Here is a 72,089-nt window from a genome sequence, read left to right on the forward strand (position 1 = left end):
AAAGACTGCCTGCAGTCTGCATTTTGCACACAGTGGCCAGGACCAGCAGCTGCGTTGTCAATTGAAAGAGCCTAATTGTTGATTTTCAGTGTTGGCCTGATAGTTCTCAGTGCCCTCCACTGCTAGATCATAATGATTTTGGAACTAAGAGTATGAAATGTACAGTTCAATTCCTTGCTACAACCCATTCCAAAACTGTAGTACTTACAGTGCAAAGTTATACATGTCTTCTCAGAGGTTAGTCTTAATAAATTCAATGGGCATACTCCCAGGTGAGTGTGCGTGTGTGTGAAGTCTTAATCATATTCACTCTTCATTCATCCCTGTAATGGTACTTATTCTTTGGGCATGTCAGCCTGGTTGAAATCTGGATGGGTGACCTGAGTCCTGCGTTGAACAAGTGGTTGGACCCAATGGCCTGCTAGGCCCCTTCCAACCATATGATTCTATGACACACCCACCTTTCTAATTTTATTGTCATTGCCTAATATTTTAGGCTTTTGAATAAGAGTCTGCTTATTACTTACATTTTAAAATATCATGATCTGACCAGGTTTCTGCTGAAAGATCTGCTGCATTTCAAGTTCATTTCTTTTCCAGGGCAGGAACTGTATGAACAGCTGTGAAAGAAATTTACCTAAGAAGGCAGGCAAGCAGGTCAGATTTTGTAGTTTTCTTTCTAAAGTTCTGAACAGTAGCCAGTTACCTTACACTTAATCCCTAATAGGATGCAGCATTCTTTCACAATCCCCCTCCAAAACAATGCTGTTATGATAATGCTAAGGGATGGGCTACCATTACACATGGGCTACCATTTTGCCAACCATTGTTGGCAAAGCTTGCCCAGTTACTCATGGCACAATCTGAATGGGCAAATGTCTTTGAAAGTGCCTAATAACTGAGCTTCTGTCTTCATTATATTTCCTAACTCAGTCCAAAAGATAGACATTTTAGAAAAGAATTGGGCTAAATAAAATCCCTAATGTTGCACATGATAGAGTGCCTTGTATTCATATACACCTGCTTGGAATAAACCTGATGTTTCAAATCACTATTTTCTACCCCTTGCTTCTGAGACGTCTTAGCCAATTAGTGTAATATCAGAGCTACATGGTGTTATTGCATCTCCAGCTGTGACTTGCTAATAATAAACCTATCCACAGGATAAAGCTGCCATATGGCCAATGGTCAAAGAAGCCCAAAATGTGTATTCAGGGCAGGATGGGGGCGGGGGGACAGTACAACGTGGCTGCTGACAATGCATGGATTTATGTTATGCAAGATCAGGCCTGCAATACGACAACAGCTCTTTTGCTTTTTTTAGAACTCACATCTCATGGTTTTCACTACTGTGCAGAATATTTTATATGGAACTGTATAGGAGATAAAGTATCATAAATATGTGCAGAAGAATCCAAACACAGAAAGGTAAAGAAAGGGAGTTAATATTACACAGAGTGCATGGCATAGAAATCAGATAAGATTGAGACCTAATTCTCCTCATTCTGGGGGAAGAAAGCAAGTTTCGTGGCAAAATATACCCCATGGCCAGCACTTCTCTTTGCCATCATCTCAGATACTGTGCATATTTACCTCTTTCTTTCCCCCCCCTTTCTGCTTTACAGCAGAAAGAGCAGATTTGGTTGTGTCAAGAAAGTTCAGATGGCTGAGAGAAGGGCTGGAGGATCCCTTTCCACAAAGCAATGGTGCTGATACACCAGGAAACCAAAGGAGGAAGTGTGACCATTCCTTTCCAATTCTAAGATTAAATGGCACCATGGAAGAATGTAACTGATCCTCTTACCTTTTGTTTGCATAGCTATTTATGAGCTCTCCATTTTAATTTTTTATAGATATAAGCAGAGAAAGGTTCCCTTTTTGTGGGTGTGCAATACTTTAGGAATTAGTGAGATTTCTAGGAACCAGGTTGTTATGAGGGAGGGAGAGAAACCTGCCTCTGCTAGGGAGAGGAGGGATATTGGGACTTTTTTACATGATGTGTTTCTTGAGTGCTTGGGATTCCATGCTTATCATTGGTTACCAGCACTTCAGATGATATCATGATCTTCCAGTTTCTCTATTGAGTTCCCACCCTCCCCCTAACATTTTCCCTTTTTGTTTTCCTTTTTTCTTTTTTTTAGAATGGAGAAAATGAGGTATTAGATTACAATAGGGAAAATGGCCCCTTTTCTCCTAGTGTATTTATGCTATTCCATTATAGCACAGCTCCACCTAGAGGCTGGGTAGTAGCAATGCAGGAAAAGAAGAGCTTTTGTGTAGAGCTTGGATCACCATTGCAATGAAACAAGGTAGATACCTGATTAACAGCCTCATGTAGAAACTCTTGGTCTTGTGGATGCATTTTGGTCACCTTTCCTTCTCTTTTTGCTTTCTTTCCATGAGTTACTTAAAATGGAAAGTGCCAGGATTCAAGCCCACATGAAAACCACTCATGGGGGAATTATTTAGATTGGTTTGCATTTTGATGCAATCTTATCCAGTTTTGCACTTTTGAACAAATACATGAACTGAAACTCAGTTATTCGTCAGCATTTACACCCCCCTGAGTTTTCCAATGGAACTGGCATATATTAGTGAAAATAACCGATGCATTACATTTAGAAAATTGCTTGCAAAAATGTATATAAGTGCAAAATCCATACAACTTTTCATGCAAACTTTTTTTTAGCCTCAAAGTTTTAGAGGAGGTGAATTAATATTGGAAACATTCCTGAATTTGAGCCAAAGGTAAGTATGCGAAAATAAGAAACTGATAGAAACCAAACTTGACAGATTTGTCCATGTTTAAAATCCATACCTTTGACTCTGCAATGGGAAGGGTTGGGTATGTGACAATGAGAACTGACTATGGAAAACAAAGGAAATGTGCCGTAAAGAAGGAGTAAGGAATGGGCAGTGCAAAAGAAAAGAGAAAAGACAAGTAAGGGTGAAGGTAGATGTAACTACTAAGTTGGGTGGAATTGTTTTGAAACCTCTACTGCAGTCTAGGGCATTTGTCTTCCATCACACTTTCAAATGTCTGTTCTCACTCTCACTCACAACAAATTAGAGAGAATGAACTTTGAAAAACTTGGCTATGCAGGAGCTTGGAATTGCCACACTGAGTTCCCTTAGCAAAAGCAAGAGGAACTTTTCAAACACCCCATGTCTTCGTTGTCAGGGCACTGAATAACAACATTAGATGAAGTGTATGGAGGGAATGTAGATGCAGAAGTAAGAGAAGGAAAATGAATTATCGCCAAAGGAATGTAAGATGAGCTGGGAGCCAGGTCCTAGAAAAAGCAGAGCACATGGAAAAAGAAGACACCATCTTTCTGCCTTCTTTAGCAGTGCTGTTCTCTGAACTAGTTTTTAAAGCACCTGTGTTTATCGAGGACCTGGATTTTTGCAGCTTTATCTAAAACACATTCATAATTCACTGGCTGCTGTTGCATCAGACATATTTACATGCTAAGCCATCATGGGCAAGAAGTCACAGTGAGGTGGTATTGGTACAAACAACCCATAGGAAGCCTGACAAATGATTGACAAACAAAAGACATCAAGGGTCTCTTGCTATGCAAAGTTTTTGGGGGGGAAATTTACATACCCCTTGCAAAATGATCCTCATCTCTCTTCTCTCTCTACCTTTAATTTCCATTAGGGTGGACATTTGCACATTTCCTGAGCCTCTAGGTTCTTGGAAAAATGGAAATGTGCAGCTGACTCTCTCTCTAGAGAAAAAGGATTTTTGGGTCCCTTTAGAAAGGTGGTTTGGACTGGGATATACCAAGTATTTTACCAAACCCAGCTAGCTGTGTCAAAACTGTTAAAACTCTTATTTCCCTAGAAAAAGGGGAGTGTACATTTGCACTTTCCTGAGCACCCAGCAATTGGGACAAAGTGCAAAACATTCACCCTTATGGGAACTAGATGAGGATCTTTTTGAAAAGGTGGTATCAATAATCCCCAAAATAAATTTCTCAGAGGAAAATCCCTTGCACATCTAAGCACTGTCAAAAGGAACTGAAGAGGGGAGGGGTGCCTTTGGAGCCTCTTCTGGGCAATGTCCAGGGCTGATCTGTGCCCAGTGCCCCAGCTGAAGTGTCAAGTTATGCACCTTTCCTTTCCTTTCCTTTCCTTTCCTTTCCTTTCCTTTCCTTTCCTAAATGCCCTTGCAACCTTGGGCAGCCCCTTTAATGCAATACTATATAATCAGAATGAAATATACACAGATTACAGTAACTGGATTTGCATGACAAAATGACTCATCATAGGTTGTTCTAGAGGTTCTTGTACTTACAATGGGTACTTGTGCCATTCAAACCTGGGTGAATGACCATCATAATGGAGGGGAGGGGAGGGGAGGGGAGGGGAGGGGAGGGAGGATGGAAGAGACTTCTACAACACCCAGACTGCCACATTTAGCCATGGGTTAGAGTTGTGAGTCTTCCTCTCTCTCTTCCCATTCATAGAATTGCTTAGAATGATTGTGCTTAGAATAGATCCACTGAAATCAATGGGTCTTAAGTTAGTCAGGCCTTCAAATGATCTACAGTAAGCCTCAAACCAGGATTCAACCCAGAGAGCTGAGTGAACTGGCTTGATCAGAGCAATGTGGTGTGGGGACGAATGTGTTTAATAAGTATTAGCTAGCATTTTCTTCTGGGCATGGGCTGAGGGCCCTTGGACCTTTTCTGAGGTTGCTCCATGGCCATCCATGTTGTTTTTCAGGCAAATGGACAGGAGATCAGGAGCTTGAAACCAGCTGCATGAGGACTCTGGCGTTTGGGCACACCATCTAAAGCATAGCTACTTGCCAAAGCCAATGGGCTTGCTCTTCTTGAACTGTCTTGGTTGTCATCAATGGAGACATTTAGCCCTGTGCATTTTCTGTGGCTTTCCGGGCCACCCATCTGCTTGTGTTCTGTCACCTTGCTGTTTTACACGATGTCCACAGGAAATCTGGCTATCTTTACCTTATTCCCAAATCCTGACTTCTTAAAACATTAAATAAAATGTTTCTTTCATTGCTAATTATTTTGGACTGTGACAGAAACCAGCTCCCCTGGAATTTGTTGACATTTTTTTAAAAAGAGGGGGAGACGCAATGTGAAAATTAAGGGGAGGGGGAGCACATCTATCCCATGCTTCTGAGCTAATGCACCGCCCTTCAGATCTCTGACAGAAACTTGGCGTCCCTTGGCCCTGAGTCTGTTGAAAAGGCAGGGTGCCTGGCAGCTCTTAGCACTGCTTGCAAGATGTACTAATATTTACAAGCAAGCAAGAAGGTTTCTGGCTTTGTTGAAATAACACTGCTTGCTTCATCTGGCTGTTGCTCCAGAGCGGACCTTTGCAAACAGCTACCAGGGGAGGATGAAGGGGTGGGGGGCAATGAAGAGCCAAGCTTTCATGAAACACTAATGTTTACTTTAAGCCCAAACAGGTCACAGTTATATTAAACAGATCTGTGTGCGTGCGTGTGCGTGCACACACGTATAAATAAATTCCTATTATTGTTCTAAAATGGCCAGTGGAAAATGAGGATGCTCTGTGTGCATTTGCATGTCCGCACGTGTGCATTATAGTAAACAAGCAACAATTTTCTCAGCTTCATCTACATAAAGTTTTTGCATGTTTTGCACGCACACTGAGAGTCTGCTGTGATTGGAATGTGTCCTAAACTTACAAAGTGTTTGCAGAATTTATCAGAGTATTAAATGAGAAGGGGGAAAGCTATGGCTAAAGAGCTTAATTACCAGCATTCTCAGAGTCATTTATAAGGAGATTTGAGGGTGGGAGGAAGAGTATAAAGGAGCTTTGGCTTGTCAGGATGGTGTGTTAAGGGAGGAGGAGGCAGGGCTGTTTCCAAAGGGCAGAAACCTGCCTGAATCCTCCTCAATGAGGATTCCAGAAACAGCACCGTGTAAAAGGAGACATTGTCTTCTGAGAGTTCAAAACTTCAGGCAGCTAGGCTTTTTCTAAAGCTCCATCAGTCCCAGAGTTCTCCCTTTCAAGCAAGCTTTCAGTTTTTTAAATTCCTTCTCTGTTTTGAAAATGCTGAAATCAGAACGGATGTGGTCTGAAGTACTGAAGTGTTTAGCCACCTATGGAGTATGTGGCATTTGGGAATGAAGTAACGAATTTATCACATCTACTAAGTTATTAGGTATTGCACAGCCTGATTGGATATTACTGACCGAGTTATTGAAGTTGCGTTCTCCAGGTGGGGGAAATTTTATCATTCCTCTTCTCAATGTCATCTAATATGTGCCTATAACCTTTGGCATGTCTAGTTAATACCATTGGCAATCTGTTTATTTGTCTGTTATCTTTATCAGTTTTCAAACACTGTAAATCTAAATAAATGTCATCCCTGACTTAAATCATACCCTTCTTTCAGGAAACCTTGCTACCCCTTCAGTATATAGTGCGGCTGTAAGAAATTATTTCCAAACAATTCTAAATTCTCTAATATCAGCATTTTTAAAAAAAATCATCCAGATGCTCATCTCAAAACCCATGCTTTAATACAAACTTTCCAAGTCTGATTGTTAAGATGTGATATTCCTAAGGCCATCTCAAGCCACTGAGGTAGAAATCAAATAAATGCATTAATAAATAAAATGAAAGTCATACTTCAGGACTTGCTGTTCCATGTACAGATACACAGGACTGTTTCTGAAAGATAAGCCCCGCAGGAACAGCATTAGATGAAAGTTTTTCCAGTGCTCCAACCGTGATATTGGGGGGAAATACAGTAAGGAAGTGGATTGTTACTCAAATACTTAGGGCTGCAAACACTTTTTTTACTAACCTTTGCTTTTCTATGGAGCATTAAAAAAACAAAGCCTAAAAACTAGAAACAAAATACACAGTTCTGGATGGAGAGAAGAATGTGCAGTTCCAAAACATCATTTGTACAGTGCAAAAATTCAAACCATGCAACAGTTGCATTATGTTATCTGATGTAATGCATGACTAAGAACAATGTGAAGGTAAATGGAACAATTCAGGCTCCTCTAGAACGCCAGGCCCTGACCGCCCACCCCCATTTCTGGGGAGGTCCTCGACTGCAGGCTCCAGGGGTCCTCATCACAAAGTTTCAACAATGAAGGAAAGAAGTCTTTCTAGCACATTGGGAACCCCTTTGCTGACACTTGTGAGCGTAGCCATGAGGAACAGCAGAGGCTGTTTGCTTGATTAATTTGTAATTTATCTGTCACGCTGGAGGGATTTGGAGAGGTTTGGCCACTTCTGGGGAGGGGGATGGTTGATCATTCCTGCCTGAGCTGTAATGCCCCCTAGATCTCTCCCTTTGTGGGCCAAACAAGCTGACTAAATGACCTTCCATTGGCACCAATTGATGCTGAGGACTCTGGGAATAGATATGGAGTATCAGGAAATAGATTTCCCGCTGAACCTCAGAGGGTCCAGGCCTTGCAATGTCCTTCCATGAACAGAAGGCAAATCTGATAGGGGGAGGAGAAGAAATGGGAGCTGTGGGGCTGCACCACATTCTGTGGTGTCCCTCATTTCTGTAAGCTGAGCATGTGGGAGAAGACGGATTGTGCAAATTGTGCTCAGCTGCCTCCTCCACTAAGCCTGTGGCAACATGTGCATGCTGTGAAGTTGGAGGAGGCATTTCCAGAATTTTAGGGCAACAGCATGAACCGAGCGAAGTGTGAGGCAGGAAAATTGTAGGCATGTGACAGATTGCTCTTCCAGAAACCCCACCTCTTGGTTGGTGCCATTTTTGTTTACTCACAAGGATCCATGGAAACATGACAACACAAGACGATGCCATGGTATTATGATCAAGGCAGGAGAGCGGGAAGGCACGGCTTCCTGTCCTCACATGGGAGCCTGGTGGCTCACAAAAATAGCACCTGTCCCCGGCTAGGACATGGGAATGTGTGACTGGCTACTGGCAATGTGGTGAAGGGAGCAGCAACACTGACAAGGGAGCTGTCTTGGCAAAATGCTTTTCTCCCCTGGCCCCAAGCCCCAAATTCAAGGCAACACATTTTGAAAAGAACTTCTAGCTCAGTTTTGACTACTGCTGTTATTTGTAACACACACAGCATTAACTCATGCAGCACTATAAAAATGGTTGGACATTTTGCCCCTTCACAGCCATAGCCCATCACCTCAAGAACATTTTTAAAATATATTTTTAAATACATTTTAAAAATAAAATGGTATTTTGGGCATGGTGGACTCTGTGCCACCCACCTATGCAAAATTTCTCAGTTTCTTTACACCATGGAAAGATTCACTCTGCAAACACAGAGAACTGGCAGCTCACACCCCTTGCTTCTCCTTTGTTATGTTTGTACTGGTATTGAGCTAAAGCAGGATTTATTTATTATTTACTTATTTGACACATTTTTTATTATTGTTGTTACTCTGCTCCTTAGTCAAAAAAGGATCCCAGAGAGGCTTGGAAAGATCAGCTGGGGCTAATGCAGCACTGAAAGGAAAATCTTTCATGTGGCTCTGAAGAGATAATTATATATACATTCCTTGAAACCAGCAACTTGCCTTTGGACAGGGGACTGAGTGTGGATTTGCACTTTGGTTTCCGTCAATTAGAACTGACTGCTCTGCTTTGCCTTTGCCTTGAACACCATGAGGATCCCAAGGGGCAAAAAGGATAGACAAAGATTTGAGATTTACTACTAGAAACACTTTGCCTTGAACCCTAATATTTCAGCATTCAAATGCTTCCTGATTGCTGTTCGTGATTGGATGCCCAGATCTATGTGGATGGAAGCAATGGATTAAAATAATCAAGGGCAAAGGAAGAGAGAGAAAAGAACCCAATATGTTTGAGTAGTCTGGATATATGTTTCTGTATTCTAATGCAATTTTCAGTTGCTTGTAATTCAGATGATAAAACTGTCATCTCCTTGAGGCAACAGACGGTCGATGCCCCAGGTTGAGACTAATGCCCCAGCGAGCTGTAGCGCACCAACACGCAATGCTAGCAAGAACACTGTGACACTTTGGTGAGTAAAGCATGGCCTTTTTTGACCATGGGCAAATGCTTGTTATTAAAACTGAAACTTGCCAGAAAAGTTCTCCGTGAGTGTCTGATTAGTTTCAACAGCACTGAGTTAGGCGAGTGCTTTGCTCCCCCATTGAAACTGAAGGGGACTAAATTGGGCTGGATGGGGTTTTCAGATGAGATTCACTGCTTACTGAGAAAGTAATGTGTGCAATGGCATCTTGAGACTAATCTTTTAGGAGATTTTTCATGCTCTGATTTTTTAAGTGAGATGCTGAGGTGGAACTGAGGAAAGTAAAGCAGAAAAGTCCAGGAAAACAACCAAGATCCTCAAGGGAAAAGAATGATATAAGTTATGTAGAACCTGTACAATAAGCTTTCTCAGACTAAGGCCCAAACCAGCTCTGGGGAAGCCCATCAGCTGGTTGGGGCCATACCCAAAATGAGCGTGGCTATCTCCACTGCTGACATGCTGCTTCCAACACACTCCCTGGACTCCACTCATGCAAACCTAAACACAGAGCCAGGCTTGCTCAACCATTGCCTTTCCCAGTCAGCAAAGGCAAGGGGCAGGTAAAGCCACTGAGGTCGGGCCTGGCTCCCCTAGGCACCAGCTCAGCTGGGCATTTGTTTTGCCTGGACTTCACCTTTTCAACTGGGAAAGGCAAGGAGGGAAGGAGGGAGGCCAAGGCTGTGCCATGGAGGTTACTCCTTGAGACTCTGACTCAGTTGGGAGCCCCTTTCTCATTCCCTTTTCCCCTTCTCTGAAGGAAAGGGGGTCACTGACACTGCTCATGCTGGAATGAGAGATCTGACCTGAATTTGGCTGTAGGCAAAAGTTCCCTATCCCAGCTTTTTACATTGTACCAGGAAGCCACCATCTCTGTTCAAATTTCTGTTCAGTAATAGCCAAATTTCTGTATGAACCCTTGTTCAACAACCCATGGTCCATCCATCCACACAACTTGTCCTTTCTAAGAACAGTGGTTTGAAGGCTCACAATGCTGCCTTTAATCTCTCTGGATACCATGATACAGACCTCCAAATTACTGTCAAGTCATGTGGATGTATGGAAAGTGAGATTAAGAGTTCATGCAGAAATTGGACTGTATTATGGCAGCTGGCATTTGAAACTTGGTCCTGCTATGAACTTACCATGCAGCCTTAGACAAGCCACTGTCTCACTCAGCCTCAGTTGCAAGACAGGAGACTAAAGACTTATTTAGCTATGGCACTGTTTTAAAGATTACATCCTGCTAATACATATGAAGCACTCCAAGTAGATGAATGCACAGTACAAATGTTAATCATGATCTCCATAACCAGGAGCTCCTAAAACAAAGGATGGCAGGAACATGTCTGCATGAAAATATTCATTATACCTCTAGAACAACTTGTAGTTTAAAGGTTACAGCTACTTTGGGGAAACATGGTTGCTGCCCTTTGTGCCCTCTGTACAATGGTTAATGCCGTTACCACTGACTGTGTTGTCTGTTAAATTTTGCTTGTCAAAGTTACCTAAACAGGAAAAGGATATTTAAGGCCTTGTTTTGTCACTGTGACTCCTGTTGTATTTCCTTCTCCTCCACCTCCAGTCCCTGTAAATATTCTGGCAACCTAGGAAGGCAGAACAGGAGGAGATTTCCTCAATGGTCTGGGAAAGTTCAATGGTCACAGCAATGGCTAATGTCTGTTCTACCAGATACACAGAGGATGTTAATTTAACAGCACACTCCTGGAAGAAAATTAAGGAGCCCTGATGATCACCAGACTTTAAACACACACACACACATGCTCACACACACGCACGCACACAGAAGCACCATGTTTACTAATAGTCAGTTTAGCTCAAGAGCATGAAAGAACCTTGTTTAATTTTAAGTTAGAGAATGAAACTGGATCTATAATGATGAGATTAATTCAAGGAATGCTGTGATGTTAAGGGATGTTTGAATTTCCAGCTTTCACATCTGTGCCTGCACTTGCAAAAGAGCCTGAACGTATGAGACTGTGGATCTCCTTCCAGTGAAATAATGTCAAGAGATGGAGCCATCATCCTTCTGTCCTTGGAAGGATAGTTTTGGTGTGGAATTGAACTTCCTTGTCCTCTCCTCCCCTGATGAGGGCCCCCTCACATTCTGGCAGAGGTGAGCATAGCTTCTCAGCAGCAAATGCATGACATATAACCATAATGATGATGATAAAATCCAACACACATTATGGGGTGGCCAAAATGCCAGTTGCTGAGCCAACCTATGAGCAGCCTAATTCAGTGAAAAGAAAGCTAGGAGTGAAACCCAGACTAGCCTGGCCATGATCAAACCAAACTTTCAGCTAAGAAATGCAATGGGTTGGATCCAAATTTAGACCTACATATAGTAGACTAATAAAGTAAAGTATCAGATAAAGTAGACTGATGGGGGGGGGGGGGGGGGAAAGGAACTTAATTCAGTCATGACCAATTTAAGTCTTGCTGATTTTCATGGCTCAATTCCAGATAGGACAAAATCTGAATGAGACCCATGGAAAAGAAAACAGATTTTCTGCCACCTACCTTTGCCATGGGCTCTGTCAAGAATGCTCATAAAATCCTGCAGCAGAAATTGTGACAGATCCACATGATAATCTGCTTACCGTGGCCCAGCCGAATAAAACTAAGAAAAATATGGCAAAAGCTCAAGGAGAAGTGATACGGGTTGTGCTGTCACAAATGGAGATCTCAGGAAACTTAGCCTGTAAGGCGGCAAATGATCAACTATAAAGGCACAAAACATCAAAAGGCAGGTTTTACAACAGCCAGCTTCCTCTATCAGTGCAACACTCTGATATATTACTCCCTTTGTTCCTGCCGGAACTGTATTTTTAAGAGCCTAGTCTCCTATGTCATATTTACATGGATCTTACAACACTGCTGATCATTTTCATTTTGGCCCACGAGCCTGAGAAGATATTATCCCAAGCTGCTCTTCAAGTCATATGTCTTCTCAAATGTTCCAAAGTAGTGTCAGAATGGAAGACTGTGAAAAATGTGCCATAAGTGAAGACAATGAAAGAGGTAAAATGGTATTATTGATAATAACTTGTGTGGTGTGTGTGTGTGTGTGTGTGTGTGTGTGTGTGTGTGTGTGTACTGGGGACAGGGGTGATCTACATTAGGCTTGTCTGAATGTCATATGACATTAAGTCCTCCTTGCCTCTTCAGACCAGTTATTGCCTAAGCTTTTATATTCAAGGTACATATTCTAGAGGGTGCTAAACTTGTGGTGCTGTTCTAGGGGAAGCAGTAGTGCCTTGAGTGGGCTGGTGACTGGGGGTGGCAGATGACACTAGAAGCAGAAATGTCCTATTGGTTTCTGGGGAAATGGTGGCAACTTTGGGAAGGAATTAATCCTGCTCCATCTGCAGTTGTTTTCCTGCCTCTCCTTCCCCACTGGCCTCTCTTTCTCTTGCTGACACACCCAGTGGGCTTGAGAGTGAATGCAAGGTTGCTTCCCCCTTCTCCCTTCCAGTACTGTCCCATTCCCTAAAAGAAGCAACTATGTCTACTCAAAAGTAAAGCACATCATCTTTGATGGTGCTTATAGGCATGTCTACTCACATTGACTTCGATGGCACTCTTGGCAACGTCAAAACAGGAGGGGGAATGTGCATGCTTTCAGGAATTACTTTCGGGTGAAGGGAAATGTGTGTAGGGGGGTGACCCCACTGCCTTCACCCCACAGGAAGTGGGAGAACAGCAGCAAGCAGCACCACAGCTTCTCCCTCTTCTCTTCTCTTCTCTTCTCTCCCCATCCCCTTCTTCATGATTTTATGTCAATTTTCTTTTCCTTAAAAAAAAATCTCCTCTGCCTCACTTGTTTGCACTTACGTAGAGCTAACGGGTGGGAAGATATTTTTAAAAGGGGGGTTTCCTGCACACATCCCCTTTCCAACTCCTCTTCTGTCTCCCACAACTGCATCTGTACATGAAACCAGGTCATATTTTCAAGCCAGTGAAAACTGCACTATATTTGTTAGCATGTGGCTGAACAGTGGTAAATTGGGTTTGCATCAATTCCATGACAACACTCTGTGATAGAGGGAAGGAGCTCTAGCGTGGTTGTCCAGTAAAGCCCTAGCCACACAGGAATGCTTCTATAGCCCTTTTCTTGTCCAGTGGCCAAGCTGGGTGGGTATTACCTGTCCAGAGCTTGAAAATTTCTCTTTGTTAGGAAGCTGTTCCATCTTGGAATTCTGATCGATCACCACAAAGGGCAGTCTCACCAGAACCACAGTTTCTGGCCTGTGGATGCAAAAGTTCCTGACACTTTGCTCCTGCCTTCCCCAAGGGCTCTGTCCCCCCCCCCCACTCACTCACCTGCTCAACTGTATGTCTTACTAAAAAAACAGAGAAAAGGGAGAGCTGAAGGAGAAAAGGTGTGCTTCTGGGAGGCCCAGAAACATCTCAAATTCAGCTTTGATGTCACCACCAATTAGCAACTACTATGACCCTCTGGAGTTCTAGTGGGTGTGTTCTGATTGTTGTTCTATTGCTGTTTTTACTGATTGTGATATTTTTACTGTTTTATATGTTTTTACATGGTTTTTATTGTTATAACCCACCCAGAGAGCCAAGCAGCTAATGGGTGGTTTAGAAATCTAGTAAACAAAATAAATAAACACAGTTATCCTAGAATGAAACAGTTTTGGTTTTGTTTGTTCTGGGATGTTCTATTTGTTATTTAGGTTCATTATTCTTGGAGGTTTACTATTTGTGAAAATGATTGCAAAAGTAAGGAAAAGAAACTGCATGAAAGTAAGCTGATATATCCATGGTAGCACAGCAGATCACAGTTCCATCGTTCATTACTAAAGCAGCCTTTCCAACAAATCTACCACTTTCTGGATTGTTTTACATGAGGAAGTGTCTCATTTTTCACCCCTGGCAGGTTCTTTTTTATGCAAGGAGCAGAGAAGCATTGTCAACATCTGGATTTTTAAAACTGGTTTTGAAAAGAACCAATGTTTCAATTCCTTCACCTAAAACTCTCAACATATGGTGTCAGAAGTATAGTGAATTTTTGTCACAGGAAAAGTTTATTTGAAGAAGTTTCATTCATTATGCCTCTGTGTTGTATTCTTTCGGTAAACAGGCCTTGGCAGGAAACCCCTCTCATCTTCATTTGTGCTTTGATTTCAATGTTATTCATTGCTTTGTTTCTAAAATGATGCATATCCCACCTTCCCTAGCTCTCAAAAGGGCCTCCAAGGCATGGTTGGCCCAAGATGTTTTGCTGCTTGAGGCAGAGGACAAGATGGGGCCCTTCCCCAAGTGTCACATACACAAGCTAAGTGGATTGTCTGTGGAATCACCCTTTCAGACTGGCTGCTTCCTCAGCATCTAAAGACAGGGAAGTCCTTCAAGACATGCAAGGGAGACTTTTGGCAAATGAATTCCACACTCCAACACTTTGCCCCACTCTCTACCCGCCACCAGCAGACAAGGCATCTGTTCTTTACATAAAAATGCAGAACTGATTTGGGGTAGGTTGGGGGCTGGATGGCCATCCACTTCATGCCCCATGGGCCAGAAGACATCAAGGGCATCACCTCCTTTCAGCAGTTCTCCAGGGTTTCAGGCAGGCATTTTCCATCACTACCTGGAGATGCTGGAAACTGAATCTGGGCCCTTCTAAAGGAGGTGCCCTAACAGTGAGCTGCAATTTTTCCCCACTCCTAGTGCTCCAGAATTGTCAGGGGGTCCATTCCCCGCCCCATCTCCCTCTCTCTCTCTCTCTCTCTCTCTCTCTCTCTCTCTCACACACACACACACACACACACACACACACACACATACAGAGAGAGAGAGAGAGAGAGAGAGAGAGAGAGAGAGAGAGAGAGATATTCCATAACATCTCCCTGAACCTGCCCATCTTCCATTTCCTGTTACTGTCTTGGCAATGTAAGAGATGGGGGCACTGAACTTTCAATATGGTGTCAAGAAAGCACAAATGAGCAGGTTTTATTCTGCTGCTATCTGAACAAACTGCACATTTCTTTCTGGCTGACAATGTGATATGCATTTCACTGGGAAGATGAATGTCCAGTAGCTTATTAAAAATAAAACCACCAGTTTTATGAGAGCTGTTCTTGCTTATTGCTCTTCTTTCTCCACCATACGGTGCATAACCCAGGTGACCTTACTCGGCGATATATTTCCGTCTGCCATTGGGCGTTAGCTCACCTTGGATGCAATCAGCAAATAAACTTGGGTGAAAACAATTCCAAGCAGTTTGCTGCATATTTTCAGAGAACAGAGGAAGCCAAGCCAAGTGAGAACTGTCCCAAACCCAACTGAACAGGTGTGCATTTCCATAATGGCTTCAGGAGTCAGAGAGGCAGGGACGGTTTGCTTCGTACGCTTTGGAAATGAATTAGCAATCTTCCTGCACCCTGTCCTAGTGATTGAAATAAATTACTTTGTTAAATTGCTAAGCAGGTTGACCCATCTGTTGGCCCATGAATGTTCGGATTCTCCAAGGGTTTATTATTGCAAATAATAACTGCCATATGCAACCGTAAACAGTTCTTTTAGAGATGACTGAAACATTCTGTGTTACTTCTGAAGGCAATTTACAAAGCCATTCATACTCCCATAAAGGATCTGCCCTTCAACAAAACTTTCAGAAAGTGATCCTGACCAGTTTGTACTGCCGATAGGGTGTATCTCATTTCCTTCCAGCAAAGCAGCCAGTAAAACTACACCAGAAGACTGGAACAACTTAGCATCCATTCCAAGGGCAGAGCAAGGTGAAATCATGAGTCACTGCAACTTGATGTCCCTAAACACTGGCTTCCAGATCCTTGTATGTGCTTATTGTAAGGGGGCATTAACCACAATCAGAATGCTACATGTACAATCTGTGTTTTGACATGCACTGTAAAATAAATCTGAGATGACAGTGTCAGCATTTGTTGAGAAACACTGATCAGGCCAAGTGGAGTAAAACTTTCCAAAGTGAAAATGACTCTGTCCAAGGGGATAGATAGAATTTGCAATATACTTTGAAACTCACTAAACTTGAGTTCCTTGAAAGGAAAAAAAGAGAGGTATTTTTTTATTTAATTAATTAAAATTCTGGCTTTACCCAGGAAAAGTATAAAGCCTGACTTCTAGATCCAGGTAATTCCAGATCCAGATTCAGGACAGCTGTTGTGATGGCCACCAATTTCAATGGCTTTAAATGGGAATTAAATAAATTCATGAAGGCGAAAGCTAGTGTTGGCTACGAGTATATGTTGCCTCCAGTATCAGAAGTAGCATGTCTTTGTATAGCAGTTGGTGAGGAACATGAATGCGAAGGTGCTTTTTTACTCATGTCCTGGTTGTGGGTTCCCCACAGGCAGCTGGTAGGCCCCTGCATTTTGAAGCAGAATGCCCATTGCCCTTCACTGTTGGCCACACTGATTGAAGATGATGGGCGTCATAGTCCAACAACATCTACAGGGCCAAAGTTTCCCTTTGCACTGTGATTCATACCTCAGCAAAAGTGTGCCCCAAAACGCATACAATTAGAAGGTACTCATGAAACAGTATATCCTTTAAAGATGTGCACAAAAAGTGATAAGCTTCAGAAAAAAGTACACAAAGATATCTACATTTTTGTGGAAAACATGATTCAACGTGGCCATGAGTTAGGGATGAGCTTTAAGGTAGACATCTGAATGCGCTGATGAGACTGAGTTTTACATTTTTCCACATTCCTACCCACAAATACACGTTTTACTGTTTGGCCTTCTGTCTGTATGAATTTCTTGAAAGCTATTCCTGACCAACGAACATTTTCTCTATGTTTTAAAACCTCCTTTAATATGCACCATCCTGATGCTCAAACACGTCCCTGGTCCCTCTGCATTAAGATGCGTTCCATATTATAGCAGGAACAATAAACCATTGTGGAGGGGATCCGTGATGCAGTCATGATATGAGTCATGGTCCATCACTATAGTTATTGATTCATGCATCACATCCAGCACATGACCGGCTCCTGATGTATTCTACACAAGTATTCATCATGTATGAGTCTCTTCTCCCGCTGTGTGTGTGTGTGTCCGCGCGCGCGTGCACGCATGAATAACTGAATGCCTAATGCCACATGTTGTGCTTGATCAGCCCACCAACATGAATTTGAAATGAAAATGGACCTGAAGAACTGAAAGGACATACAGGCGCTATTGCCCAGGACGGACTTCTGACTAACCAAATGACTGACCTTTCCATGGGCTTATTTATGCTGGAGTGAAGTGCCTTTCACAGAGGATTCCAAGGAAGGGTTGCCATAGAAATAGAAACTTGAGCTCATGATGTGGAAACAGGATTGAAGTTCAGCCAAGCAACACCTGCAACACAAGGTACCACAACAGAAAGGCTGTTGCAGCTTAAGCTCCATTTTCCCGAGACAAGGGCAAAGATCCATGGGGCATGTCAGGATGGTTTTGCAAGGAACTGAGCATGTTTTACTTCCCCATAGGAAAATCATATTCAGCAAAATGGTGCCAGGATATCTCAGGATGGTCTTTGTTTTGCTTTCTGGGAGCAAGTAGTCTCATGGTAGATAGAGGGCTCTTGGTATGAGCAACCTTACCTGGAGATGAAAATAATCTAGGAGCCACTTAAGTACATGAACAGCAACAGTCTGATCTTATATGTCTCTACTTAGAAATGAATCCTGTTGAACTCAGTGGAACTTAGACCAAGGTATATGGGTGTGAGATTACAATCTAAACAGTGGCAATCTAAATCACTAAAAAGAGGGCAAATAAATATTCCAGTTTGTATAAAATTCACCTATTCAAATGTATATGTAGAGATGCAAATTTAGAAATTATGCTCCCAGATCCTAGAGTTGCTGGGCAGACTTGCTCCTTGATGATGCGTTTTCCTCAACAAAACTGAACAAGCCAATCAGTTATTTGAATTCAGTACATATATTAAGAATTCTGAGCTGAAATCTTTCAACAAATTAGTTGACCACTGCAAAGGTCACACGTCTTGGTTGGAGGGAAGCACAAGGATCATGTTTCTACTCCTTGCAATAGGTCATGAAACCTTTATGTTTGGTTTCAAGTTTCATAGGAAACTGTATTGTGCAGTTCTGCATCTTTTGTGATTACTATGAGGGCTCTAAACCTGCATCATTTTAGAAGTCGGAGCTTTTTCTGTGATCTTTGCCTTCCAATTAATAATCTATTGGCTGCTGCATTGCCTGCTATTTCAAATCCTGCAATGCACTGGATACAAATTTCACATCACTGCAAGCAGAGTTCAGTTTACACGTGGTTTATATTCTACTGGCCAGGGATTAGAATGCTCTTCTCTAGAGGATTTTTATTCAAGACTGAGTTACTACTCAAGAATAAACACTGATGCCTCTGGCAATCGTCCCCCAACATTACACCATCTTAATCCATTTGCTAGATCGAAAGCACAATATTTCTGAAATGGCTTTGGGCTGGACATTGCCAGAGACTTCTTAATGGCATGAGCTGTTTGGTTGACCTCAGGGCAGGGGATAGGCTCTCCTTCACTGTAGATATTTATGGTATTTAAACAAAAGCAGCCACCTGTCAGGGTTGCCTTAACGGCATACCTCATTGTAGATCCTGCATTGGACAGGGTGCAATAGGAGGTTGCATACCATGACCTTCCACATCCCTCCTGGTTCTGTGATTCAAGCATTTAAAGATGACCAAATTGATGCCTTGGATTATGTATGAACTGGATCAGGGCCAACATGTAATCCTCATATAGATGGCTTCACTGCAACTTCATTCTTCAGATCCTTCCTCAAGTTCCATCTTTTTGGTGAGACTTTAGGATTAGTCTCGTCATCCTTATTCCCAGTTCTAACCCACCTTAGTAGAGGCTAACAGCATTTACCCAATTTCTTCTTTCCCTATGCGTGACTCTCCCTCCCTCTGTTGTATTCCCTATTATCTACTTCATATTGCAAGTTTCTATTTACATTACCTGGATAACTACAACAAACATCATCTACACCAAGAGAGGCAACCTACTGCCCTCCAGACTATATGCAGCAACTCATAATCCCTAATCATTTGTCATGGTGGCTAGGGCAGATAGGACTAATGGTCTAAAATATCTGGAAGGTACTAGATTGTCTATATCTGATCAACACCAGTGGTATACCAAGCATTGTTGTCTATATTAGAGGAGGAGGAGGACAATGACAACAAAGGGTGTTTGAAATATATATATTTAAATATATCAACTACTCCAGATTTGTCCAGCTAATGGGAACATAGGAAGCTGCCATATATTGGCTGTCAGATCATTGGTTCATCTTGCTTTATACTGTCTTCATTGACAGACAGATGTTCTCCAGGTTCTAAGACAAAATTCTTTCGTAGTCCCTGGAGATACCCAAGACTGAACATGTGATTTTTGTGTGTAGAATATATGCTGCACCATGGTGCTATGATGCTACATATAAAGAATAATATTACTATATTTCAAAGTAGAAGCCAAATTGCTTCATGTCCATACTGTGTGTGTAGGATTTATACCCCACTATTTGACTAAAAACTGCACTCAGGGTGATGATTTTTAAAAAATCGAGAGATGTGAAAAACATGCTGTAATTAAAACATTAACCATCATCAAGTCAAAATTCATCAACATGAAGAACTAACAGTATCCACCAGATTAAAACCTTCTTCCACTTAACACCAAAAGCCTGCTGGCAGAAATACAACCATGATGGAGTTAGTGTGGTCTCTCTTGCCAGGAGATTCCAGAGGCAAGGGCAGCCATGGAGAAGGACATTTCTTGTGTTCCTGCCAAATAATCAACCATCAGTACTGCATTTATCATTACTGGGGAAGATGGGACACTGAAAGCTTGATATATACCATGGAAGTTTTTGTTTTAATAAGAGATCACTTGATTTATGGTGAGGGTGGGATTCTCTTGTTTTGTTAAATGGTGAAATAACAGAGAACCATTTTCCTGCTTCACACTCCAGCAGCAATAGGAAAGGCAAAGATAACAGTGGCTCCAAAAAAAAACCCCAAATCCTCACAATTCATTCCCCTCTATGCACGCACACACACATAACTGAGAGCACATCACTAATGTAGATTGTGTACAGTGTGGAATAGCCATTAAGGAGCAGCTCACACAGCTGGTTCTGATTTGATCATGACTGTCCCTTGAGAAGTCAAAGTCAGAAATGAAACAGTGGGTTGCAGGTCACTGAGTGCAGAGGCTAATGGAACCTTCTGGAAATGGCATTATGGGAGAAGAGGGATGGCCAGTGAGCTGCCTGAAGGAACACAGAGGACTTCCTGTTGGCAATACTATGGACAGGAAGTCAAAGCAAAGCTCTTGGGTTCACCTTGAACACTGAAATTTCTCCAGTCTTGAGATGACTGAAATTGTTTTTATTTTTTATTTTTATTTAAAGTTTTTGTATGCTGTCCCCTTGCTATATAGCCTCCGGATGGCTCACACAAATAAATAAATATAATACAAATATAGTTAAAGCCCGGAAACACCCCGGCTGTTAGCATGTAAATTTATAAGCATCATTGTATATGTTTTGTCTGTGTTTTTACTCATGTTGGCCCAATCTACACATTCATGGCAAGCAATTTTCTAAATATAATGCATTTTAAAGGTTGGTGTGCCTAGGATATGCATTTTTTTAAAATGAGAAAACCTTGTAACATTCAGCAAAGCTTGACAATCAAAGGCTAGCTGTTCATAGTGTGGTTCAAAAGTGGCATAAATGGTAAGTTTGCATAAAAATGTGAGATGAACACATTTCTACTCTTTTCTAAATTCAGTAGATCATTTCAAAGATGAATCTACATGAGAACATAAACCTTCTTCTCATCATGCAGGGAGCTCCAAATAGATAGGGCCCTGCACATAATCAGCTATAGGTGTGTGTGCCACAGAATGACACAAAGGAGATCTCCAGATGTTTTGGAGTTTAATTCACAACATTTCTGACCATTGTCATGTTGGCAGTGGCTTCTAGAATGTCCAGCAATGTAGGCTCTCCATTCCACTGATTCATTCAATGCAAGGCAGGCAGTAAACACACGAACAGGGAGTGGGGGTGACATGCATCTAATAAAATGAATAGTGTCCATGAAAGCTTATTCCACAATAAACTTGGTTGTCTGTAAAGAGCCACAAGGCTCTTCTTTGGTTTTGCTGCAACAGATTAATCCCTCTGCAGGTTGTTAGGAGTCTTTCCGCTTCCATTTTGTGTATATTTGTAACTTTTCCAAAGGCACCCTAAGACTTCTGTAGTCTCTCATCCAAGCAAGATTAGATTATTATTAAAACCTGTGGAATCCCCGCAGGGTTTAGCACCTCTCTGGAAAGTAGGGAGCATATAGCAATATTGCTGTACAAAGCTCTACGGCAGACAAGCAAGGGAGAGGAACAATCCATTCAAAGTGTATGCCTCTTTTGGAAACTCCCTAGTATTTTTCAAATAAAAATAAAAATCTGGCTTTGTTTAGACCTCCCTTGTACCCCTGATGAAAAGAACAAGTTTTTATTCATCGGATATTGATATCTCTCTCATCATCATCACCATCATCAATAATCACAATGTGTAGATGCCTTTGATATTCCAAAGACATCTGTGTAACCTGAGAGTTGGGAGTCTGAATTCAAAACTAAGTAATTGTAACCAGAAAACTCTGGGTGAAAAGAATGCTTCCATGCTTCATTTTGTATCTCTGCCATGATCAGTACATATGACTTTGGTTGTTTTCTTTCAGAGGATGGTCTTTTTATTTTAGGACAGAGACAGTAAGCACGAATGCTTAGACCAGATGCATCCCAAATCTGCATATGTCGGATGAATGTGGGCTGTGCCAATCCAGCACAGACATTTGTCATTCTGTAACAGCTGAATGCTCAAACTTGGCATGAGGGGAGAACTATATCTGCCACCAAAATTGCTCATTAGAAGTTGGCAAAACTTTGTCATTCCTTGGAAAAATACTGTGAGCATTGCTCTGCACACCCCCATAGTCTGTTTACCCTGCAGAAGGGGGCAAAATATGGGCATCAAATGAAAACACTGAGAAACAAATATAGAAAAATATAAAGATGTAATCATAGCTAAAGTGGATCCAGTGAAATCAGCAGGAATCAAGCTAGTCATGACTGCTGATAGGCAAAGAAAACTCACACAAGTTAATTATTTTCCCAGAAAGTAACAAACTCATCTATCTAATCCTGCATATGAACTCTCCTTTAATTCAAGATCAGGTACTTAGCATGCAAGTTTTTACACCTGTGCAATATCAAACTGTATCTTGAGAGCTGTCTTTTGGAATTGTACCATGTGCAATTCCATCATGTGACATCATTTTAGGTACCTCTTCCAAAATAGTTGCTTCCACATGGCCTTTTTCATGATGTTTACTCAACAATGCTAATCAGTATAGGGAGAAGGGAGGGAGAGGTTTTTACATGAGTGGATGCCACCTGTTTGGCTGTTTCTTCAAACATAATTGGTTTGTGGAAAGATTTCAAATGCCAACTTTTCCCTAAAGATTTTAGGTGACTTCATCACAGAAAAAGAATGCTGAACTAACCAACTCAGCACATGTGTGCTGTCACTCTCCTCCAAAGCCTCGAGTCTATTTCAGAATTAATCAGACTTTAGTCAGACAGCAATCCAAAACCTGCCACATAGTCGAGCATTATGAATGCATAAGTTTCAACCCAACAAGCTAACTGATTAAGATATCCAGCAGTGTTCTGACTATGTTGAGTCCCACTGATTTCAAGGGGTCTATTCCAAGTATAACCTGTACCTAACCCAGTGAAAAATATCAGAATTTGACAATAACAGTTGCGAACTGTACAGAAAACTTTGAGTATTAGGTGGTATAGAAATAAATAGTTGCTGCTGCTGCTGTTGTTGTTAATGATAATGATGGACATAGAATAGTAGAGTTGGAAGAGGCCATGAAGGCCATCAGGTCCAACTCCTTGCTGTTACAGGACACCAATTTACACCATCCCACTCAGGTGGAGACAACTTTCTTACTTGTTTTAGTCATTTCAAACATCTTTTGATTAGCCTTTTGCATCATATATAAATAGGAGAGAAAAGGTATCTCAGCTCCACCTGGAGCTCCAGCTGGTATGGAGAGCTACATCTTGCATCTTCTCACAGGCTGCCAAACAAAATGGCACTGAGCCACCCTCTGGCTGATTTCATAGACTTTTAATAACAGCCTGTCCAGATGCCTTGGCAGGCAGAGGGGAGTGGGATGGTGCCAGGTGCTTTGCTTGTGCTCCCAGCCTCTCTCAGTTCTCAACTACAGGGAGGACAAGCTTCTAAAACCACGATCCTATGTATGTTTAGATAGACAAAGGTCTGGTTGGGGAATGCTGAGAATTATAGGTCCTTTTTCTATCCAAACGCATAAGATTGCACCCTAAGTGCGCTTTCAATATGCCATAGGGGATGAAAGGGCTCTCAGAGCTGTCCTTTGAGAGCTGGTAGCTTATAGCTGTATCCTGCTCATTTTCATCATCTGTCTTTACTTCTGTGGAGAGGAATGGGCTATGAGGGGGGACCACTGTAGAGATGCCGGTCCTGGCTCTGAACTTATGTCAGAGGATACGCCTCTGCTGGAAGGACTGTCCAGTCCAAGTCCAGTTAAGGCTAAAGAAGTATCAGCAGGGAAAGCAGCCAGGCCTCAGAGTTGCCCTCTTGGCAGCAGGCAGAGCAGGATGAGCTCACCTGCTCACAGGTCTTTCCTCCGTGTGAAGGATTGTCTTTTCATTTGAAATATAGTCAATTATATATAGTTTAATAGCTCTATTGCTCTATGCTTATACATTATTATGCACATAACTGATCCCAACCTTTTTATCTTTCTTCTGGCAACACACTTCCCTTTTTTGGATGATGCGTATGTGACCCATATATTGTATGGGAGGGACATGCCCCACCTGAAAAAGATTTGAGAGACAGGACGGAGTTTATATTCCTGTGGAATCTTTTATGAGGAGCAAACATGCCAGATGCGGGGAGCTAATTCCCCTCATGAATACAAGCTAGGAGTCTGGCTGATCTAAGCTCAGAAGGGAAGTAGTAGAAAGAGAGGAGACATGCATATGATTTTTGGTACATAATTTACTTGATCAGAAAAGGGTACCTTTGAACTGCAGAAACAGGTAATCCACACAGGCAGAATCAAACTAGATCTTACACAACACCACTTGCTATGAGGTGCCGATGTTTCTCATTGTTGTGCCAATGAATTGCATACTTTCTTAAAAATAAGCTTTTTCTTCCATTCAGTTCTTATTGAGATACTTCAAGTCAACTGGTCGGAGCGCATGACCCTTCACCTCTCACTATTCACTGGCTGCATTGTGGTATTTTCTGCTGTCAATGGGTGGTCTCCGTAGACAGTGGCCACAGATGTCTGCTCCAGATAATCCCAACATTCAGCTAGTGGGAGGGGACCTGTCATGCACTTCAGTGAAGGGTGAAATATGTCGGCTGGGGGCAAGTGCTGAGGCTCCTCTATCAGCTATTAAGAATGATAACATTTCTAGTGTACAGGATTGCTTAGAGACAGGATTAACCCTTCCTCTATAGACCTTTATACTTGCTCATTGCCAGTATTGGTAAGTGCCACATACTGAATTTCATGTGAAAATATAGACCACTATTCCCCCCATGACCACTGTAAAGTCCCTTGAGCAGATAAGGATCCATAAAAACCAGTCGCCATATGCAAGTTCAATACCCACAGAGCATGGTGTTTACACTGCATGGCGATTGCCTCAGTCGCCTCTAACATAATGGCCAAGCCCTGCGCCACACTAGCTCTTCACAGCCAAGGAAGAGAAGTGGTAATCACAGCTGGATGTGGGGAACTTCAGAAGGCCAAATCCAGCCTTCTTGCTGTCCTAATCTGGCTTTCTAGGGTTCTCCAGCATTGGACTGGAGACCTGGGAGATCTAGGGTCTAGTCCCTGTTCAGCCATGAGGTTCATTGGGTGAGTTTGAGCCCGTTACTCATTGTCAGTCTCACCTAGCTCACAAGGTTGTTGTTGTGAGGATAAAAATGGAGTGAAAGAGAACCTTGCAAATCACCTTGCGCTCCTTGCAAGAGGAAAAAAGCTGGGATATAGATGTAGCAGCAGTAGTAATAGATGATGATAATGATGGTGATACTGCTAATAGAGATCCTGTGGAATTTTACCATGTCCAGAATTACTTGCAGTTCCCACTGGGTCAAAGTGTTTTCCAAATGCAGCCAGGACCTAATAGATGTTCTTGCTGGGTTTGGGAGCGTCTAGTAAGTCCCTTGGCAATATTGCACTCATCCGCACAAGTGTCTGTAAAATGCAGGCAAAGATCCAGTGCCACCCTATCTTTCCAAAAGTTGCATTTAAGAATGGAGATCGGTACTTGGTCCATATTTTTAAGCAAATCAGCTTAGTTTGTATTTCCTAGACTAATATGTCGGTCGGAACCACTGGTTATAGCACAGATAGCACACATTTCCAAATTTTGTTAACTAGTTTTCAACTCAGAAATTGCACACAAAAATAGATATTTATTTTATTTATTTTTCGGTTTATATCCTGCCTTTTTCCTACAAAGGGCTCAAGGCAGCTTACATCTCCTCCTCCATCTTATCCCCACAACAACAACCCTGTGAGGTAGGTTGGGCTGAGAGTCTGTGACTGGCCCAAAGTCACCCAGTTGGCTCCATGGCTGATATACTGGATAAAGTTGTGAACAAAGTGAACCAGGGTGTGTCTTCCAAAAGAGGAAGTGCTGTGCTCATGGAGGTTCCCTTTGCCCAAATGTTGAAGGTCCTCACCTCCCAACTCCATAGCTTGATCCATTCAGTAGGGCTTCCTGACTCTATGTGCAGTATTTTCAATGGAGGGTCTGTTGTGGGAAGGAAGGGATGAGGAAATCCCATTTAGTCAATTGATCCAGTATAAATCTAGATCCAACTCCAAATAGTAACCCCAAATACAACCCCAAATAAATTTCATTTATTTATTTCCATATTTCCCAATGGTTTGAAGCTCTGAGGACAGTTCACAACAATTCACAGCAATAAATGTGCATTTCTTCAGAGAGTCAGTGCGGTATAATTGTTAAGAGTGCTGGTCTGGGACTAAGGGGATCTGAGTTCTAGTCCCCACGCAGCCATTGAGACAACTGGGTAACTCTGGGCCAGTCCCAGACTCTCAACCCAACCTACCTCACAGGATTGTTGTTGTGGGGATAAGCTTGAGAGCAGGAGGAGCATGATAGAAGCTACTTTGAGTTTGTAGTAAGAAAAAAGTGGGAAATAAATCTAATAAATATTTGTGTGTTTGCTTCATTAAGAACTCAGAATGATGTGGAAATAGAATAGATTTAAGCTTGAATAAAGAAGAGAAGCTCTTCTAGCTTCTGATCCAATAATTTATAAAGCATCAGACATGTACTGGGAAGGACTGCAGGAGATGGTTTGACATCACCATTGGCGATGCATCCTATGGACTCCAGTAGCAGTTCCGGTCAGTGGACAGACTTGCTCATGCAGCTCATCTGAGCAGCCAGGTTAGTCTGTTTTCTTCCCAAGCACCAGGAGGGGAATGTAGTTCAGATCCATAAGGGTACTGTTCACTGCAAGAGAGGATGTGTGCTGACTCTCGCTCCCAGAAGCCAGGCAGTGCTGACTAAAGGAGTTGCCACTTAAATTAGAACTCATGGAGCCATATGTTTCAAACGGGTGGGTCATATTTTATTCAGAAATGACTGTGACTGGTTACATTTTGTGCTGAGCAGATGCATTTCAAGGACAATGTTGTTATTAGTGCTGATTTGTACATTGTTAACTTTGTCTCATATTGTATTTAATTTTCGAGGTGATGATTCTGAAACCACTGACTTTGCTTTTTCTGAGGACTAAGGAAAAGCCCCCCCCCCATCAGAATGTTTATTTTTCCATAAAATCTCCATTTTGCTACCTAAGGTATCCTCTCCCTAGTCTTGACGCCGATAGATTATCTACAGTGATTTCACAGTAGCAATTTCATGCCTGGTGATCAGAGCAAAAAAAATGTAGGCAACTTGTGAGTAGCATTGCATACTGAACAGATCTATGACATCAGAGCCCAGAATGATGTCATAGGAGATCTGCCAATGGCATCACAGTATTCACAATCTGAGGTTTATGGGCAGCTTTTAAGAAATTAAACACTGTCAGTTGTGTGCACATGAATGCCTTTTGAATAATGGTCTGCTAGAAGAACTTCAAATGCAACACCTGAGTGATTCCTTGGTGCAGAATTTGAATTTAGGAGGAGGCTATGATTTAAAGTATCTGTGGACAAGCATGACATGATGGCAGATGTTATCCACTGTTTTAAAGCTGAGCTTTGCCGGGGTAAAAACCTGGGGCAGGAGACACATCTGGGGGAAAAATAATCCCCAAATATTACTAGTCAGTAGCAAAAGCAACAACAACAAAAATCCCTTTTAAAAAACCACATGAACAAACTGTACTTTCAGTAAATAATTCCCCTACCAACATGAACACATCAGGAATAAATATATGCATTCTGAAACAATTTTCCGGCATGGATATCTGAAAGGTACTCCTAGATAAACATGAATGATTGGCAATGCAATACAGTGCTCTTATATATACTGGAGTTTGGTTAAAAAAAAAACCCTGTTTTTGCACAGCATGAAAAACTGGTCTTTCTTGATTGCAAAAGATAAACTAAAATCTGAATTTGCCTTAAGTTGCATTGGCTAGCTTCTACAACTCTATTTTATGTATGAAAGAACTTGTCCCAGAAGTGGTTTCAATGTACAAACCTAATTACTCATTTAGGTGTTTTTTTACCAAGTATCTTAGAAGCTGAACTAACCTACCAGGATTACACTACTTTGTAAACTGCTCGGAGAACATCAACTGGGTAGCAGTATAGAAATCAATCAATCAATCAATCAATCAATCAATCATAACAGCAATAACTTTTTCAGGTATGTGGGCAAAGTTGTAATGTTTGCTTTGATCTGCAGTTGCATTTGTCATTTTTTCAGAGGGGTACAGGGAATTTTTACTTCTACCCATCTGAATTTCATCTTCTCTTGCTCCCCCTTTCCTAGATTTCCTTCCTCTTCCCCATTTTCCCCTGCTTGAGATCTCATCCCTCTCCTTCTATCTGTAGCCACCATTATTCCTCCTCCTCCTCCTCCTCCTCCCACTGCCCACTGCTTCTGCCACACACTTGTCCACCACCCGCTGCCCCCAGCAGTTCTGATTCCCCAGTCTACCCAATTGATGGAAAACCTGTGATTATTTAGATTTATTTTAATGCACTGTCCCCACTATGCAACCTGTGGGGATGATCTAGACGTGAAAATGGTCCCTGGACCTCCCACTCCTGATCTAATGTTGACCCAGCATCAGGCTCAATAGAACAGTTCCTAACAGGAGGAATGCCATGAAATGCAAAACCAATGTAGTGAAAACTGTTCTGTTGATATGTTTTGATCCATTCCAGTTAGAGAGAAAGTCATATATTATTTAATTCTTCATTTTGTATTTATTTTCAACAAATACACAACTTTGGATCAAGGGAGAGAAGAGATCACATAATGTTTTCCAAAGAGAGCAACAGAGATGAGAACATAGCCTTTTCAGAAAATTGGATTGCATTGAAAAAGTATTAAATGTCCATTAAATTGATCACTTCCTGAAGGCTTCCAGGAATAGAAGAGGGATGCATGAAAGGTTAGAATAAACAAACAAACATTTGTAATTTTCTGAGGCCATGATGAACTAAGAAACAGGACTTTTACTCAGCCTGAAGGATGACTGAAAACCTGCCCAATACCCTCTCTTGACAGGTGTTGATAGAGAGCAGACTGGCTACCTGTATAACTGGATTTGTTATTCCCTGGGTTAAGGACAATCCTCGCGTTGAATGGGTGCCTTTTTGTGCATTGGTGTTCAACAAGATGCTCTCGGGTTTCATGGCTGTTTTTTTAACACAGTGCAAGAGATACTACTTTAAATCTCCTGCGGTGATATTTAACAGTGAGGTCAAGAATGTCAGGGCATGGGAGGTGGAAACAATAATAAACTTAGTACGATTAAGCTTAAACAGCTTGATGGTATCTGGCCTTCCATTTTCAGGGGGAAATTCTAATTCAGGGACTGTAAATCTGTTGAGAGAATGAGAAGGTAACTTGTAGCCTAAGAACACCTCCCAGCATGAGCATTTTAGAGCAAAAGTATTTGTTTTATGAGGCACAGGGCAAAAGGTATTACCAGCAGTGTTCATGGAATACATATTAAAACTGTCAGAAAACTTAGAAACCCACAAATTCCAGTGTGACAGTTCCCCTCGTCTTTTTGGATCTGAAGTTATAGCTTTTGGTCAATTGTTACAAGTAAAACATAACTGTACTCTGATTTGAACAGACTATTTTAGTAAGATGCATCTACCTACAACTGCACAAACTGCAAGGATTGTCTTAAATGAAATGGTCTGCCTTGAATGTTGCATTTCAAAATGTATCATTTTGAGTGGTGCTAAGTGGCATGGGAGTATTTTCTAAAAAATGAGAGTCCACATGACTCAGTTAAGGAAAGTTTGTTTGTTTGTTTGTTGTTTAAGGGCAGTTGTCTTAATAGTAGAGAACATGGTCACTCCTTTTCCATTGCTGATGATGCAAGCACAAATGAGGATCAATTGTAGATTTCCATTGACTATGGAAAAACTGAGAGTATGAGAAGAAAATCTTAAGTTCTTTCCAGAAGAAACTTTGAAATGTTCTTTGAAAATCAAACCATTTTCCACAGATTTGTAGGGATATAACACAATATCTGGCATAATGTGCAGATATGGAGTGTGGCATTTCAAACATCTTTCTTTACCATCACAGAATAAACAAGCTGCGAATGTTGAGAAGCTGCAGGGGCTTCAGAAAATCAAACCTTAAACAGATGGGCTCACCTTCCATTGGTCATTATGGCACAGCCCCCAGTTCAAGAAACCTCATTAAAACCTACTAGATTGCATCAGGATTCCACTGGATAAGCCAAATTGACGGACATAGACTTCCCTCTCTTAAAATATTTAAGATACTTAAGATGCAGCTCCTTCTTAAAATGCTACACCAAGTCCCTGCTAAATGGGGTGCACTGATATTGCCCAAACTTAGACAGAGGGACCTTACATGAGCAGAGCTCTTTTTCTCTGAGAAGGTAGATTCTTGATCTAACCCCGTCTTCCCTCTTCCAAATGGATACATACATAGCTGCACTGGAAAGTCAGCATGTGTAGTGGTTAGTGTTAGACTAGGACTCAGCTGATTTGTGTTCTGGTCCCCATTTGGTCTACTTTGTGCCAGACACTGACTTTCAGCCAAACTAAATCACATAATTGTTGAGGGGATAAAATGGAGAGGCAGAGAATTGTGCCTTGGGCTGCTTGTAGGAAAGGTGGGATATAGATGATGATGGTGATGGTGATGGTGATGGTGATGTAGTACCTGGCAACTACTACACACCGGAGTGATGACTGAACTAAATATGATAGTAATGCATCTTTAAAATTAGCGTGTTTTTAAAAATATATAGTGTCAACTAGGGGGTCATGGATGAGAAGCTGATATTATCAGGCTTACAACAGGTGTGCAGGGGAAATTTAACCTTTTCTTCCCCTGCTATCGTCCTGAGGAAGATCTTTCTTCTGAAGGTGGTGCTTACGTTGGGAGGGAAAACCCCTTTGGTGCCACCAAAATAATACCATATTTAGATCAGGATTTTCTTCAGGACCACAGCACAGGAGGAAAATATTAAGTTTCCCATCCACACTTGTGATAATCCTAATAAATATTTCCCACAGCCTGTGCCACCACCCCACTCATCCTATTGCCATTTGAAAGCAGAAACAAAAGCCAACCCTCGCTCGGCATGTTAAAGACAAAGATGCACTCATGTAGTGCATTTTGCATGGGAAAGCCACATCCCGAGTGAGAAGCACAGTGCAGGCCTGCTGTTCTTCAGCACATGGATGAGTGCATGGAGGGCCATGTGTGGTATCCCCACCCTAAACATCAAGCATCACTGCCTGGTGCCATTCTCTAGGACTCAGTGCATTGGGCTAAAAGTCTGAGAGGTACAGGCATGTCCACAGCATGGGATCCCTCCATGTAATAAGATGTCTGCAAGGCTGTAAATGGTTTGGACCCATGTTGCCAGAAGGACCGCCTTCATCTCTCCAGTCTATCACTCTGAAGTCCTCAACAGAGGCCCTTCTCATTTTCCTGCCACCAAAAGTGGCTTTGTTCATGAGTACAACAGAGAAAAACTTTTTAGTAGTGTGCATTCTTGTATGGAAAAGTTCCTACTGGGGTTAATTAAACTACTTCTTTGTAGGTCATCAGGATAGCTTTGAAGATCTAACTCTCCTTGCTGGCCTTTAAAAACAATCTGGACTGTTTTTTTTTTTTTTCCTTTAAGCACTTTTCAATTCTAGTTTTTGTTTTGTACTGCTTATATTTTATCCTGTATTATTTTTATTTTGTTTTATATGCTTGCCTTGTGAGGATTCTCATCTCAAAATAATGTTAAATTAATGAAGAAATAAGATTGTCCAATATCATCAGAGTGACTATAAATAAATTTGAGTAATATCAGGACTGCAAAGTCCTTGTTTCATTCAGATCAGCTCATAGCCATACTACACGTCGTGTACAATGCAAATTATATGCACTAGAGCTTTGGAAAGGGCCAGAAGCTGTCCCTTTCACTGCTCCGTTAGGGAGGCAAATTATATCTGGTGTGAATGTTATGATTTCATTCAGTGAGCAGCCAATGGTGGGAGTTCTCCTGATTTTCCATGGTACAACATATGGAGAGAACAGACGTTTTGCAAACTTTGCAGCTCAACGGAAGAAGTCACTGAGGACAAAGGGAATAATCCCATTGATTTCCACGGGCATTAGGTCAGGTCTTAAGTGCTTAGAAAGGGGGCGGGAGAGCTGCAAAATGTAGGAAAGAAAGAGATGAATCCCACTGGATGAAGGAAATGTGTAGATCCAAATGTATTGTTGATACAACTCAGTATTGACCTCTGGAGCTAGCATCCAAATTCTAGGGAGAGGTGGAAAGAGAGGCCTCCCACCCCTTCTGATAAGAATGGAGAGCTGTTTAAATCTTCCCCTCCTATTAGAATGGTTAAGACAGGGCTAGGGCTAGGTTTTCCCTAAAGGCAGAATGTAGCCCCTTGACTGGAATCCTGGACTAAACATTGTATCCATCATGTAAGAAATGGCTGGAAAGAGAGAGAGGGAGGGAGGGAGGGAGAGAGAGAGAGAGCACGCAAGCAAGCATGTTTTGCACAGAAACATGACAAACACACTGAGAGCCAGTGTGATGTGGGACTGGGAACCTGGGAGAACAGGATCCTAGTTCCCACTTGACCATGAAACCCACTGGGTGACTTTCGGTCAGTCACTCACTCGCAGCTTAACCTACCATGCATATTGCTGTTGTGAATGTAAAAATGGAGCAGAAGAGAACTACATCAGCTGCCTTGGGCTCCTTGCAAGAGGAAAGCAGGCAGGACATAAATGCAATGTAATAACAACAGTGGTGAAGAAGAAGAAGAAGAAGAAGAAGAAGAAGAAGAAGAAGAAGAAGAAATATAGAATTCCATAGCATATAGCCTTGCCTCCACCTAGCTCCAGGTCCCAACACCTCTCAGGTAGTCTAAAACAACAGCAGTCCTTTCCTATTGGTTTGGCCTGGCAGGAGCATAGCATTTCATCTACACCTATCAGAGAGAGGATTTAGAGTTCAAAGTTCATTTCAGGGTTAGAGGGGCAAAAGAATAGACACAACCCTTTCCTCCCCGTCTGTGGTCCAGTTGGTTGTTTTTTCAGTGCAGTGATCACCATAGCTTTTGACTCATAGCTGAGGCATGCTGGGAGTTGTATGTGTCTGTCTCAGCTGGCATAGGATTGCAATTTAAGGGAAGCAATGCATCTTGGGCACTTCCAAGTTTCACTGTGCTATAGTTGGGAAGGGCTGTTACTAAAGAAAGTAAATGTACATAAGTAAATGGATGAAACATTTTTAAAGTTCACAGCATGGCTCATTATGAGTGAAGTAGGTGACTTGTCATGAATGATGCCACAAGGAATTATCCATTTGGTGGTCATAAGAAGAAACTCCAAACCCCAAAGGTAAAAGCAGTGGAAACCACAGTGAGGGAAAGAATTGCATGTTCCTATTGATCCAGTGCCGCTATTTGACACTATTAGAGGGAACAGTTAGAGGGAAACTACTGGAGGGAAAAAATGACAAGGGCACTGTCTAAAATGGATGCTTGTAAGCCTCTGAACTCAGAGGATTATGGGCAGCCTATGAAGGGCAGGAGGAACACAAAGGCCATCTCCACATTCCCTCCACTCCCAACCTGCAGGTCAGCTAGAAGCCATAAGATCACCCTGCCCACATCCTCGCACCAGAACCACCATGTTGAAGGGAGACAATCAATGAGTTTGGAGCAAAAGTGTGTTTGTGTGTGGGTTCTCAAAGGATCATCCAGAAAAAGCCTCTTTTTAGAATTCATTACTCTCAAAATAAAGAAGTATAATTATTCTCTTTAAAATAGCTGCAAAAGGTTCTCATGTTAAAACACACTCTTCTAGTAAAGAAGTGTTCTGTTCCCATACAAAAAGGACTGCTGTTGCAGTTTTCACTTTTAAGAGATGGAATCCACAGAACATACTGTAGGTAAAACCAAAAACCACAAGAGAGTTCCCCCCTCCCCAAAAAATTCGAAACTGTAGCTCACCTAACTGCATTTCATCCTGAGGATTATTGTTTCCAGTGTTTTTAAGCAGAGAGATTTTAATTTGAAAGCCATGACTTACACAGTTTTACCCCAGACCCAAGGTCTGGCTTTATATTTCAGATTCCTCGTATGGAGGCTTTCAGCTGAAACTTTGCCCCAACATCTCACAGTTGATTGCAAAGCAGAGCGCCTGGGGGGCTCCCGGCTCAATACCTCCAGCGTGTTTATGATTGGCTGGTGTTTTTGGCTTTGCCACCTGGATTTATCAGGGCCCCCGAGCCACTGCTGGGAATGTGCCCTGGCTTTGCCCGGCTGCTCTACCCTATCACCCCGGCTCTGACAGATTAAAACACCACAGGGTCTTTTGGATAACTGACACATTCCTCCCCCATCTGACTCTGAAAGGACTTCATTTAGCAGCCCTGAAGTTTGGGCTTTTGACTGACAGATTGTGAAGGGGGAAAGTCATTCAGTTCCATTAAGCTCAGTAACTGCTGCAGAACAAAACACCTTTTAAAAAAATAAAAAATGAAAAAGGAGAATGAAAAAGAACTGTGGAAAGTGGGGGCATGAGCTTTAGAGAAAGAGTGGGGGTGGGTGGAGGAAAAGCAGATTCTTTTCAGGTTCAAAGACAGTCTTTCTCTTTGCATTCTGTCTATCAATTAGGGCAGCATTCCCAGAGGGAATACAGTCCAGCTCTCATTGGTGTCATTCAGCTGCCAATCTTCTTGACATGAACACCAAAGGGCCTCATGTTGCGCTGCGGAAGCTGTCTGTCAGGCAATCAGCAGCTGCTATGACATCATCTGCAGTGTTTTTCTAGGTCTATTATGGAATATATATATATATATATATATATATATATCCATCCCAAAGTGAGTCAGACCTTCCCCCCTCAGTCAGCCTTTCCACACACACACACACACGCATGTCCAACATGCATTTCTTTATAAAAGGAAAAACAGTTCTTATTGTCTTATTGCCTAGCTTCATTAAAGAAAATTGCAAATAGCAAATTCCATATGGAGGGGGTGGGGTGGGGAAGCCATGTGTGTTTGTGGTGGGGAGCAAGAAATCTACAAATCTTGACCCTTCCTAGCTAATGGTGGGATAGAGAGTATTTCCTTGGTTTTCTGTCAGCAGTGGCTTCAGCAGCCTAGCTCGTTTGTAAATCAGGTCTACATGTTTTCCCTAGCAAGATTTGAGTTATGGCCTAGAACATCATGCTGCAAAAATAAATCTGGTTTATTTGGTTCTTTGATGATAACGCTTGAGTTGCACTTCAGTACAACACTAACCATTTTTCAGGCATTGACTGGGTTCAGACACTCAACACTGAATATGGGTTTAGTGTGTGTTGTTGATATGTAGGGTGGTGTTGACACATGCATTATCATGTTGCTGAGCCCAGCTAGATAAACAAACCATGGCTTGTTAACTATTAACAACCCATAAAAGGAACCCATAGTTTGTTGCTAGGTTGTAAACTGTGGTTTTTTTCCATAGTTCATTATTTTGGCTAGATTCAGGCAAGATGACAATGACAACGCAATGTGGGTTGTTCAGTGACAACCCACACTCAACCTATATGCACTTGAGTCTGGGTTACCCTTGCGTCTTAACCCAGTCTTTGTTTCCAGGGATATGGCAAATCTGGTCCTGCACATTGCAGATTTCAGTCCCAGAACTCCATACATAAGCCTGAAGTTCTGTAGCTTTGGGGTATCCAGTGAGAGCCTCCAGCTATGCTCTTTGCACTCCCCAAATTTTATTTTGTTACCTAAGTATTATTACAATTCATTTTGTCTTCAACTGGGAAGATGGCATATATATTGCAAAGCAAAGTGCTTCTTTCATGGGTTCAAGGAAGTGGTTTTGTGTTTTGCAGCTCAGACTCCCCAGCAATTCTTGACTCATGGACAAGTTATTTTCATTTTAGTCTCACCAGTTCCCCTTCCGGGAAATGAATGTTTTGTATGCAGCCATGCCTATCATGACAGCCATTTTGTGAGAGTGCCCATGACACTTTCAGAATTGAAAATGCACTCACTGACACAAAAAGGTTGGGTACCTCAGTCTAGATGATGTTACACTAGACATGCGAGCACCGACTCAATACAGACAATAGCACAACTTGCTCCCCTTTTCCTTTACATGTCTCAAAACCAGCGTCACAACTCATCAGGCATATGCAAAAATCAGCTAATTGAACACTGATTTAGTTTTTCCCTCTTGCCCTTTCCCTTGCTTCAGTCAAGCTACCAGTGTTCTAAAGCAAAATCTAAAGCACAACATGCCTTTGCTTGAGCATTTGTTTAGTGCCCCCCAAAGCAATCGACTTTTTAAAAGTGAAAGGAATGCTCCATGAAGGTGGAGAGGAAGTGGCAATCCATATGCCACAAATGAGCCAATCCCGGCTTTCTACAGCCCGTTCCTGCCAGGAGCAAGTTTTTCCCTGAGGTTGATGCTGAAGGGTTGTTTGTAGGCATGTACAAAATGTACTGACTGTTTTCCCAGCAGGCTCATGTCTCAAATTAAATACTCCTATATGTAACCATAAATTAACATAGCTTTGTAAGTGTGTTCAGCATGGAGTTAGCACTTCTAAAAAACAGACAGGGGGAAAATATCAAGAGTGTAATGTCCTTAGCTTGGAGCCATTCTCTCCCTACTCACACTCACAATTTTTGTGCGTGTACATGCTCTCTCTCTCTCTCTCTCTCTCCCACACATACACACACACACAATGAGATCTCATACAACACTTGCGTTTTAGCAGTAACTTAAATGTCTTAGTAGCATATACATATGCTTTGAGAATCTAGCTATAGGGTCTGGATATCTTGATTTATTATCATGTGCAGCATTTCAGCATTTTGCAGAAAGTCCTCTAAATTGTAATCAATTTTTTAAAGAGAAGTACTTTAAAAAAAGTGAGACAGACAATTTAAACACTGGAGGTATTTTAAATTAGTGTAACTTTGTATGTTGTGATGATTTATATTCTGTCCTTCAGTTTACAGTGAAACTCCCAGAATGGCTTAAGTAATAAAATAGTAAAACATAACAATTCTTAAGACACTGGTTTTTTTTAAATAATAAATAAATGCTGTAATTAAGGCAGCAGAAAGCATTGTTTTAAAAACCAATGTTATAAAGAAAGGAATGAAGATGACAATCTAAAGGACCAAAAAAATAAAAAGATTTTCACCTGACATCAAAAACTCAAAAGAATTAGCACCAGCTAAAAAGAAGTTTGGGGTGAGAGTTTCAAAGATAGGGTACCATCACCAAGAAGAACCTGGAAGTTATGTTTAACTTGGAAAAAAACCCCAATTCCCAACAGTTCAGCATTCCAGCACTTTTCATTTCTTTCTAAACATTTATCCAGATGACCAATCCATGTGTGCACCGAATACATTTTTAATCTTTGTAGGCTAATATATCACACAAAGACCAATTCAAAGACAGCAAATGATTATAATAAATAGAAGTTGGAAAATTATTCTTGATTCAATTAAATCTACTCAACTATTACATGAATCAGTGAGACTTCCAGTGAGTATGTATGGGGGGCGGGCACTGAATTAGATATTTTTAAGAAGTCATTATTGACTGCAATTCTTTTAGCATGTCTTTCTCTCTGGGATGTATGAGTGTTGTCACAGTGCTGTTCAGGAAATTTAGTGTGCTATGGGGGAAGGCACTGCATTGCCTAGGCAACCGTGGGCAGGAATAATTCATACAGCACCAAGGTCCAAAGCCATACGGCAAGAACTGGGAAAGCCAGGCCTGGGGCCCAACTGAGCCCTCCAGTTGCCCCAGTCTGGCCTTTTGGCATTTCCCCAGAGAGCCGTGTCTGCTTCCCCAGTCCCAAACCCTTTCGTGGGCTTTTATTCCATTTCATCCTAAAAGGATTAACATTCCCCCTATTAAGGCTTAGTCACTGGCAGCAAGAGCTTTAAGCTACGATATAGTGGCGTTTCGCCTTGCCCCTTTTGCCTATGGCTCTGCCTCTTTGCCCCCCAGGATCACCACCCCTGTTATGTACACCCCAAGAGCTTCTCCAGATATAAATTCATCCCTTGAGGTGAGAGACATTCAACATCCTTCCCACAAGGCTTTCCTGCCTGCCTCATCCATCTTTTGCATAAACAAAAGTACCATCAAGCATATACAAATATAACAGTATTTCCTCCAATGCAGACAAAAGGGCTTGCAACACCTTCTCACCACCCGCAACTAGAAAATTCACCTAGATCCAGCTCAGTTGCAGGGTTGTTCTTTAGTTAGGGCAGGATCTGATCAACCATCTCACCTAACCATCCAAATGGGAAAGAAAGCAAAACCAGCCAGTATGTCCATTCTCATTCTGAGCATGCATCAACAAGGTCTCCTGGGACCAGCAAAATGAATGCAGGCTCCACAAACAAAAAACTGGCACATGAGCTCACAACAACTTCAGTTTTAAATGATCAGAGGAAGCCTTCCAAAGCAATGGTGCTCTGTTCAGAATGTACCTGGATATTAGGAGCTGGGGAAAATTGCATTCTGAGCCTGCTAATTTGAAATCTGGCAACAACACAACATGTAGCTGTAAAGTCCACTAGATGATGAAAAAAAAGACCCTTTTAACACAAATCAACCTGAATTCAGCACATGTATGCTACAGTGTTAGAACGAAACCATACCCTTCTTTTAAGATAAATATGATTGACTGTACTATTACCATAAAATGAAAACAGCCCCTAAATTTAAATAAGTTTAGGCATTGTGACTTTACTCCAGGCATTCCATCTGGCTCCTGTCGACTTTACTCAAATGAGTTAGGTAGATAAATATTTCTTGTCTACATGGTAAATACATCTTAGAAGGACATTACAGGAGACATAAATTCTCTGACTCCTGATTTTCTCTTTGAAAAATCAATTCATTTGGGATACAAGTAAGTTTGCTTTTCCCACAAGTAGCAATATGAGTAAATGTCAAGTGAATTTAAATCTGCTAAAAGTTCATTGGAACATATTTAATCAAACTCTAAAATCATAAATGTTCATTTAAATTCACTTGATGTTTACAGATTGTTCTGACAATTCAATTTGCATATACTGTCAAGGAAATGACAAAGCAAACATGTGCCCACAGAAATGGCTTGGTATTTGCAAATGTTATTAGTTTAGGAAAGACATTTAATCGCAGGCTTGAGTGAGCAAACATTTGAAGTTGAAAGTATCATTTTAACACAGTTTGATGGTAAGAGGCTTCTCCTGCCTTCCCTTGAACAGCCAGAATGCCTGCTGAAATTAACACAGCTCATTTCGAAGTCAGCGTTTGAGTTTGACATGTATTTCTCTGACTGTTTTTCCATGTTTGTGTCTGCATGTGAAGCTGGAAGAACCTCAAGAGGAAATGGCTTAAAAGAAAGCTTTACATTCAAAGGGATAGTGTGTTCCTGTCAAAAGCAGTCAACAGATGCTTGAATTGTCAGGCTGCTGTTGAGAGAATGGCTTTTCTTTATGCATGCAGTCACTCCAGAACTGTACTTTAGAATAAATGGTTGATGCTTAAAGTTGCTTCACTGTCATTGAAGGTCCTGGAAGTAAGTATGGATGAATCTGCCCATTTCAGTTTCTCTCCACTTCTCATTTTTCCAGTCATAAATAATGTTCATGCCATTTTCACATCAGTTTGAAGTTATTATGCTTTTTACATGAATAATATTCTTGCATTTCTGAGCACATATTTAAACAAACAGAATTTATATGCAATTTCACCTAATATACTTATTCTGTTTCTGAATGCTCCTTTCATTAATATATATCTATATATTTGTACATATATTTTTATGAAGGATACTATGAAATCCTCCATATTTTTGACTGGAGGATTCTATCATAACATTCAGAAGTAACTGTCACCTATATTTTAGTATATTGATTATGAATTTGGTTGCATTAGGGTTCCATGCAATCAATTTACTGCAGTTTAATAAACCTGGAGGAAAAAGCATTTTGGAGCAGCAGTTTTGGCATTAGAAACCAAGAATTAGTGTGGCATGAGAACCAGCATGGGGTAGTGTTGGACTGGGACTCAGGTTCTAGTCCCCACTGAGCCATGAAACTCAGGATGGCTTTGGCCCAGTCTCTGTTCTCAGCCCACCTGATCTCACAGGCTTGTTGAGAGCATAAAACAAAGGGGGAGGATTACATAAACCAGCCTGGGTTCCTTACAGGAAGAAGGGTGGGACAGAAACATGATGTGTAGCCAGCCATGCTGTATTCTAAATCATCTTGAGGGTACCAAGGCAGATTGCTCTGCTGAATATTGCTCTTTCTGATACATTTGTTGCAGGATTCACTGTGAGACAAGGTAGACTGATTCCTTTTCAGTTGGAATCCTTTTCCATCCTAAATACTTCTGTAGGGTAGCTAAAGGAAGGCCGGAAGCCATTCGGAAATAAAAATGGTGATGTTTCTACCTGAGAAGATAGCATCTCCTTCAATGAACTCTACCTCTCTTTCCTTTAAACCATAAAGAACCAGAACATCTCATGCCACAACTTTGTCACAGTCAGTTCCAGGCTATAGCGGAGGCGGTAAAAGTTTGTCCCAAGCACTCCTTCCTGAATTCAGATGCTATTCATCTGCCAAGATTCTTCCAAAAAGTTTGAGATGGGATACTAAATCAGTGTCTGGGTCAGCTGTGGTATATTTAGATGCTTCATCATTCACATTTTCAATACCCAAATTCATGGATTTAGAAAGCAATCCTATGGCCCCTAGATAGCATCTAAGAGGTGACAGAATAAGTTGGGTTCCCAGTCTGAGATCAGAGATCACATTCTGGTCTCAGAGCTGGGAATCTATGTTCCAATCTCCACACCCTTGCAGCCCATCTGGAAAGATCCACACCAGCTGCCTCTCTGAGGTCAGGAGAGTGGAAACATGTGCATTTCAGGGGTTGAATAGAGGTCTTGGGCCACCAGTATTCAAACTAGCTTGATGGCACTCTAATCTATTTCCCTCTAATGTCAAAGTACTTCAGCCGAATGTCTGAAAATGGCCATCTAGTGGAAATGCAGAGTAGGAGATGCAAGGCAAAGATCTCTCCAGCTGCTCCAGCTGCTCTGCCTGTAAACCTCCAAGTTTGTGAGTTGCAAGAATTGTGGGCTTGTGCCCTTAACTGCATGCATTTGGTGCTGTGCCAAACCTGCTCCTGCCTTTCTTCGCTTCCCTGAAAATGAGTCCATTTTTCTGCTTCCTTCACAGAAGTAGGTAGCAGGAATTCTTCAGCATGAAGGGCTTTAGGGCTTCCCTTACTCTAACAAGGCAGCTGAAATTTCGCTGCACTCTCTCCTTTGAATTTAAGTCCTCTCCTCAAGTTCTTTTATAGCCTCTTCAACCACTTGTACTTTCTGAAAAGCTCCCAGGGGGACTTCAGTAGGACTTTCATCCTTGGGCCTTTTTGGTACCACTACCTGCTAAGCGCCAGGAGTGAGGTGTTTCCTTTTTGCTGTCAAAAGGATGCAAGCACCACTCTCATTTTACCGTTCCCCATGCAGAGAGAAGCGTGCTCCTTTGCGTGCCAGCAAATCTGGTGCCTGCTCTGTGAGCCACACACCATCCTTCAGTGGTATGACGAATGGAGAGTTCCTGTTGTTATCTCTGAACACTGATGGGAGATAACAGCAGGGATTCCCCTTCACTGGCCACTTCTTATTCCAAATGAGACTCTGTGCAAAGTCCGAAGGGACGGAGCTGTCGCGTGGAGGAGCTGCTCCTCCAAGGAAGGACCAAGGGGTGTGCATGGTTTGCAAGCTACTCCTTGGGCAGCAAGCAGCAAACAAAGGAGAATCCTATTGTTGTTTCCAATCAGTGATCAGACATAAAAGCAGGATTTCCTAGTGGGAAGGGGTAAAAACCTTTGAGGGCTGGGTTAGGCCCATAGACAGAGGATTCCCATTTCCACTGTAGAGTTTCTAACACTGACATCGGATTCTGTGATGTGGGGCTTTTATTATTCCTACCTTCTGCATCATTCATGGAATTTTACAGGGGACCCAGATATGGGATTTTACAGGGGATTCACTCATAACGCATGTTTTCACCATTTTTTTAAAATTTTCTACCTGGATAATCCATCAAAGACGAAAAGATGGGATATTTGCACAATGCCTTTTGGTAGCCCTCCATGTGAAAGCACCCATGGTTAAGAAACACCACATTGCTGGGGCCACTATATATAAGGAAGTAATTTTATTTCTTTTATTTTTATTGTGTATATATAGACTCAAGCTGGGTGACATGACCAAAATGTAGTGTTTTAATATGTCAGTGCACCAGAGGATTATTTTTCTAGGAGGTTTCTCTTTGCAGGGAGGGGGAGATGTGGAGGGAATGGGTTTCTAAGGTTTTCCATAAGATGAGAAAGCCAAGACTTTAGTTGTGATGTGGAATAAGGTGAACTTGTGTTAATTGTATTTTCCATGGTTCTCTATGTCTAGCTTCATGCTTTGTAGTTGCAAAACATGTTGCTGTGTTCCTGTTTACAAAGCTATAATTTAAGTGACAACCCTTTTGCACGCAAGAGGCGTCATTTGTCAACTCTGTTGTGGGAATGAAGAAAAGGGGGCAGGGGAGGCTTTCTGTAGTCCTTTCAAAGGTCTGCATTTGAAATATAATCTGAAGCCATGCATCAATCCCTTCACTCTTCGCATCTGAGCAAAGGCATGGACATCTGAAAATAATACAGGCCCCGAAGCAGAATATACATCTGCCTAGAGACAGAGACGTGATTATTTTCACTGGTGCATGAGCCTGAGCTTTTACCTGAGGCAAGAAGTGTCGCTTATCAGCCCACCGTGAAAATTGATCACACATGTTTTCTGAACTCTTCTGTGGCTGGGATTTGACAAGGTCCCCCAAGCCTCCCCCACACACACACACATTTTCTGCAAGCCTTTTTTAGATTACCTCACACATTTCAAACCAAGCTTTAAAATCCTTATTCCATTAGAGGAACAGCACAGCAATGATGAGAAAACAACAAGAAAGAGGAAATTGTGCAAGGCCTTAAGGAAAACTGCATTGTGGCATTTTTAGATGGTTTGTTGGAACAAGGGAGGAAAAGCATTCCAGTTTATACTGAGTTGGGAAAGGAAGTCTGTCGAGTGACGCAAAAAAAGTACAAAGGGCAAAGATGAAAAAAACAATTCTTCACTTTTGTAGCTCTATTTTAGAGTTCTTTAACCCTGGATCATGAGAAGGGGGCAGTATCCTGGTGTCCCACACTTCCAAGCCTTTCCTAGAAAACTTACATTGCTGAGGCACATCCAGGCAAACAGTTTCTAGTGCTACCAATTTACGGACAACATGCAACAGCTATTTATTGATGACTGGACTGGACTGGACTGAATTGAATTAGTATGCCACCCCCTTAGCCATAGACTCTCTGGGCAGTTCACAACATAGAATGCTGCAATTAAAACAATGAATTGAAATACATATCATAATAAAATATAATAACCAACAATACAGAATAAAAGCAATAAATAAAATTAGTAAAATAAAATGAGCTAAATAAGATAATATAATATGATATAAGAAGGGGACATAAAATTAAGCATTCAATATATTAGACCATTTAAAACAACCTGAAAGGCAGATAAAATAAAAAAATATACATAATGGAATTAAATAAACATTATTTGGCTATAAAATCATAATATAACAGCAGCAAGTAACAATATACAGACAATTAAAACCATTAAACCAATTAGCTCACCTGCCAAAATGGATGCGAAATAAAAACACTTTTAATTGATGTCTCGAATAAAGAGATGATACCCGCCAGATCTTGGATGGAAGCAAGTTCCATAGCTGGGGTGCTATTATGGAAAAGATCCTCCTCCTTGCTGTCTCCTCCTTTACTTCATTGAGGGGAGGAATACAGAGAAGTGCCTCAGATGACGACCTTTTGTGATCAGGTTGGTATATATGGAGATAGGTGTTGCCTCAGATACCCTGGCCCCAGGATGTCTGGGCTTTATATGTTATTGTAAGCACCTGCTCCATTTGCGTCTCTACAATGGATTTTCTGTGGTAAGAAAAGAGGTGGAAGAAGTGGTGAAAAAACATGGAAGAGATACAAATGGAAGACTGGGGGTTGGACCAGGACCTGCCTTCTGCAGTAGGAATGGACCTCCTGCAAGGGCTCAGCTTGTGGAAGGTCTTTCCACCCAACTTTGTGGTATCCCTCCTTTCCCCATCCTGGGGCCCTCCAGAAGTGTTAGACTGCAATTCCCCAGGCTAGGGACATAATATTAAACAGCATTCACAGCAACTGAATTCAGGCCCTTCTTTCACTCCAGTGACCACCCTCTGTCAAGTGTGACAGCAGCAACCATCAAAATGTTGTCTGGACAAACATATATCTCCAGATTGGTGGCTGACAATGATGGACACTTGAAAGTCTTTCTTGTAAAACATGAGGTAGCCTGTATATCTGAAAAGACATAATAAAATCATACAACTGCAAGAGACCTTTTCTTTTCCCTTAGCCACTAAATCTTTATCAAAAATCAGAATTCTTATCGAATCATAGAATAGCAGAGCTGGAAGGGGACAAAGGGCCATCGGGTACAACCCCCTGCTCAGTGCAGGACTCCAAGTTAAACCATCCCTCTCAGATGGTTGTCCAGCTGCATCTTGAATGCCTCTGATGTGGGAGCACTTATAACCTCCCTAGGTCATTGGTTCCATTGTCATACTGCTTAACAGTCAGGATGTTCTTCCTGGTGTTCAGCCAGAATCTGGCTTCCTGTAACTTGAGCCCATTATCCCATGTCCTGAACTCTGGGATGACTGAGAAGAGATCCAGTCCTTCTGTTTTGTGACAGTCTTTCAAGTACTTGTAAAGTGCTATCATATCTCCCCTCAGTCTTCTCTTCCTGAGGTGAAACATGCCCAGTTCTTTCAACTTCTCCTCATAGGACTTTGTTTCCAGACCCTGGGTCATCCTTGTTGCCCTCCTCTGAACCCTATATGTGAAAGCAGCTCATACTGAGACTTTAGTAAAGCCAGGGGAAAATCTGCTGCAGAAAAGCAGTGACAGGTTTTCTGAAACTGATCTGTGAAGGCAGAGAATCACTGAACATGAGGAATGTTGGAGAATTCTGCAACTAAATCAAGTGAGTTTAGATTTCCATTAATCCAACCTGCATATTCTATAGCAGACCAGATTTTCTCAAGTTGTGTGGCTTCCATGGATTTGTAAACCTCTCTAAAAATATCATCAAGGATACTGCTAACAATGTATTTATATTCGTCCTTTTCCCAGTACTGGAACTCAAGATGGCTTACAATAGTAAACAATTATACAATTAAAATATACATAGAAATATACAAAGTTAAAATATAATTAAATCAATAGACTGTTACAATTATGGAAAATGCCAAAATTAAACATACTAAAATATGCAGAACAGGATTCCAATGTAGTTTCACAGATCTAGAATATTCCCAAAGGCCTAAGGGAACAGAAAGGTTTGTGTGTGCCTCTGAGAACAGAACGGAGAGGGCACCAATCTCGCCCCCTCCCCCACTGGAAGGGAGCCTCGGAGGCTTGGAGCAGCCACTGAGAAGCCCTCTCCCACATGCCCACCAGGCTGTGACCAAGATACAGGCTTCCCAGAAAATCTTGGAGTATGGGCAGGCTCATAAGGGAAAATGCAGTCTTTCAGAAGGCCTGGCTCAGAGTGCTGTAGAACTTTGTGGGTCAAAATCAGCCCTGTGCATTGTGCCTGGAAACAGATGGGCAGCCAGTGAAGGTCTGCCAGCAACAGTCAGGCAGCGGCCCTCTGAAGCAGCTGGAGTTCCTGAATCCTCGTCCAATTCAGCTCCACGTGAAAAGTGGTACAGCAATCCAAACATGATGCAATTAAGGCATGTGTCGCTGTGGCTAAGTCAGACACATGGGAACAGGCACAAAGCCTCTGATCTCCAAGTTTTGGCTCAGGTTGCTCTCTGAGTCAAAGCAGGTACCCTGTGGATCCATTCAAGCTGAATCAGGCCATTTTCCAAAGCACTAAATTGGAGTCTGAGTGTGTTCTAGTTGGCTCATACCTCTAATATTTATTCGCCATGGGCACATCTCCTGTGTTGTTTTCACAGAATCATAGACTAACAGAGTTGGAAGGGGCCAGAAGGCCATCAGGTCCAACCCCCTGCTGGTGCAGGACACTAAGTGAAACCATCCCACTCAGATGTTGTCTGAGTGTCTCTAGGGAGGGAGAGCCCACAACTTCCCCAGGTCATAGTTTCCATTGTCTATATGGAAAACCACTAGTGGGCGACCCACAATGTGTGAGCTATATGTGCCCCATGGATGCCTGTACGGCGCTGTGGCCTGCAGCTGCCTTCCTCCTGGAGCCACCATGGTCCCTCATAGTCCCTCTCAGACTACCTACTTCAAACAGGGAGGACTTCCTGTGAGGAGATCTCTCTCCATTTATGCATCAAGGGGAACGGAGTGTGCATCAAGACCTTCTCTCCTTTATACGTGTCTAGGGGAAAGGGGTATGCATTTGGTTTTAGAGAGAGTGGGAGGATGTGTGTGCGTGCGAGAGAGTGGGGGGCATTCAGCATGCTGGTCATCTCAGCCAAACTCACTGCCAGCATGTGGTCCTCACTCATTGCCCATCACTGCATGTGGCTATCAGGGGTCAGAAAGGTTGCCCAGCTCTGATATAAAGGTACAAATGGGACATGTAGCACAATGCTCCAGTATGGAATGCCCCTTTTCTGGGTTTTCAGCCAGCCATATCCTGCTCCAGGAGACTCCATTCCATTCCCCTGACGCTGCTAGCATTCAATGCCCACTGAACATGCTCAATCATCATTAGGCAGTTTTGTTTGCTTGTGAGATGGTTTTCTCCCTAACATTTTTATACTTTCGCAAATCTGCAGCTTGCTGATCATTTCCTCTTTCGCACAGATGGTGGTGTTTTGACTACATAAGAATCTGCACTCAAGCTGAGGAAGGGATCGTTTACAAAGATTCCAATCTGTTTTAAATGTCCGAAGAATTTTTTTTACAAGCTGCATAAAAAGAATCCCCTTCCCCATTCAAAATATAAATTACTTTCCTTCAGAACTGCTGTGTTTCCTCAGGCCCAGGTTTTCCTCCACTTTATTTTAAAAACCACACATATGAGTTCACTAAATATTTATGGCTGTAATTTATGAGCTTGGTTGAGTGCCTCTTGCCAGAACTGAAAAAGGTGCCTGTGTGTGGCCTCAAAAATACCATCTATGACTAGCCTAAAAGCACAGAGGTGCACAAGCACTTCACATTAATACTGAAACTGTCAGACTTTGCTGGAAACAAAATGAACAATGAGTTACTGCTCTGTCCAAAACCATACCTAAGCATCCAAAATCCCTACTATAGGGCACTCCCACCTTGTGCCCAACATCATGCTGCTCTATCTGAGATGCAAGTGTGCCACAAGAATTCCAGAGGTTGTAGGACAAGCTGCATGATTCAGCAGAGCCACGGAAAAAGTTTCATCTTCAGGACAAACAAAACATGTCTGTACACAACATCTGTGAGACTTTGTAGAGTCATCATTAGAGTAAGTCAAGGGACTGACCTCTGAGGAGACATTTACAGGAATGAGAAGATTTGGGGCCAATTTCCATGCACCCCACTGGTAAAATCACTGCCAGCAAGTTGGCTGCAACTCAGCAATGAGAAAAGATCTTTTCCCTTGAAAGCAAAGGGCTACAGGGAGGACATATCTTGTTTTAATGTAAATTCACACTCCTAAAAGACCCAAGGGAAGTCTCTTTGCAACTATAAGGGCTTCCAATATCCACTTTTGCTTCCCATCTGTTAATCCCCAAATTGCAGGGGCATCTGGTATTATCGCAGATTTTTTCACAGACCAAGTGTATACAAGTCATGAATTTCAACCCAAAGAAAGCTGCTATAGGATATGACCACACTATATGCCCCAGGAGACACTAGCCAGTTCTTCTTAACAAGACTTTGTGTTGTCCACTATTTGTGAAACATCAGTTTTTCTTGAATCAGCCTCAATTTTATATAGAAATACTACTTATAGAAATAGTACATCTGGAAGCTGAGGAACTTTCCATTGATTAGACTGTACGGAGCATTCCAAGTCCTCCTTCCATTAGATCATCCCAGCGGCAATTAGGTGCTCTGAGCCCACCCCCAAGTTGGCTATTGGACCCTCCTAGACAGAAAGGAGCCTAGAAGCCTGGGCAGGCTTTCCATTTGGTCTGGGACATTGTCTGTCTAACAAGAAATTCTGCTTGGCACTTTTGTTTATGCTCTTTGGCTCCGCGTAGACTCCTGGGTCACTTCTGACTGATATCTTGGCTCAGCCCTGACAATAATCTCCAATATAAAGCAAGTGAAATGTTTTCTTTTTCACTTCTGTATTAATACTTTACAATATAAAATGTTGTAAACCCATCTCTCTCTCTCTCTCTCTCTCTCTCTCTCTCTCTCTCTCTCTCTCTCTGTGTGTGTGTGCGCGCGTGTACGCGCGCACCATTTTAGTGTATTTGTCCACTTTGGCAACTGCATTTCTGAAACCATTTTTCCACATATAATCTCACCATAAAAAGAACATTTATTTTGAAATATAATTTTGTCATTGATCCTTAATTTGGTAGAACATTTCTTGCCCTCCTTGCCATCACACCTACATCCCATGAATGTAGGATAAGCTACTTTCTTTTCCCAACTAAACTAACATATTTCTTTCTGGGCTTTTAAACCCAGTTTTAAAAGGTAGGTCAAGTTAGACAATGGCCTTTCACAAACCTTTGCACTCCATTTACATCTGATTCAATGCACAGCATGATGCCCTGCAGCTATAAACATGTGCATATTTTAGCTTTGACTGTCTTTTAAATCAAGAGAGTCTTCTTTTCCCTTTCCTGTGTATAATTTTTGGATGTTGGTTTGTTTTGGGGGAGTTTCATTCCTGTTTTGTTTTTTAAGGAAGTAACTTAAATATTTATCAAGAGCCTGTGTCCCTGCGCCTTTAAATCCTTCTGTTTCTGAATCAGTTTTATGGGAGTCTGCTTATACTAATAAAGCCTCCCCCAAACACCCTGTAATCCGTGGGGATTCAGACCTGTCATCTTGTTCCCAGATGAGGATTTGGAAAGCCTGTTCAACAGCTAAATCCTCTATATTACATGTCCATACTACACCAGCATTAAGGGGCCTTTCCTCTTTTCCTCCTGGTAAGCAAATTGCTTATCATAAATGTACAAGTAGCACCTTGTTCTGCTGAAATGCAAATCACTGCCTGAATGGAGCATGTGTTTGGGAGCCTCTAAAAAGCAACTGTTCCACTTTTGGGGAAGGGCTTGCCAGTCCCTGAGCCAGGCACATACCAGGACAAGGAACAGCCTTCCAGTTTTCGGCCAGGCCATTTGGTCTGGGTGACTTGTCTGGATGACTGCTGAAAGGGTCACTTTCAAAACACAGGAGTGTTTTGATGTTGATTCTTTGTTGTTGCTGTTAATGCTCAGAACGAGCACCTTGGAAACGTGTCAATATTTATTTTCCGTTCAATATTTCAATGACCTTCAGTTCTGACAAGTGCTGTTCAAGTGCTGCTGCAGCCGTGGGCACTGGTTAGTTTATTGCATAGGTGGGCAGAAGGTTGACCGGGATCTACTGGTAGATTTCTCAGTGATTTGCAATAGATTAGTAGGGATACCCGACCCCCAAAATCACTCCTCTCCTGCTGCTAGCCCTCAGTTATACTGCTGAAATGAAGAAAGCTTGGGGCAAGCAGGACTGCACTTTTTTTTTTTTTTTTTTGGAAAGACTGCAAATTCCACTTAGTTCTCATAGTCAGAACACATTTCTGGGCTCTGAATTCTTTAATTCTAAACCTTGGATTCAGGATCTGCCTCCTGTAAGAGGAAGAGTTCTGTTGACAAAAGCTAATTTTGGAGATCCCCCTTCTCCCACACCCCAACTCACCCCTGTCAACAAGGTTTTCTGGCTTTCTCTGCAGCATTTTCAGGGGGCTGGAGGGGCTGCTGCCTGAAGGAGAAGTTGGGGAAGTTCATTTCTGACAGCACGATTGATCCAGCACAAAGCTTTGCACCCGACTCCAGTGGGTGCATGCCCGGGTGCTAGTAAAAACTGAAACAGATCTCAAAAGCCTTTAATCCACCCACACTTTGTTTACTGTATGCTTCTTGGCAATGTGAATTTCAGCAAATCCTTCTGGCCTTGATGAACCCATGACTTCTGGCACGTCTGCCTGGGAGGGGGCTGTATGAGAGGCAAAGAATTTTTAATTAATCCAATTTAAATGCAAGCAGCACCTTCATGTGTGAGTGGAATAAAATGCCTTAATTAGCTGAATGATAACCAGACTAGACATCTAGATACACATTATCCGAGGTGGATCTGAGTAGACAAAGAAAACTGTTTGGCTTCCTTTATCCTTATCAGTGATGAGTTTAAGAACTACACAAATCTACTGAGAGCCATTATAGTGTTTACAGTCCTAGGCTGGGCCTCAGGAGGTCTGGGTTCTAGTCCCTATTCACTAGAAATCTCAATGGGTGACTTTGGGCCAGACTGTCACTAACTCTCCACCTAACGTACCTCAATGGGTTGTCACTGTGAGGATAAAATGGAGAGAAGGGGCTCATGTAAACCCCCTTGAAGTCCTTGGAAAAGGAGGATATAAATATAATATAACAGCAACAAAAACAACATCAGATGCCTAGCAATTCATGCACAGGAACAAATAATTACTGGCAAAAAGATTTTTAGATGATCTGCTGATTAGTTCCTTTTAATTCTCAGTTAAACGTCTGCAAGTCCTAACTAGAATGGGGCCTTTGTCTATTTAAATTAGCTCGGCATTTTGCTAGTTCTCTCCCACAGCTGCCTGCACATTTAGATCCATATTTGCACATATTAGATTATGCTAATACATGCAAATCAGCACCCATTTTAACCAAATGAGTCAGTAACAAAGCTGTTTTAATCCAAATGGTTCTGTAGCCCAGTGCTACAGATGCAAATATTATAGATTTGTAAAGTCAAATGAAATGTATAGTTTAACACATTTAGTGCATTTCAGGTGAAGAAAATTCAGACATACAGTATTTTTAAAAAACAGAACAAAATTAGGTATGATGCCCCTTTACTTCAACACTAAAATCCTCAGAAGTCATAGTGGTGCAGTGGTTAAGAGCACGGGACTGAGACTCAGGCAATCTGGGTTCTGGCCCCCACTCAGCTAAGGAGACAACCAGGTGACTCCAGGCCAGTCACAGAGTCTCAGCCCATCCTACCTCACAGGGGATAAAATTGTGGGGATTGTGGGGATAAAATTAAGAGCAGGAGGAATAGAATGATATAAGCGGCTTTGAATTCATTGCAAGAAAAAAGCAGCATATACATCTAATAAATAAATAAATAAAATTCAGAATTGAAATTAATGTCCACATTTGAAAGTTAGTTAAACTTGGGGTTGCAAGTCAACATCAACAATTGTGGGCGAACCTTTCACAAGAAAATAGTCCATCTACCTACAGCTACATTTACTGCCAAAACTTTAAAAAAACTAGTGAACAGCCCTTAGTTCAGAGACTTGCAGAGGTTCCTCATCCTGTCTGTGGCTGCTTTCTGTCCTTCCATTGGCCATCCACTCCCATCTGCAAGATCTGCCACTTGGATGCTCCCTGAGGAAGCCAGCTACCACTTGGGCTGAACAGCTTCATCCCTGTCCTGCTTCTCCCACTCAGGAGGAAGCAGCATGGATGAAATGCCACCAGCCAGGAGCACCTCTTCAGGCACCACCTCTACTAAAGCTGACCAGAGCTCAGGCCTGCAGGACAAACATAAATATGCATGCACACATTTGCATGTGCTTATGTACTTGAGCTGGTTTAAAGGAGCCTGTCTCCTAAGGAGATATGGGCAGAGGAGGGTGACCCTTCAGCAGAATATTCAAGGAACCACAGCAGAAGTAAAGCACATGCAGGCAAAAGAAACAGCTAATCCAAGGGCATCCAATGCAGCAGAGATCACTGGGGCCACCAGACCTTCATTTCAGCAAGTGCCCATGGTGAGGCAGATGGCCTCAAAGAGACCTGTGGCTCCAAATGAAAGCTGGTGGGTCAGCTGATAAAATGGCCTCTGGCTAGGGCAGCTTTGCTCTGCGTGAGTTCTCAGCAGCTAGGAGGGGCTGCATGCAGCAAAGCCGGCTTCTGGCTGAAATAGCAGTCAGAGTTCCAGTCAAGGACCAGTTGACACTGGGGATGTGTGCAGTCCTCTGTCCCAACCACCCAGAAGCTGTTCATAGAAGCATAGAATAGTAGAGTTGGAAGGGGCCATGAAGGCCATCAGGTCCAACCCCTTGCTGGTGCAGGATACCAAGTTACACCATCCCACTCAGATGGCTGTCCAGTTTCTTTTTGAATGTCTCTACTGTGGGAGAGCACACCCTCTCCAGCCAGCTGGTTCCACAGTCGTACTGCTCTGACAGTGAGGAAGCTTTTCCTGATGTCCGGCCTGAATCTGGGTTGTCACAACTTGGATTATTTTATGTCCTACACTCCGGTATCAGCAAGAAGAGATCTTGACCTTCCTCTTTGTGACAGCCTTTGAGGTACTTATAGAGGGATAAGTTCTCCACCCCACCTTAAACTGATGCCATAAAGCCTTCAGGCAAAGTTATGGAAGTGCCACAGCCGGGCACATTGTACATGCCCAGTCTGAATAAAGCCACATCTATAGTTCTCTGCCTCTTCCATGATGTATCCCTAAAGCCCCCCAAAAAGAATTAAGGAAATAGCAGGAGGAGAAGGTACTTAAGTTTCCCAAAACAGAAGCAAAAGTATGCTCAGGTGCCTAAAAAAAACTATTGCACCTAACTCATGGAGTTTATAAGACAAAAAGAATTGGTAGGACTCTTGCAACACATTTGTAGAAAGATAAGGGGATGATGAAGGAAAATACTTTGCATAACTTGTTGGATAATAAAAGTTGTTTCAGGCACCTGAGAACACCACACGTCTTGTGGCAGCCCTGTAGCCTCCTGAAAGGGTCATCTTTTCATTCTGATGCGGGCCTGCTTCACACTGGGGAGGGACGGCACTCTAACTCTGTCCCTTTGTCCATTCTCCTCTGATGGTGTCAGTTGTGAAGGAATGCGTTAATTGAGGCACGAAGAAGCTAGTGCAGGCCTTGGACACAGAGACTTACATAGATTAATTAAAATAAGTTAACTTGTTTTGGAAACCAGATAACACCTTAGTATGCATGCCTACTTTCAAGGGTCTAGATTTCACAGTCATAGCACTACAGCACTAAAAGACAGGCAGATGGCCTTTTTTATAATTGTAAATGTATCGACTCAATTGGAAGTAAAACCCACTGATTATTCCATAAGTGATATATAAGTGTAGCATCCGTGAGACACTAAACAAAGGTCTACCCAAAATAGAGTTCAATTGAGCTTACTCCCTGGTAAGTGGGTATAGGATTGTGGTCTAGTTCAGACTGGGAGAAACTGGCCACTCTCTTGCAGTGAAATCCCTCAGAGTAAATTAGTGTCATTTACACCTTCTAGTTCAACAGCGTCCTGATAATTCAGACAACTGCCTAGGATGCTCCACTGATGAAAGCCCCTGGTGGAGACCACATGCTGAAGAAGCAAGTCACATGAATAGGCATCCTTGTTTCCTCCAATGGAGAAGAAGACACCTCGAGAGCAAAGCGATATGGGCAGAAGGCTGTTCCTCCCAAAGATACCCTTCTTCTCCCTTCAGTAGTGTGCACACAAGGGCTTGCCCCCATATTCAGGTCCGTGTGTGTATCCAAATGCCAACAAATCTGAGTTGCAACTGACTGGAGGAACAGAGTGGGTCAAGAGAACATGCAGGTGAACAGCTTCCAAAGTGATCTTTGCTTCTGCAACTTCAGCTTTTCCTACTCCAGTTTGAACTACCTTTTTCTAGTGGCTTCCTAATGCAAAATACTAATTATAAATCTAAAACTGAGAGGAAAATGTTCTTTCTGCGTACCTTTCCTGGCAGGATTCCACTTCTGTCCATCAAAGCACACACTGTTCTTCCATTCTGGCATCAGTTCCATGTCTCCTGTTAATAGCATTATTAATGTTGGAGGAAAGCCATGCATCCTACTTTTCTAAGCAATTTGTCCCAGTAAAATGGATTACTCAATTATTCCATTACTTTTTGGGCAACTACTTCTCCCAAGCTCTTTGCCATATCCTGTTTTCATGGGGATGAGTCCCTCCTTCCCAGGCTTTGCTTGTGCTGTGCTCCTTTGCACAATGCCATGCCAGATGGAAAGGGGCTGCACCGATTTCGCAGAGGGATGGCATCCCCAGTTCCGTGACCGAGCCAATGTGGTTTGTACATGAACGTGGCTCACACCAAATCACACTACACCAAGTGTTGTCTATGGCAGGGGCACACAACCAGGAGGCCCCCAGATGACTGCAACTGTAACTGTCATAATCTATAGCTTTGGTTTATGGGAACTGAACCCAGGATCTTCCACATGCAAGGCTTATGCTCTACCACTGAGAGATACAGTCACTCCTCCAGCCCTTCTTCAGGTTGCAAACTCAACCTGAAGTCCATTTCATCTTGTATAACCTGAAGGAATCCAACATAGGTTCAGCCTCAGGGGATCCCATGCTATCCAACCATCTGGGGATGAAAATGAGATGAGATTGTGTCTTGATTCCTATAATTACGGGGCAGTCTGTAAACAGACATGATTCAGTATTTCCATGTTTGTGGAATTCAATGAACATGGAGGAATTAGAGATGGAATCATAGAGGAGGAGTTGAAAAAGGTCAGGAGTAGATTAAAGTATTTTCAAGCATGATAGAAAGTGACCAAAAGTAGATTCGGGTCAGTAGCATCTTCATGGCAAACTTGAGGACTACATTTAAACTAGTACTGAGCTGAACATTTCTTCCTGTGGAAATAACTTGGTTAAATTAAAAACAAGGATTGGGCAATATGTACCATCCTTAGCCTTTTTGGCAGCTTGCACTATCACCCTTCTATTGCTGCCAAATTTTGCTACTATGGCAGTACAGTCAAATAAAGCAGCATTTTTTTCTTGAAAATGTGCATGGAAGAGGCAATGCAGTCCCTTGATCCCCACAAGTTGCCCACCCCTGTTTTAGAACCTTTATTATCTTAACTTTCAGGTTATGGGGAGACATATGAATGCAACTAATAAATAAATTAATTAAATAAAGGTTCCCTTATCCAACAACCTTTCTCTGCTTTTGAATTTCAGAGAGTTACTCATGCTGCATTAATTCACACCGGGAAGTTGGGTGATCCGAAAGAACCTAAATATCGTGGGTAATGCTTGCTTACCTTCCTGTTTGTTACTGTACAGAAATCTAAGAGAGCTACTAGTATCTCAACAGAAACAAGACAGGACTAAATCCAGTCTTCACACAGGAAGATGTACATCTTTTTGCTTTCATCATGTACACACATGTAGGAAGGATTGTGGTCCAGTAGGAGCAACACATCCAGAGTAAGTACAGGAAAAGAATGGCTGGGTCTCTTGCCTTCAGTGATGGGCACACAAGGCCTTGCCCCCATTTTTAATTGAAACAAGATGGGCTGCAAAGAGCAGCAATCAGATTGGCAAGTTTGACCTTTTCCATGAGTTCATTCAGATAACACCTGGCCTCTATTCAAATGTGAAGAACTGGAGCATGGCTTGTCTCACCGTAGACAAAAAATGATTCCACTTAGGCCTTTCTTCCTCTCATGGGCTCTGAGGGAGACATACGTGGAGGGCTCTGAAGCAAACTGTCTTCGAGGTAATAAAGTGTCGGGAGTGTACACCAGACAGACACACAGGTTAGCTCTCTTTGTCCCTATCCACAGAACAGCTCTAGTAAGAAATGCAAGCTATATTCTTCCAGTGACCTCAGACTGAACCTAGTCCTAGAAGGACTATATCTGAGTTAAGCTAATGCTGAGAAATAAAGCTTCCTCAGAACAGGAGGCTGCCAAAATTTAAGTGGTATTTTTTATGATCTGGATTATTGTCCATTGGAAGGCATGGATGGAAAAAAAAACCCAGCTTGTGTCATTTGAGAATCCAGTTTTGACTTGAACCATTATCCAACCTATACCAACAAGGGAAAATGAAGTGCTTCATCAAATGCCCTGTGAGCCTTTCTGCCTCTTTTGTTGGTGTCATTCTTCATGAAGAAAACAACGACAATATGAGGACAGATCCCTAGGATATAAATCTAATAAATAAATACAGATCAGGGTGCAATGTATAGCATGGAGCAGGTTGCGTTCACACCCTCATTTTTCATGATGTTGCTCTCTTCAACCATTAGATCAGCCTTCCCCATCCTGGTACACTTCCAAATAAGAAGGACTTCATCATCCTTAGATAGCATGGTCATCACTGATGGGTGTTGCAGGCCAATACATCTGGAAAATACCAGCTTGCACATCACCACGTGAGATGAATCGTTAAAATGGTAGGTGGACACTTCTTGCCAGTTTAACTACTGCTACTCATTTCTGGAATGCTGAGACAGAAAGTAGTCCTAAATAATAAATGCTAAAGCGCATTTAATATCTGTAGGAAAGTGTGTCTATATATAGTAAGAGATTTTTTTTAAGACCCCAAGGTCTTTAAAAAAGCAGAAGGTGCTCATAGCTTCCCAATTTGGTGGCAAATATGCTAATAGTTGGTTCATGAAAGATCCTCACTAAAATATGTATGCTTAAAACTTTCTCAGTAAAAATCTCTATATTGAGAATGTCAGCTGTATAAAAGCTTTACAAATCCTCCATTTTTTTTGGCTCACACCCTCTGTAAATCTCTTTTGGGGTTATCCCGAGCTTCCATCACATTCCTCAAGGATTTACAAGGCACAGGAGGCGTAGACATCAACTCCAAATGAATGTGTTTATTCAGAAGTGTCTTGAAGCTTTTCCAGCTTTTCAGGTTCTTCTGTCTGATTAATCTTCCTGAAGACTTTGGCAGGCCATGTAAAAGCACTTTAGGTATTACTCCACTCCAACACTTTTCAGCACACCCATTGTAGCCTCTTGATGGGAATAACTGCCATGGAACTATGGATGAAAGGGATATTGAATTGGAGGTTGGGTGCAAAACTGCAAATCTAGGTCAGAATGGAATTCCTTTAAGCTTTACTATCTGTTCAACAATCTAAACTTAGAGTATGGAAAGAGATTCCACTTGTACCAGATTCCAGTCTGAATCAGCTTCATGGATGCTCACCTGTGCCACTGTAAATTGGTCCATGTCAATAATTCAGATGATATTTGCAGTCAGCTTCCATGGACTTCAGTTCAAACATTGAAAGGACTTTCCAGACATTGTGCTGTATTAAGATATATTCTTATTTTGAGAAAGCCCCATTTAAATCAGTGGGATTTAAATGAGTTATGACTAACAAGTCTCATTGATTTAGGGTTAGGGTTAGCCTAAATTAACTCACAGGATTGTTGTAAATAGGATAAAATGGAGTGCAAGAGGACTAGCTAAGCAACCTTGGGTTCTGCACAAGAGGAGAAATGGCAGGATCTTAATAAGAGTCATAGGAAAAATACTGTTGGGAGAACAAGGTTAACGTCTCCCATCATGCCATAGCCTGAAGCATACAGACTTTTTTTAAAAAGGCAGCTAGAGATCTAATAATGGATTCTCAGATCCTATGCCTAGGTACCCCCTTATTGCAAGATTCATTCAAGCTCCTACCCAGTATAAATAGCACAATATCACTTTTCCTCACAAAGAATAGAATAGAAAATAGTTCTGCAGATGAAATACTCATGCTTGTCTCCACTATTATTTTTAAACAGAGGGGAAGCATCCTGGAGTCCTGGTGAATGCACGGGCTTCAGGGCCCTGTCTCGTGACTAAAGGGACAGGTCTGGCCATAGGAAACCAACTTCCAATCTCTACTCAGTCACTGAGCAGCCCTGGACAAGTCAGCAGGACTAGTGTCAGTGGTCAGCATGATCAGGCACCTGCTGAGACCCACATCCCAGCAGAAGACTCATTGATGAATTCCACAGCCCGTGGGTCTGCTCTGCTTCCTCTGCTCAGGACAGCTACTGGTTTATCTGGCCTCTCCAAACAGGCAAGTAGTGACAAGAACCAAGAATGAAGCTGCCACCGCCACTGGCCTTGCTCTCGTCTTCTGGGGTCTATGAGTTGGAGAGGGCAGGCAAATGGACGGAGGGATGGCAAAGAGGAGGGGGACCCACTGAGGGCATCTCAAGGGGCCTCCCACAATCTTGGGCTGACACTGCTCATCAGTACCTCTCATCCCTATTGGCATCCTAGTGATGTTTTGAATCTAAAATGCCACTCTGAGTTCCTTGGAAGAAATTCAGGATACAAAGCCAACAAAGAGAGTGATCACAAAATATTGGACATGCACACACAAGAGTTAATCTATCTAACAGTCCCCTCTCCTCTCCTCTCCTCTCCTCTCCTCTGTTTGGATCCGGATTTGTCATGCTCAGAGCAGACCCACTGAAATCAGTTGGACAAATTAGTCACTGCTACCTTAAGTCTACTGTAGCTTGACTGGGTTTGAACTCAACCTATTTTCTTCAGAAGGCTTGGCTGAGCACTCATGTACTTAAATATTGGACTGTTCAGCCTCCATGTGAGTTTTCTTTTGTCTTCTTTTAATAAAGTAAAATGAAGTGAGACTTGAAAATAATTCCCAAATTGCCAGATGGGCAGAAATTAGCTTGGAATATACCAAAACAATTCACTGTAGATCACCAAGCAGTAGATTTTCTATCTAATAACAGCAATGACTTTTAAATTCCATATTGAGCTACTTAAATGAAAAAAGTTTGGAGGGGAACCAAGGAAGGAATTCTGTAAGAAAAGGCTGTGAGTTCAGTTCTAGCACTGAAAAGAAATTTCTGAAGTGAAATGCAACCTGAAATGCCCTGATATGTAATTCCACCCCTCTTTCTAAGCCATAATTTTGGCCTTGGTTCTAGTTGGTGGATTTCAGAGTTCTAGGAAGAAAAGAAAGGAGACTGTGTAAGGGTGAAATCCATCTACCTCCACCACTGACCACTACAATAATGTGTCTTCACTGGTTGGAGAACCACAGGTAAATAAGTGAATACAGACAGTTTTGGGTAGTTTTAGCATCTAACCTTGTTATTGCAGGACCTGAAAGGGTGTCATTGCATCATTTAAGGATTTATAGATGGACAAGATAAAAACTTATGATAATGGAGAAGACCATCTTACATTGAAATAAAGTTGCTAAGGAAAAGCCAAAAGACTGCATCAGATTGCTCACCATTTAGGTCCTTTTGCAGAAATAATTCTTTGTTGCTTCTCTATATTCTGTATAGGATGAATATTTCATATTTGCTCCAGGATGGAAATGGATGTTCCTAACAGCAAGTGCTTGAATTTCATTTGTGCATGAGATGTTTCTCTATTTGCAGTAGTAAATCTTATTGATTCTAGAAATGAAATAAAGTTTATATTTTTACAAGTCACACAATGGCTCACAAAAGGTGTAGTTTGCACTGCTCATCAACAGTGATGTCACAAAGGTGTCTGTGGGTATATTTAACAGTGACTGAGCATCTCTTACTTGGACCCTCACAAATACTCTTTAAAAAGAAAACATTGTAAGGATAAAGAAAAAGGTAAACCCCAACTCCAATACACACACCTTAGGGGCTTGGACCATTAATTGTTAGAAAGGGTTAAGGCTTGCAAAAGCCCCATCATCATCATCATCATCGTTGTTGTTATGTGTTGTCAAGTTGTCTCCAACTTACGGAGACCCTATAAATGAAAGCCCTGCATGACAGTCCTGCTGAGCTCTTATCAATTCAAGGCTGTGGTTTTCTTTAGGGAGTCAACCCATCTCATACTGGTCTTCCTTTTCATCTTCTGCCTTCAACTTTCCCTAGTATGAATGTTTTCTCCAGGGAATCTTTCCTTCTCATGATGCGCCCAAAATATGGCAGCCTCAGTTTTGTCACTGTTACTTCTGGGGAAATCCGTGCCTTGATTTGATCTAGGACTCGCTTGTTCATGCATCACTGCCATGCACCTGAGCGGGGGACCTCTATCTAGCAACAGAAAGATGTGATAAGATTCCAAAATGTGATTACCTGAAAGGAGAGCAGGCAGGCACAATCCGCAACAGAGTCTAGACAGGCCTGGTTAGGCAGAAGGTGTGAGAAGACACTGATCAAAGAGATGGAACATGGTCACATATACTAGCCAGGTGTCCATAATGTTGCATTGGCACACATAAGCTATTGCAGACAATATAAGTCAGTTTATCATACCTGGGAATAGAATGGCCACTTAACACTTAACTAAATAAGAAAGGAATAGAATTTATACAAGTAAATAAAAATTTTAGAATAATTACTATCCTATGCATAGAAAGAAAGGGGCAGGGGTTTCTGGAGAATCCCCCAGACCAGATTTGGTCCACAGACCTAAGGTTCTGCACCCCTACAATATGCAACAGAGCTTCATTAATGGGGTAGCAACTCTTTCCCCATTCATTCCTGCCCCTTATTGAGAGGTAACATTTTACCGATATTCAAAAACTCCACTTCTCAAGATGCTCAGAACTGAACCACCGTAGTAGACATGTAGAGGAGCATTCCTTTTCCTTTTCTTAAAATATGGGGGAAATTTCATCGGGAAAGGCTGTTTCTCAACACACACAGCAGTTCTAGATGCATTTATTAAAATCTGACGTTTCACAGAGCAATGAGATGCTGGCATGTTGAGTCAACTGTTTCTAATAGCAGCACTAAATCTATTGCAGCTCCATTGGCTTCAGTTACTTGGGATTAAAGAGGTGATCCAACCCCAATGAAGCCAGAATAACATCCTCCTGATTATAATTACAGGCCCTGGATGTACTGAAATAAGAACTTAATCCAATAAAGCAGACGTAAAGTCACCTGTAAAGTGCATGTGTGTGTTTTACTGGATTGTCAATATTTATTACATTGTAACACTTTTCCCCTCTATCTTTACAGTGTGGCTGTTGCTCTATTGGTCTAGTATACACATTACGGTTTAGCCCTCGGTTGTTGGCCGCTGAGTTCCCTGCAAAGTAGCTATAAACCTACGTCTTGCACTGTGGCTAGAGAGAATCCAGTGGAGAAAAGTGAAAATATAAAGGCCAAACTACACATGATGGCAGACACAGAGATGCCGCCAAAACTAACCTCACATTCTCCCTCTCCTTGTACCGTAGATGGAATTGCATTGTGCCTTTGGCCACACCCCATTGGTAGCGGCAAGGTGCTGGGGGACAGCCACCCTAAAGCACAGGCAGGATTTCCATAAGTCACATGTATGTTTCGGTGCAAAAATGAAGCACCTATAAACATAGGATTGTCCACGCTGATGGAGAGGGGCAACAATGGCTTGGCTCTGGCATGGAAATGAATGGGGAAACCTTTGCAATGCACCGGACTGAGCCCGGGGTCAGCAGTGGGCATCTCCTGAAGCAAGTGCCCACTGGGACTAATTGCCACAATCCCTCCTACTTAATCCCCTCTGACTCAGAGGAGGATTCAGAGAGAGAGGAGACTTACTTATTTGCATTTATTTACAGTATAAGGGCTGCAGGTGGCCCAGTGGGTTAAACTGCTGAGCTGCTGGGCTGGTTAATCAAAAGGTCAACAGTTTGAATCTGCACAATGGGGTGAGCTCCTGTTGCTCTGTCCCAGCTCCTGCCAACCTTGCAGTTCGAAAGCATGCAAATGCAAGTAGATAAAAAGGTACCACTTCACTGGGAAGGTAACAGCATTCCGGGCACCTCAGTGTTTAGTCATGCTGGCCACATGACCACGGAGACTGTCTGCGGACAAACGCTGGCTCCCTCGGCTAGGAAACGGGGATGAGCACTTCCCCCTAGAGACAGACATGACTGGACTTTAATGTCATGGGGAAACCTTTACCTTTACCTTTTACAGGATGTCTAATCAAGTCCATATCCAAACAGAACAGTGAACAGTATGAAGTGAAATCAAATAAAAGAATTAAATATTACCTTAAGAATGTTTAAAACAAATAACATTGAGGCTGTGGCTGGTCAGCAAGAAAAGGCTTCCTGAAACAAGGTTGTCTTTAGCAGGCACCAAGAAAGCATGGCATTGGTCCCCAAGGCAGAGAATCCCATAACAATGGGGCTGCCACACTGAAGGCACTTTTCTTGGTGGACTTTAGTCAAGCCATAGGTCCATGCTGAGGCACCTGAAGTGCCAACCTTTCCTACTTCGGGGCAGAGGATATGACTTTAACAGACTCCTTGGGCTCAGAGGCTCAGGAAATGGCTCTTTGAGAAAGAGACAACAGGTTCATTCCTGCCAACCCACACAAGGCTCCAGAAAGCCTCTGCCTGTTACTGAGATGATGGCTCTTCTTGAATGAGCCCTGGGCCATGCCTGCCACAGTGCCCTGCCCAGAATCCTGGCAGATGAAGCCTTGCATTGCCATCCTGCATGGCTGAACTTGACTTTGAGTCATGGACCCTGCCTCCATTTCACCTTCCAGTAAGTGCAATTGCTTCAGATTGCCTCTTCTGGGAACTTTGAGGTGAGCTAGATGGGACACTGATGACTGTCTTGCTTGTACCCGGTCCAGAAGCAGATGTCACCAAGTGGATCTCAGAGATGGTGGTGCTTCTGCAATCAATCGATCGATCACACACAGAGTGATAAGACTCCTTAGTCAAATCTTGTAGCATTGGCATACTTCCCATGGGAGGTTCTGGAAGAACTCCCCAATTTGCAGAAATACAACAGCTGCAAGATCTTTAGGGAGGAAAAATCTAGTGGCAGTAAAAACAGCCAACTAAAAATGGGGCATGCTCACAGAACTGCTGTATCAAGGATTTTTAATTAACTTTTGTGGAAAAATCCATCAAATGGCTCATTTGTGGAATATTAATCTAACATCTTCTTTTATTTAAGCCAAGTGTGGGTAACTCACAGACTGCAACCCACATGCTGCCTTCAGATGCCACTGGAGCGGCCTGCCACAGGTGCTTTCCCCTGCCGTTCTCCCCTAAATCTAACCCTTAGATTATCATGCCCAAAGGACAGGTATCAATGACCATAAAAGCCCTAAAGCTACATTCATACAGAAACACAGAACTCCTTATTACCATGGAGCTAGCAGCCTTGTTTTTGTGGGATAGCCATTCAGAACTTGATACAACACGCCACCCGAATATGTATACATCTATTTCATTTGTTTTTTAATTCCCAAACCACCGTTGCTTCTCCTTATGCCCGGACACACATGCTTGGAATTACACTTAAATAGAGATTGAACCTCATAAACGATTTAATACCCCTATCACCTAATGGTTCTTTTATGAGAGATTTGAAATGTAATTCTCCCATACAGAGCCTGACCAAACATTCTGGTGTCGTTTCATACAGCCGCTAGCGAGGAGATGCCTTGGCTGACAGTGTCTGTGGGCGAAGTGTAGATTTTATTACCCAATAGACACAGATGAAGCAAAAGCCCAGCCAGCTTTTATGGCCTGTAAAATCAGCAATTGCAAAAAGGTACTGCCTAATGTGAAAAAGGCTTCAGAAGACGAGGAAAGACAGCCACTGTTGGCTAAGCCTGCAGGAGGGCTCTACTTTGGTCCAAGGAGCAAATCCATCGGATGCAGACCACAGGGGGCTTGTCAAGAGCAGTACTTGCGACTCAAAAGTTCAGTTGCATCACCCAACAAAGGAGGAGGCCGTCCAGCAGTACAAACTGCCTCATTCCTTTTATTACTGATGTGCAGACAAGAATCCCGCAAGTTCTCATGTAGCCAAATTGGCATCTGGGAGCAGGTACCAGCAGACCTGGGTTTGCACAAAGGCAAGTAGTCCTCGTGTGAAGGGGAAGGGGGACCTAGGGGGTGATGTGCCCCAGGATGACTCAGTGAGGACTGCACGTGACCAGCAGCCAGCAAATGCTGGGGAGATGGAGTGCCTGCAATCCTGAAGAGGGAGGATTCCCACAGTTTTGTTGCATGTCCCACATTCATTAATATAATGTCTTATTTCAGGATGTTATAGTGGATAGCCACTGAATGGTGTTTAATAACGCAGAGATCAGGGTAAAGCTGATGGAGAAATTATGTGCATGGCAGAACTGATTTCCACAACTGTGACCTGCAGCCTGGCATTAGGCTTTCTGTGGCAATGTTAAATTTGGCTTCCAAAAGCAATAGCAAGTCTCTGAAATACATGGGGTAGTCCACAGTCTAATTTATTTATTCATTTAATTATCAATTATTAGTACTATTTCTATAAGCCTTAAAAAGATCCCTAAGCAGCTTCCATATAAGTATTAACACTACAACTGCCATCTCATTTAAAGTACTTTTTAAAAAATCCATAATAATAAAAATTATAACACAGAGCAATTCTGAAGTGATAAAATGGAGTGGGACGGTTAATTTAGATTTGAGCCAGGGAAAGCCTAGGGAACAGGTATTTGACAAATTACAAATGTTCTGTCTCCCAGAGTTCACAAAAGAGTCCCCCCTCCACCCGCAGGGTGGGTGCCACTACTGAGAAGGCTCGCCATTGTGGTATTACATGGGGCGTGCTGATAATTTTGGAATGACCAGAAAGGCTTCCTCTGATAATATTGGCGTATGTAAGGGGAAGACAGTCTATTAGATAGTCTGGTCCTAAGTTGTTTAGGGCTTTGTATTACAATAGCATAACCCTGAATCTGTTGCAGTAGCTATTAGGCAGTCCGTGCAGTTCTTTTAGCACAGATCTCACAGAAGCTTATCTGGGTGAGCTCCTAGCTGTGTATTCTTCATGAGTTGCAACTTCTGGACCAGGCTGAGGGCAGCACCTCACAGAACATATTACAGCAGTCCAGTCATGAGGTCACCAGTGCCTGGTTCTGGCTATATTGTCCCTATCCAAGAACAGTCATAGTTGGCATACCAGCCAGAACTAGTGGTAGATACTCTGAGCCACCAATTCACCTGGTCCTCCACTGACAAAAATGAATTCAGGTGCAGAGCACTCCAAAACTACATACCTGCTCCTTCAGTGGGAGTTCAACCCATCCAAGCAGCCCAATTCCTTGACCTGGGAACTTCCAACCTGCAGGCCTCTGTCTTAGGATTCAGTTCCAGTTTATTAGCCCTTTTCCAAGCTATAACAGATCCAGTTGTCGGTTCTGGATGTGTGCAGCCCTAATCTCCTAATGACTGCTCCGAATAGCTTTGTATACATGTTAAATAACACTGGGGGAAGATGGTCCCCTATGACATCCCACAGTTCAGTTGCTAGGAGCCGAGGTGCAGTCACCCAATGCTACTCTCTGCAACAGGCCCCACATGTACAAGCTGAACCACTGTAGAAGAGTACCTCCAAGCCCCAGATACCTCCAACCCCAGCTCACAGAGGCAGTCCAGCAGGATACTGTGATCAATGGCATCAAAAACCACTGAGAGTTCCAGAAAACATAACAGAGTTGCAGTCTTCTTGTGGTTCTCCCAGGGTTCATCCATCAGGGTATCCAAGGCCATGCCTATCCCAAAATCAGGCCTGAATCCAGGCTGGAATAGATCCAGATAGCCAATTTCATTCAAGAGTGCCAGCAGCTGAGATGCCACCACTATTCCAAGCACCTTACCCAGGAACAGGCTATTTGAGACTGGATGATAGTTGGCAGAGAGCTATGGATCCAGGGAGGATTTTCCAGGGTGGTCACAACTGGACAGCCCTCATGTCTGAGGGAGATGGATCATAAAAGACAAGTAAATCATGTAAGAGAAGTAGATCAATAAATCATGGGCGAGCCCTTCTGTGGAACCCCTGATGCACAATTGCACTGGCCTTACTCCCTTTTTCCCAATTACCAATTATTGCTGGTTGCTTGGATTTTGTGCACTTTTCCCTAAAATGTGGTAATACCTCCTCCAAGACTCAGGTACTAGCACTGAGAACTTCTAGAGTTTCACCGAAATGCAATTCCAGCCTCCAGCTGAAAGATGTTCTGCCCTCCTGTCCTGGACACTGGCATCCACTGGCCCTAGAAGTATATGCAATGCATATAAAAGCAGGGGGTTGAATCCCAACTTGATATGGGAACTTAGTGCAACTGATTTAGTCTGGGTCCGACCTAAGAACTTTCCTGCACTGCTAGGTGCAGGGGTCTTCCTTGCACTGCCATCCAGTGGGATCCATGAGGAGTGAAGGCTTGTGCCCTCCCCAGGTACCACCCACCTGGCTTGGCTGGACACACTGCCATGCCAATATGCTGTCACTGTCCCCTTGCCACCAGCTCTCAGCTGCCAGAAGCAGAGATGAGTAGCTAAGCCTTTGCTTCCCACGGCTCACCTCACAATACTGCAGCTACAACAGAATCACAGTTCACCACGCATGTAGTGAATGCTCTTATTTTCCCCTGTGAACCTCCGAGGGATCTGCATCTTTGACTTCTTCTATCTTTTCTTTTGCTTGGGGGTGGCCATTTGCCCAATGCAGGAAGCTGCTCTGAAGGTTTTAGTTCTTCCCTGTTTTGTGGATAGAAAGAACGTTTTGGACAGCCAAGGGAAGGAGACCTTGTCGTCTCATTAGATGCATTTTGATGTTGATTCTATTCTTGTTATAAGCCTGAGAACATGGTTATAGGGTGACATTTCAATGCCTGAAGAAAATAAATAAAACACAGCCCTGAGATAAAAGTCCAACAACTCTGGAAGAGCGAGAAATGCTTCTGGCAGAGCATTTTCCAAAACCATGTTGCAAAAACACACATTTGTTTAGATATGATGCACCAATATTTATAACCTCCACTAGAGCGGTATAACTCCTGCCTGTATATCTGAGCCATAAACTCTGTTTTCTCCTTGAGAACAAACCTAGACATCCTTGCAGGAAGCCATGGAATGCATGGTGCCTCACTCACTGCAGACCAAACCATAAAATGTTGTTCTAAATTAAACAAATGTAACCTGTCTGGCTCAGGCAGCCAGAGCTGTCAGTTAAGCCTCAGGAAATTCTGGCTTCTATCATCAGAAGTTTAAGAGCCACCACTCAGAACATTGCAAATTCCCACACAGACAGACAAAGAAACAAGGCTGGGAGGGGGAAATTGATTGGCAGTTGGCTCAAAGTAAACACAAGGAAGTACTTCTTCGTGTGACACATAATTATGAACTCACGGAGTTCGCTCCCCAGGAAGTTGCAATGGCCACCGGCATGGGCGGCATTTTACAAGCAATTTAGTAAATGCATTGCAGATAAGTCTATCATTGGCTATGTTCACTATAAATTACTAAAAAAGGAACTTCCATGTCATATGGCTCTGGTGAATACATGCTCAAGGCAAATATGAGAGTGTTTGCGGAGCTGCTGGGGCACATGGATGTTGAAGACCAGAGTGCTTGAGCATAAATCTGATCTAGCAAAGCAATTCTCATATTCTTACAAGCAGGGCCTGGCCCAGGACCAGGCACCTGTGGGCAACTTCCAAGACTCCAGCACCCTGGAGGTAGCTGGATCTAAGCACACAAGCACCCTTTTAATTTCCACAAATGCTCCCCACCTACCATCATTCTGGGGCACTGCAACAGAAGGATGCATGCAGAAGCCTGTTTACTGTGCATTTTTCTTGTGTTGTTCCCAGACAATGGAATGCCCTCCCTGTGCAGTTGCCACTGTTTCACACCCTCTCTGCATTTAGGAATTGGGCCAAGAAGCATCATTTTAACTTGATTTTTTAAAATTGTCATCATGGATCTGAATGGTTTTTATTTTATTCTATTTATTTTTATTCCTGCTTTTTTATTACAATGAACTCAAAGCAGCTTACATCATTCTCCTGCTGCTTTCTATCTTGTCCCCACAGCAACACTCCTCTGAAACAGGTTGGCTGACAGTCTGTGACTGGCCCAAAGTCACCCAGACGGCTCCATGGCTGAGTGGGGACTAGAACCCGGATCTCCTGAGTTCCAGTCCCACACACTTAACCACTACAACACACTGACTTTCTTTCTGTGTTTGATGTTTTACTATGTTTTCATCCATGCCTTATTAATTGTACATATCCTTGGTTGCTTTCAGAAAGGTAGTACAGAAATGCCCTGAATACGTGCACAACAATGAGAGGAATGAATTGGCCAGAGGAAGGATGACATTATTCACAATTGGCACCAGTGGCTGAGCAAAACATGGGAACTAATTCCTATATTGGAAATTCATCTTCCCCAACAGAGTCTGTTGCAAAGAAATTACACACGCACACAGTCAATGACAATTAATCTCTATAGTAAGGCTATTTTAATAAGGCGTTTTAGTGCAAAACGTTGCTACAGCCATGCTTGCTAGAAGGGCAAAGGAATATCAAAGTGAGCAGGGGTGACTACAGGGCTCACTGCACACATTAAAACCATTCCTCTTCTTTGAAAGAGTCATTTTTGCATAATCTACTACTATGACCAAAATGGTGCTCCTGTGCCACATGTTCAAAACCAAAAGTCAGATTTTGTAAATGCCCCAAAGAAATGGAATAATGGTATGAGAAAGGTGGGAGAACATTGATTGGACCCTATTAGACAGCTGCCCCATGTGCCAGTGCCCCTTTGCCTTCAGACCCAGTCACCCCTGGAACGAGGTCCCCCAAAGCTTCTCTGAATTCAGACATCAGGTTCTGAAAGCAAGTGTAGGAGCACCCATACTTGCCAAGTTTTGCAATATGTTTTGTTACATCAATAATACAGAATGGCCATTCCTCAGTGTATGTATTCATGAAAATGCATAATGAGACTGCATTATAACCTAGCTCATCCACAGTAAAATTGCTTACTCTAATTTCACTTGCAAACTATTTCTCATTTTCTTCCTAGCATGGATCAAAACACCCTCTGACTGCTGTCCTTCCACTCCACTGGGTGGGTGAGCTCCACACCCAGTTTGCCTGTGCAGATATTGGCAAATCAATTTACAGTCATTCCAAATGCAGTGCGCTCCCACAATAATACCCATAACAATAAGCCACATAGTTATTTCCAAGATTTACAACAGAGTGATCAATTGAGAGCCGCAGAAGCACGAAGCAACTCAGCCTGGAAACCCTGCTGGCTTAAAAATTAAAGCTCTCCACACTCATTAATGCAGGAAATGAAACTGAGAGATAAAATAAATTAAGAGGGGAAAAAACCCTGCCAACACATAAATCAGGAGCCGTGTCAATTGTCTCCTGTCATGGAACTGAAGTGGCACCTCAGAGTCTGGATTGGCAACAGGGAGACTGTCCTTTTGCCTGGATATTCATTCCTGTACGGGTCTGCTCCAGCCATCGAGTTACAGAAGGAAGACAGAATGCTGGGTGCACGCAGCAGTCCTGAAATAATAGCTATCGTGCTGGTAAATTTATTATAATCCATGAAGGCCTAGCACAGCTGCACTCTAGCCAAAAATCCAGAGGGAGCTGAAAAAGGGGGCATAAACACCAGACTCTGCTTCAGCTAAAGTGTATTATTGAGAATCTCCTTAGCAGAGGCAAGGAGAAGAACATATTTCAGACTTCCCGGCACACTAGCTTTGAGGCCAGTAACACCATGGGCCATACCCAGTGGAGTATGGGTACATTTTAAAGCACAGGCCTTAGCTACCCCCTCAAGGAAAGTCCTAAAATGCAGGCAGGTGTAGTGATCCATACCTGCAGGCTAACTCTAGCAGCTTTCATCTCCACCTGGAGCAGGCATTTTATAAAGCCAGTGAGTCTTAAGTGCCCATTCAAGAGCGGGTCATCCCCAAATATTTCACAAGAATAAATTGTTACTGGGAAAATCCTCCCTCACACACACACACACACGGAGTTAGGATTGAAGGTAAGCATGAGGGAGGTGGCAGGTGATATCATCATCTTTCTTGCTCCTAAAAAAGGAATAACGCTTCAACCCAGTGAGTCCTGGCTCTGCTACAACACTGGCTACATCTTGCTGTCCCTTTATTGTCCCAACCCCGATGGAATATACTTCTTCATTTCTTACATTGCAGCTGCATCTTACCTTCCTTCTCAGTTATTCAATGGGCAGAAAGTAGAAAAAGATCTATAGGTAGATCTCTGGTTGATCTGCAGTTGATGGAAAGGGCAAGACACCAATAGCACAATCCTATTTATATGGTCTGAGAAGCAGTTCCCAGTGACACTGAGGTGAGGGGGTATAGGGTTGCATCCCAAGCCTTTCCCCTCTCTCTTCCCTTATATTGGGCTGATTGATTCTCTGATGAGTAATTTTTCAGAAGCAGATGCAGGCTGCAATACAGCATACACTTAATTATCACTGAACTCAGTAGAGTTCCTTCTTGGCAGACATGCACAGGACTCCATTGGTGGACATTTATATGCAGATGATCCCAGCACATGCCTCCTGGGGAGCCCTGACTTTGCATCTGGCACTGATTCTTGGACCTTGACATTCTAGTAAAAACAAATGTGGTCCTGAAAGCTAGAGGCTCTGTGCATACCTGCATACATGATGTCCCTTCTTCTATCATCACAGGTTGGCCTAGAAACCTTCACTCAGTGATTGACATGGGCCATTAGGGGAAAGTGCCCAGAGACTTTGGAACATCCATCCTTATTCCAGTTGCTACCATTCTCCTCATCCAGCCAGCCAGCCCAGCTAATATAAAGAGGCAGCCCAGCTCTCTCAATATTGGAAGGGGCCAAGAAGGCTGTTGGGTCCAATCCCCTACTAAGTGCAGGACTTCAAGTTAAACCAACCCTTTCAGATGGCTGTTCAGCTGCATCTTGAATGCCTCTAGTGCGGGAGAGCCCACAACCTCCTAGGTACTTGGTTCCATTGTCGTACTGCTCTAACAGCCAGGAAGTTCTTCCTGATGTTCACCAGGAAACTGGCCTTCAGTAACTTGAGCCCATTATTCCATGTCTTGTATTCTGAGGTGATCAAGAAGAGATCCTGGCCTTCCTCTTTGTGACAACCTTTCGAGTACTTGAAGAATCCTCAGTCTTTCTTTCTCTCCTCATACAGTTTTGTTTCTAGTCCTCAGATCATCCTTGTTGCCCTCCTCTGAACTCTTTCCAGCTTGTCTGCATCCTTCTTAAACTGTGGTGCCCAGAACTGGACACAGTACTCTATATGTGGCCTAACCAGTGCTAAGTAGATAGGAACTAGCCCTTCATGTGATTTGGAAGTGCTATTTCTAATAATGAAGACCAAAACAGTATTTGCCCTTTTTGCAGCCACATCACGGTCTGCTCAGATAGATTGATCCATTTCTGACAAGGAGGCAGAGGGGCAGACTTGGGGAGACGACTTGGCAGTTTCACGGTCACCTAGTGTAGATATTCAGGCAGAATGTGGGAATGAGGCCACCTTGGGAAGAGAGGGAGGCATTTAGAACTGGTTGGGGAGAAGACTGAGGGTTCCTTGACCCTCTGAGCAGATAATAGGCAAAGCAACAGGAGCAATTAAGAAATGTCAGACACCTGCACCACCATCTTCAAGCAGCAGGATCCACCCTGAAGGTGGAGTTAGAAGCTTTTCTGAAAGGGAGGGCAGGAGGGGAAGTTTCAGTTTGGATTCAACTCTTGACACGGGCAGATGTTTCTCCCACACATTAAAAAAAGAACACTCCTTTGGTTTATACTGTTCTGTGAGATGTTAAGTTCAAATAAAAGGCTGTGCTTCTAAAGTCTCATCAGAGTCATCTGGAGGAAGAGAGTGAGAGCTGTGATATGGCCAAGTCTGCAGCCACGCTCTGCAGAACTCCATTTATAAAAGTTTTGTTTTGTGTTTAAAAAGCCCACATCTTGAATAGTAGCACTGTGAAACAATCAAATCTTGCCCTGCAGGGGACACAGCCAATGAGAGCACATTGCCTGTGTTTGTCCCCCACCACCTCCTGGAGATGATTCAGATCCCCGATATTTAAAATGTAAGTTTTTTATATAAACGCTTTGAAAGATGTGTACAGGGTCAGCAAGCTTGGACAACCGGAGCAGGAGAAAGCATGGCCACCAGACCAGTGAAATGAGCCCATGGGGCCTGAGAGGAGGTGGCAACAG

The 72,089-nt window shown here is 42.5% G+C and overlaps 1 long non-coding RNA gene across 1 annotated transcript; it reads left to right on the plus strand.

Moving 5' to 3' along the window:
* The first annotated feature begins 20,451 nt into the window (after nucleotides 1-20,451).
* On the plus strand, nucleotides 20,452-43,674 carry LOC123033830. The gene is made up of 3 exons (XR_006416650.1): nucleotides 20,452-20,573; nucleotides 42,494-42,495; nucleotides 43,657-43,674. It is a non-coding gene; the product is annotated as an uncharacterized LOC123033830 (long non-coding RNA).
* Nucleotides 43,675-72,089: the final 28,415 nt, after the last annotated feature.

The sequence above is a fragment of the Varanus komodoensis genome, unplaced genomic scaffold (genome assembly GCF_004798865.1).
Source record: "Varanus komodoensis strain SLA01 unplaced genomic scaffold, ASM479886v1 scaffold68, whole genome shotgun sequence".
Taxonomy (NCBI): domain Eukaryota; kingdom Metazoa; phylum Chordata; class Lepidosauria; order Squamata; family Varanidae; genus Varanus; species Varanus komodoensis.